The 72,089-nt window shown below is 40.0% G+C and overlaps 1 protein-coding gene across 1 annotated transcript; it reads right to left on the reverse strand.

Moving 5' to 3' along the window:
- Positions 1 to 33,961: 33,961 nt before the first annotated feature.
- On the reverse strand, positions 33,962 to 48,036 carry mtpn (myotrophin). Its single transcript, XM_031735759.2, has 4 exons — positions 47,664 to 48,036; positions 44,628 to 44,741; positions 43,671 to 43,754; positions 33,962 to 35,326 (listed from the first exon to the last, which is right to left on the reverse strand). The coding sequence occupies exons 1-4, from the start codon at positions 47,733 to 47,735 to the stop codon at positions 35,240 to 35,242; spliced, it is 357 nt and encodes a 118-aa protein (XP_031591619.1). The 5' UTR covers positions 47,736 to 48,036; the 3' UTR covers positions 33,962 to 35,239.
- Between the last annotated feature and the right edge of the window lie 24,053 nt (positions 48,037 to 72,089).

The raw sequence follows: 72,089 nt of genomic DNA on the forward strand, positions 1-72,089 counted from the left end.
AAGTGTTTCTATGCAGGTCAGTGTCCTCCTTTTAGACTGTAGGAAACCGTGGGAATCAGCTAGAAAGCTGCTTTCATAGGTGCGGGAACCTGCAGCAAACACTTGCCAGTTAGTTGGAGAATACATATTTTTTCCCTAGCGACCACGGGTTGTGTGGGGTCTCTGACTGGTTTCTAGGTCTGTGTGATGGGCTAGTAAATTTTTTTCAGCTGCTTTTGTTTTTCTCCAGGTGTGACCCATGAATAATTTTGAGAAAACACTGTCCAAAAATCGAAAGCAATTCCAAAGCAAATGACTTCTCCAATGGCCAATTTCCCATTGATTAGAGGTCTAAAAGATGTCATTAACATCTAGATGACATTTCTCTGTTTAAAAGAAACAGCAGCCCACATTTGAATCATACCCACTATTTTAATATGACCTACCCTTCAAAGCTAATCGATTGTTGCACAGAAACAGAAGGTTATGTTAGTTATGTTGGATTGCTGGGAGATGGTTACATACTGTGATCGTGCAGGGATATGTACAGTATTTGCTATGCAAATAATAATGATGGAATATAATTTACATTTATATAAATAGTCCAAATCTTCCTTTCTTTCTTTCTTTTTTCAAATTCTACATGGAACAAAGACAAAAAAATGACAGGTTTTGGCTTCAGTGGGGGGGTGCCAGTAAAAGTGACTTAATTAAGCCTTTCTCTCAACATGGGGCTGACAGGCACATAAACTATGTTAATTAGTAAGGCTTACAAAAGCTGGTAGGCATTTTTAAAACTTTGGACAATGCAAAGTAAGCTGTTCCTACTGTGATGCACTTCTGTTTAATAAAAAACAGTGCTAACGGCTTCTTATCTAAGAAATTAAACTATATTGATGTGCCTCCATTACCCCAACCAATTTTTATATACAAGCCACATCATTGAAACCAATTGGCAAGTGAAGTGAAGCGCATCGATAGTCTTGTTATATTCCAATGTTAGCTGGAAAACTTTAGGTACTGGCATTCATTTGGATACTACTTTGACATGTACCACCCACATCTGACATTCTCCCGCATACACTTGCTGCAGAATTGAACCTATTCTCACAAATTTCTGTAACAACACTGGGTCACAGCTGTTGTGGCAACATTAGGATCTACCCTTTATTAGCTGGATGGCTTTTAGGTTGTGGCTGTTTGGTGTGTGCCTACTGCCTCTAATTATAGAGTCCTCCACATTTCTGCAGTCATTATACGTGCATGTTTCTTCTATTCTGCCATATAGTGGTTAATCAGACTATATGACAACTCTGCATCTTCATTCTCCGCCTCTTGATGAAATTACTTCCTAGATTCGCTTCTTCTGAAAATGATCTATATTGGTTTTAATGATACTTGTGAAACATAAGCTGACTTTTGCCTTCAAGCACTTTATTTCTTTACTATATGGGGGCGGGTGAAGGAAATAACTCAGGACAAAGACAGGAACTTCACACCGATTTTTTTCCACTTAAAATTCCCAAACTATTGTGAGGATAATCTTTGGGATTTATTTTAATCTTTCTGTGCTTGCATACTAACCCAGAATGTGAAAAGGCACTGTCCTAAATGTGTCTCTCTGCTCCCCAGCATCTCTCCCTGCTCTCTATCTGTCCATCTTGCCTACTCATAACTTATTCCATTATGTTTCTCTGTTTCCTCCTCACCCAGCCCCCTGAGCGTTTCCCTGCCCTCTTTCCTTTCTTTGTCTTTTCTTTCATTTTCTCTTGATTTCCGTCCCTCTAATCCTTCCTCTTGGTGGTAGGATGCGGGGTTTCTCAATTGCAGCCTCAAGGTCAGTTTTCACGTCTAATCACAGACAATGCCTCACAGATATGACGATTGTGGGGATGACCCAGCCAGTTTCTGATTATTTGTCCTCTACTGTCACGCCTCTTGCTCGGCCCTCCAGGTTGTGTTCTGGAGACCCATGGCAATGACCGTTCTCTCCCCAACAAATGGGCGCAGATACTGCACCACAGTCTCACATACTCATACAGTAAACTCATCTACATGCGTGTGCTCTTGCCATAGGCAAGGGATTTGCAAGCTTGTGTGGCATTTCCTATGAATTCTCGCATGCTTTTGTGAATCAAGAGAATGAGGCCACCAATGGGGTTGTATAGATTTTATTTTCTCTGCCGATACTCCCCAGTGCTCAGGGGAACCCTGACCCTGACAGTTTGCTGGCAAGCCGAGGCTCCCATTGATCACTTCTCACACAGTAAACAAACAAAGTCTCCCATCATCCCTTGCAGTGTCTCTGAGCAGAACAGACTCCAGGGCACAGGCTGGCAACGTTGGGCCTATAATCCTGCATTACCCGGCTGAGCTTTACTTTGTGCCGATAAAACTTTACTACCGTATCGTATCTAAAATAAATCACATGAAGAAAATTTATTAGATCCAAAGGTGTTATCAGCTCAGACTACAGCACACACAGTGTCAGAATCCCAAAAGAATTATTTTGCAATAGATGAGAAAAGATATTGGATTAGAAATAGAGTAGCTTATTTATTTATATATTATTAAAAACTCTGTTATGATCAATGGTGCTGATAATTTTAAATGATGTGTCTGGAGATGTGAATTTGTTTTTCTATGGGTTTAATGCTCTTCACCACAGAAACCCATGAGGTCAATGATTACATTTCATGCCTTGAACTTCTCACACTGTTAACATACCCATTGCCTATAAAATACTTTCAGGTATGCTGAAAAGGCAAAAATAAGAAAAAACTTAAATCCCTGGGATTCAGAAGACCAAAGTAGAAATCATATGATAACGATATTCAAGCTATTTCTTTGTGATGTGATACTGGGCAGGTGACCTTTGGTGTTGCCAACACCTGGGTTGGCAACACCTGGTTAGTAAAAAATGCAATGCAGAATTGATAAAACAGCAGTTCCTTAAATGGCCACCAGACCCTATGCATTAGTTCAGGGGTGGCTAACTCCAGGCCTCGAGGATCGGTGTCCTGCAGGTTTTAGATCTCACCCTGGGTCAACACACCTGAATCAAATGATTAGTTCATTACCAGGCCTCTGGAGAACTTCAAGAAATGTTTAGGAGGTAATTTAGCTATTTAAATCAGCTGTGATGAATCAAGGACACATCTAAAACCTGCAGGACCCCAGCTCTCGAGGCCTGGAGTTGGCCACCCCTGCATTAGTTAATGGCCATCTTTACAGCAAAAATACATATTTTCAAAACCTAGTAAAACTCTGGCATTTACATTTAATATGGACATGGCTGCATACATTTAGACTGTTTGTTACTCTTTGAACATCTTAAATTTAATAACTGAAAAATAACATTGCTTGCTCTGTGATTAATTATAACAACAATTATTAACTATAACCAGCTTCTTGTGTCCATGAAGTCCACCCATAGAGTCTTTGGATGCACTTTGATAACCAAGCTTGCTAGCCTTGGCTGATGATTAAACGCTCAGCTCTTGTCTAATCATTGTCACTTTGGCTCAGAAAAAGCCAAGACGGTGACATACATAATGATGTTTTGAGGCTTCAAAATAGGAATTCGGAGAGGGTTGTCATATGGTCGCTAAGTTTCTCTTTTTTGAATTTGACTTCATTCCAGGTAACTCTGCTCACACATATTTTGAACACCAAGTTTGCCTTTTTGTGCCCCAAAAAACCTCACAAGCAATACGCAACATCATTCCACTTACAAATGTACTTGTACTTACATGTAAAGCAATAAGCCTATACATCACGGGGTGGCCAACTCCAGGCCTCGAGGGCCGGTGTCCTGCAGGTTTTAGATATCACCCTGGGTCAGCACACCTGAATCAAATGATTAGCTCGTTACCAGGCCCCTGGAGAACTTCAAGACATGTTTAGGAGGTAATTTAGCCATTTAAATCAGCTGTGATGGATCAAGGACACATCTAAAACCTGCAGGACTCCGGCTCTCGAGGCCTGGAGTTGGCCACCCCTGCTATACATCTTTTAAACAGACAATGAATATCTAATTCAAACAAAAGTCTTTATATACAAGCATTGTGCAGAAACACCAAAAACTTTACTTTAGAAATTTAAAAAATTAACTGCTACACCTAAGTGTATTTTAGCTAGTGTTTGATATACTACGAAAGCAACCCAAGAGTTTCTCAAGGCAAAGAAATTGAATAGTTAAGGTTCCTCCTCTTCTCCAGGTGCACACCTACCTTCTCTCTGTCTCTCCTCTCCTGCTCGGTCTGTCTTTCCCTATCCTGTGTCCTCCACATCTCGCCACAGATCTCCTCCTGGTCCATCAGGACTAAACTGAGAGCTGAGCTGAGCTAATCGAAGAATTGGACTTGTGGAGTTTTGGAGAAACTCAACCGATCAACGAGTTGAATCAGCCCATGAGTATAATAAAGAGACTTTGGAGAAATTCACCCTGAGAAAGGACTTTATGTAGTACTTTATCATGAACCCTTGAAACTTTGTACAACCTACCTGAGTTAATTCCTGAAAAGTTTGAGTTAGAATTCCAAGCAATATTCTTGCCTGTTGTGTTCGCAAAATTTTTAATGAAATGTGGTTTTTCCAGTGCGTCTGTCTTTTGGAAATCCTAACATAACAGGAATATTTTCAGTGGCTCAGTCAGTCACCTGATCTCAACTCAACTGACAATGCTTTTCAGGTATTAAATACAACACTAAATGCAGAAAAACCCACAAACTTATAGAAACTAATGGCTGCTGCAGTAAAGGCCTAGCAGAGCATAAAATAACCATTTGGTCCTATTTATGGGTGCTAGACTTGAGATTTCCCTCCAAGTACTCAAAACATTCCTTATATTTAAAATTATATTTGTCCAATTAATTTGGGGCCTTTGTAAATGGGGGATTGTGTATAAAAATTGATGTAATTCCTAAACAGCTGATGTAGTTATTTTTTTAAGCTCTTCATTTAAAGATGAAAATCTGCCCTTCAATCATGCATTGATTGTTTGCTTTAAAATCTACTATTGAAGTGTTTTGGAGGCAAAAGTACAAAAACTGTCTTTGTCTAACAAATTATGGGTCTAACTGTATGCTGACATTACAGCATCTCCTTTGGGTACCCATTGCTCAAGAACCTTCATACCTACAGGTAGGAAAATTACCTCCCGGAAGACACCATGTGACGCTATGCGACAGCTTGAATTGTTTTTCCTTTGAATGCCAACACATAAATATTAAGTTGTCTTGAGCACAAAAGCAAAAACTTCCACCCGTGATGATGAAGTAACATTAAGGTGAAACTGTCTGAATGATTGGAGGCAAACTAGACATAAACAAAACACCATATAATTAAACTGCAGGTAACTATATGGTAATTAAGCCGTATACTATCAGTTTTTCTTGACAACATGATGCAAACCTTTTATGTTATGAAACAAAACAACAGAGAAGATACATTCTCTTTGTGTTGCTCTATTTCTGGCATAGAGGAAACTATAGTTTCTTTATTTTCCACAGTTTCCTGATTGCAAATGAGGTGACAGTGTTCTTTGTATGCTCAATTGCTCCCCGGGTTGCTTTTTTCCTCATCTCACAGCGATGTCTCCCTGCGATCAAGACGGATCGGCCTTGCAGAGAGAGGGGGAGAGAGAGAGAAAAGAGAGAGACCAGCCGCTGTACCATTCACATTATTTGCACTCACTACTCTTGCACTTGACAACATAATTACCAAAGCTGAGGCCCCGTGCAATTAAAAGCCAGTGGCTGCTGACAAACGGGGGTTTGAGTTAAGGGAACATGGCAAAGATGAGTCAAGATCTCAGCAAAGGTGTTCGAAGATAGCAACTGTCCCAGTGTTTTGACAATGCTGACAGTAATAGAGGAAGGATCATGAAAAACAAGGAAAAGTTTTACCATCTTAGCAACAGTTGCCAGACTATTTAGATTCCATTGATTAAAAGTCCTTCCAACCATAAACTTTGTTTATGAATGTGCTGAGAGAAGAGGCTGGCTGAAGGAAGTGAGGAACAGTTTGGGGGGCTTTAAATAGCAGCTTCTAATGGTTTGGGGTTTTTTTTGCACAACTATTCAGTATAATATGACCTACAAACATTGACTTCAGATGGTCAAGGCTCACAGAATTAAACTAATGAATTATCCAGGCACTTCTCATTAATTTTAGGTCAAATGTTTTAAGATTTTTCACTTATATGCTGGCCTCGGGCACTGATGCTGTGAATTGAGCATTGCCTGGAAACTGCACTACACAGCTCCATTTGTAATTACTGCAACTTGAGGTCAGGTCATTGTCAAGAACTGTGACTGTTCAACATGAGCTGTTCGTGTTTTTTCCTCATTCAGGAAGATGAACTGGTGACCTGTCAAAAACCCAGTGTTGGCTTGGACAGACCACAACTCCACCACATGAAGATGAATGGCATTTGATTATGAATTTTGAAATGCTAATAACTCACTAGTATTGCAGTGGGCAAAATCAAACACTCATGTAAATAAACCAATGTTATGCATGCAGTTCATTAGGTACACCTTGCTTTTAGAGTTGCATTCACTTTGGCCAGAACTGTCTTAATTCTTTGTGGCACAGATTCAAAAAGCTGGTAGAAATATTTTTCAGAGATTTGGGTCTATCTTCACATGATAGCATCACACAGTTGCTACAGAGTTGTTAGCTTCACATCGATGAGGCAAATCTCTCATTTTCCACATCCCAAAGATGCTCCACTGGATTGTGTTCTAATGACTGTGGAGGCCATTTGAGTACAGTGAACTCATTATGTTCAAGAAACTAGTTTGAGATGATTTAAGTTTTTTGATGCGTTATGTACTCGAAACAGCAATCCGAAGATGGGTACACTGTGGTTATAAAGGAATCTGCATGGTCATCAACAATGCCCAGGTAGACTATGGTGTTTTCTCAATGCTCAGTTTTTCCTGAAGGTCCAGAATGTGCTAGGAAAATATCCTTCACACCATTACACAACCAGCAGCCTTAACCATTTATAAAAGGTTTCATGTTGTTTACACCAAATTGTGTCCCTACCTTTGGAATGTCACAGGACTCATGAGTCCACGCAATGATTTTTCAGTCTTCTACTGTATAATTGTGATAATTGTGTTAAAACCAATAGGTCGCTGTGAAATACTATGACCAGCTCATCTTACCAATAACCATTTCACTTTTAGTCACTTAAATAACCTTTTTTTCCCCAATTTTGATGCTCCCCACTTCAACATCTCCAAATAGCATGCTTAGGCATGTTTGCATGTCTAAATGCATTGTGTTGCTGCCATGTGATTGGCTGGTTAGAGCTCTGTATTAATGAGCAGTTGAGCAGGTATATCTAACAATGTGGGTGGTAAGCTTAAATATATGTATCCTGGGACTGTGTTGACTGTAAATTCAGTTCACTGTTTATGGTCAACTTCACTTTTTTGGTTTTCCTTTCACTTTTTTCAAGTGACTTAGAAGCTAGAGGGTGAAATGCTAGTCCACTTCATTTATTTATTCTTTTTGTAAATTGTACTTAATGTAGCAACCAGCCCAGCACGAAACTACATTAGAGGATGAAAATGAGGACAGGATACCATTAACTAAACCTTAAGCTATGAAATTGGTGTTCCCCAAACACAGTTAAAAAGTGTATAATTTTTCTGTTTGTATGCCAATTCTGCTCCATTTTGTACCAATTGTCTATTTACTAACCTCTGTCTTTGTAATGGGACATACCTCGATGATCAAATGCAGACACTAAGAGCATCTAAGCACTGAGGCTACTGAGAAAGTCTATCTATCTATATACTATCTTATGCGAGTCCTTAATAAAACAAGAGCAGGGCAGTGAAATTCATTCTGCAGGTCAGATGACTTTGTTACCAGCAGATAGAAATGTCCCTTGGGTAGGGGGCTATTTAGATAAAGAAACACAAACACTCACATAGGTTTGTCTGTGAGCCTGAGTGCACGAATGCAAGGCCAGGGGAAAATAACTGTCACCTGTGATGTGTGTTAAGTCTGACTAATTATGTCCCTGTATCTATTTTTATGGTAATATATGCAACCCTTCTGTGCACTGAACATAAATCAAAAATATAATTTTTGTTTTTTAATGAAGAAAAATTACCAACTTGTGGCTGCACAGCTTGTTAGACAAACAAAATGACTCGAAGTTCCCGGTGGGCAACGTGGCTCCAACCTTTCCAAATGAGCTCTCCATCACATGTAATCAATAATTGTCAGCCCTTGCTCTACTCTGAGTACTGCTGCTTTCAACTATTCCAAACTTTGCATTTTTTTCCCTGCCTTGCCCACTGAGTCTGCAGTTAAAGATTAATCAGGTGATTTGGGCCAGCAGGGGAAGTCTTTACAAATTATTTAACTGTAAAGCCTTAAACAATATTTTAGAACTGAAGAGAAAATATAAGAGAGATGAAATAATGGCAGCTTTTATTAACTAAACTTTTGTGAGCAGTGAGCTCTATAATGAAGCCGACCCAATGTAAGTTTATATATCTGATACTCTGTCAGGACTTTTGTGCTATTTTGTACTATTTGTTTACTTTAGTACAGAATCACTTCTGCAGTGTCAAAATATTCCAAACAATCAGCCCTGAAAAATTATAAATTACAGTATTTCACCCCTTGAGGACTGGCTCATGATGCAGAAAGAAGAAATGTAGAATTTTCATTAGTGAGTTTATTTGTTTATTGGCATCTTCTGGACAGATATGATATTTGTTTAATTATAAAAAAGGCGAGAATTACAGCTCGGGTTGTAAAACAGCTCATGTAATGAAAAGGTAGCCAGGCATTAAAAATGAGATGTTTTGCAATATCTGGCATGCCGGTGCTTTATTGTATTTGTATCAACAGAGGAAGTTTCTTAGAGGAATCTTGGTGTCACGTCAGGAATGGCCGATGTTTTTGAGGAGCGTGGACCCAAATGCAGACACACGAGGGACAGGACTGAAGTTGAACAAAAAGCGAGCTGTTTATTTTGGCCAATAACTACCACAAAAACAAAAGCAAAGGCACACAAAGGTGAAAAACTACACAATAACCTAAACTGGGAAGAAACTAACGCATAACATGGAAAAGTTCTAATGATCACCATAAACCTAAACATGAGAAAACCAAGACTAGAGAAACACGACAGCCATAAAACATGAGGTGAGAATAACAGACAACCTGACACTGGACAGAGGGAGACAGAGGACTAAAATACACAGAAGGGTAATGAGGGAAGTGGAAACACCTGGGGAAACACAGCTGACACAAATGAACATGACACCACAGGGGAAGCAAAACTAAACTCACTGAACATGGAAACAAGACTTTCAAAATAAAACAGGAAACATGAAGGGACATGAACTGGGGCACGCAAGCTCGACACAAGAGACAGAAAGAGGGAGCGAGAGAGGGAGAGGGACACAGAGGAGAGAGGTGAAAGGGGGACCTACATAGACGAGGAGAAAACACATGACAAACAGAAAAGACTCATAAACAAGAGACAGGTGAAACATAAACTATACTAAAACTCAACTAAATCCTAACTAATAATAATAACACAAGAACTTAACATATTACTTTAAAAATACAAAATAAAGTCAAAATGCTGGCTCACAGACCCAGCCCCTGACATTTGGCCTTCTGTTCTTGAACTACACCTTTCTTCTGAAGCTGTCACGACTTTTCAAACTTCCAAGAATAAAGAGAAAGAAGACATATTTGTTTTCTCCATACCTATTTCAGAATCTTGTAAACAAGAGCACAGATGATGTGCTCAGCTTAAAAGCTCACTCCCTAAGCAAAACTCTCAGCTGATATTTTCACACATTGCCTGCATGTTAGATGCAGTTTTTAATCAGTGGGTGACTTTGGATAGATTTTTTTGAAAGCATTAACAACAAAGCAACACTGACGATCTCACCACTTCAGTCTGAGGTTATTATAATTTAAATGGAAAGTTTAGCAGTGTTTACTCCAGAGGCAGTGATAAACAACAACCAATGACCTGCTCTCTGGAGTTAATAGAAACTGTCTTAGAGGTGAATGTGGTCAGCTCAGTAGTATGCAAAGTATTAACTGAAAATGATGAAATGTCAAATAGAAACAACATTTACATCCTGAGATAAAACGGCACGTTGCCAGTGTTATAACTGCCCCCTACTTGTTTACATCTTACTCACTTCACAGCTATTTCTGTTATATTGTTTTTGCCAAAAGCATAAACCAATTCCATATTTTAACTAGTTTTTTTCTTTACAGTAAAGTTTTGCTAACCAAATTTCCCGATCATACTCATACTTTAACAGGTGTTGATACCTGGAAGCTACCTAGTAGTAGCAGCCCGACTTGCAGGTTACTCCTGTGGAGGGCTTATAGGAACATGGAGCATGGATCTTGCTCAAGGAGCCACAACCCTCTCATTCAGATGATCCTTTTGCATTTTGCCAATCAAGAAATATTAGAGTACACTCAGCATCAGTGCAAGCAATCATATGCTGTCAGGCTCACTCTCCACTTTTTGCTGGAGCATTAAGTGGCAGTATTAGTTGGTCCACTTAGTCAATTGATGATTTATTATTTCCCTGCTCACCTTAGCTGTGTGCTTACTTTTGCCCTTCTTTGTCGCAGAATCCGCCATAGGTGTGCCAACCTGGCTCACTTCTGGAGGATCTTGCCTGTCTCACTCTCAGCCACTGAAGAATACCTACCCAAGTTCATACATAGACATTCTGAGACTCAACGGCTGAGATATTATTCTTGTTATACATTATATATCCTCCCATACAGGATCCATCTTATCTAAAATAATCAGGTCCCATCTTATCTTAATGACCTCATAGTACCATGTCTGTTGAGGGAGTCATGTGATTGTTGGGGTTTTCTCTTTGTTATTGTAGAGTCTTTACCTTGCAACATAAAGTGCCTTGAGGGGGCAGTTGCTGAGATTTGGTGCTATATAAGTCAAATCAAATTAAATTGTTATCACTTTTAAAAATCAGCTTCTTGTGGTCCTGGATTGTAATGTAAATCATCTGTGGTCCTGTTTTAAAAACATACTTGAAGTCCCTTCCTTGAATAATAATCTCTGTATGTTTTCAAACTGGTGCAGTTGTTAAACTGAAAGCGTTCCTTAAAAACGACTAAACTCTTTCCAGTATGTTGTGCAGTTGTCTCGTGCACAAACCAAGACAATACATATTTAGGAATTTGAGTTGAGTGCACTATTTGTAGTCAGACTGATTCTAGTTAATAAAAAATAGCATTTTGTGATTGTTATTAACCAGAGAAAGATGGGAGTATAATAGAAATCTAATTAAGACTTTTCAGACTTCTCATCTGTGGAAATGTTGTGCTCTAAGCCTGTGCTGCAGAACTGTTAAAAATAGGTATTCAAAAGACTACCAGAACAACATTTGCGTCATTAGTTGAGCTGTCCCAGCTTGTAAATATATTCGTGATATGTTCTGGTAGTAGCTTGCTAATGAAATATTTGAATAGGTCAACAAACTTTAAGGCATAACATAATCCATAAGCAAAATAACTCTGACAGGTCCAGGTGCAGATATAATGAGAGCAAGGACAGGCAGTACAAGTAAACTATTTCAACCTGTGCGTCATCCTCACCCCCACTCCTACTCCTACCTCCTCCCCACCATTAAAACTTTCTAGAAAAAACACATATTTTGAATAAACGGAGTGTAAATAGTTGAGATTTACAGCAAAAAATTTGGGTCAGAACATATAGTGATACTTTTATAATCTGTTCAGCTTTAAATAAACGGTGCAGATGCTATTTTTATTTGTGTTTTTGCAGAAATATATGGCAACTATATCATATAGTTTTTCACAAATAGCAATACTGAGATGTCCGCAGCTTAATTTGGTGCATGTTTAGCCATGCCAATAACAGGGCTATAGAACTGACACCAAAGCAGTTCAGACTTTTTACTTTATTTTTTCATTTAATCAGGTCTTTAATTCCTCTTCAGGAATGAAACCAACTTAAAACAAACGACCAAGGTACACTCGAGAGCTACACCGAGGACATGCGCTACTGCTGTTATTATTGTCATGTTTTGGTAATGTTGGGGCAGTAAACTGTGGCAGTTTCTCAGCACAAGAAACCTCATAGCTAATCACTTTCTACAACTGGTGCAATTTACCATAATTTTCAGTCCTCTCAGCGGATGCTATCTCTCCATTTAGTCATCTTAAATTCTATTTTTAGCAGACACATCCTCCTCCTCTTCTTCCTGCTGCTCTCTTCTCCTTACTTCCTTATGTTATCTCATCTGAAAGCACAGAGCAGTGATCAACACCAGGAGATTGAAGCCAGTCCCCATTTCCGTCAAAAAAAAAAGCACTGCCTTCTGAAGCGAGGATAGAGGAGTGAAATTTATCTTTGTGCCACCCACTCCTCAAATAAAAACTTAAACATTGGAACTTTCTGCCTTTATAGCACCATTGCCATTTGTCCCGAGTTATGCCGAGGTTTTAGCGTAATTTGTTTTTACATGAAATAGCAGCTGCTGAGAAGTAATGGTGGAGCTTAATGGACCAGTCGTAGTGATAAATGTGACACATGTAAGGCAAATGTCTGGGCAGAGAGACCTACACCGTGACTATAAGCCCTCATTAGCGCACCATTAGTTTTACAGCTAGGATAGAAGGCTGATCATGTGTTAAATTCAACAGCCTGCTTACCATAATTACACCTGATGATGTGTCATGGCCTCAGAGGTCAGAAATCTGGGCAATACTGACATCTTTCCATCAGTGCACACATTTTGCACTAAAATGGAGCGCAAAGCTTCCTAATAATTCATTTTAATACAACATTAATGTAAGATTTATGTATAAAATGAGTCAATACTTTTTTTCAAATTAGAAAAATGCCAAATGGGCCACAAGTACATGATAGTATTAGGCATGTAAGTCTTACATAAACCTTAAGCATTTACTATAAGGTTTTCTACTTCTTTTCCATATGGGAGGACAATTCTGGGCATCCAAAAGCGATAACAAATGTGAGACCAAAAAAAATCCTGCCAGAAACCTATGCCTGCTGTTCAGTTCTGTCTACTACTTGTAAAGATAATAGCCAGATGGCAGGACCACGAGGAATTAATGTGAAGTTATTTCAGAAACTAATAATCTCAAAAGAGAAGGGTGGTTGGGAAAACAGTGTCTCATCCCTTCTGTCTGTGCCACTCAGAGTAAAGTCGTTGTACTAAAGTGAATAAAAGTTAACAGAACACCAAGAGGAAACCATGTTGAGGATGGAGAGAGAAGCACAGTGAGAAAGTCCCTTTGAAGTGTCCTTTTAAGAAAAATAAATGTCATACCCAATTACTTTCTGTGGAGCATCTTCAAATAGCAATACAGGAAATGTAAATGAAGATGTTTCTGTCACCAGCGCTCAGAAGTTCGCTCTGTTTAAAAGTTCCTCAAATCTCTCATCAGCCTGAGAGAAAGGCTTTTGATCATCAAACCCGAAGACTTTGATTAGATGAAAATGGCAAACTGACTCGTAATTTTGACTTGTTGCGTCTTATTTTATTATCCTGGTATGATGTTTCAGAGGGCCTGTTAAACACAATTTGTTGTAATGTCAAACAAGTTACGGACTTCACTGGCATCATTTTCTACATCATCATTCTGAACTGGTGTTATCCTGTATGATAGCAGTTTTGCCCTATTCAAAATTTGGTTAATTAACTCTAAGATTTACTAAAGTGACAAATTTACAATTTATAACATCAACACACCAGTAAAGATATAGGAGGTAATCACAGCTGCACAAACAGAATGAGATTGATGGTGGTGGTGAGTCAGCTTGAGGAAGTTATGTCAGTAAAACAAATGTAAGCCACAGTGTGATTGATATTCATATAATTTGTCATCAGCACCAAATTTTATAGTGTATTGATTTTACTTTTTGACTTATCTAGCTCTGAGCTGATGAGCTTAGGCAAAAGCAAGGAGTCTTTCATCTGTTAAGTTCACTACTTCTCCTGCAGAATTTCTCAGAATTTAATCAAACTTACACGAAATGATCAAATGATTGGCAAAGGAGTTTGCAAAGAAAAGCGTCTGGACTTCTTTAAGTTGCTTGAAGACGTTTCACCTCTCATCCGAGAAGCTTCTTCAGTTCTAAGGTCAAATGGCCGAGAGTCCCAGATTTAAACCCAGTGGGAGTTTCCCCCCAAGGAGGGACAAAGGACCCCCTGGTGATCCTCTAATCACATGCGCCAAGGTGTGAAAGCGGGTGTGGGACCTAATCAGCCAGGGTTTCGGGTGAGCTCATTGTGAAACCTGGCCCCACCTTGTCATGTGAATTCCTGAGGTCAGATGGCCCAGGATGTGAGTGGGCGTTAAGGCGTCTGGGGAGGGAACTCAAAACTGGATTATAGATGGCAGACAGTTGGTGTCGTAAACCACCGCCTCTGTTCAAAGATGGTCGCTCACAGTGGACATAGATGGCCTCTTTCACTCCTCTTTCAAACCATCTGTCCTCTCTGTCCAAAATGTGAACATTGGCATCCTCGAAAGAGTGACCTTTATCCTTAAGATGCAGATGGACTGCTGAGTCTTGTCCCGTGGAGGTGGCTCTTCTATGTTGTGCCATGCGCTTGTGAAGTGGCTGTTTGGTCTCGCCAATGTAGAGGTCTGGGCATTCCTCGCTGCACTGTACAGCATACACCACGTTGTTAAGTCTGTGTTTTGGAGTTTTGTCTTTCGGGTGAACCAGTTTGTGTCTGAGTGTGTTGCTGGGTCTGAAGTACACTGGGATGTCGTGCTTGGAGAAAACTCTCCTGAGTTTCTCTGATACACCAGCTACATAGGGGATGACAACGTTGTTGCGTCTGTCTTTCTTATCCTCCCTCGCTGGTGTCTGATCTTCTTTTCTGTGCCTCTTTGCTGACTTTATGAACGCCCAGTTCGGATAACCGCATGTTTTCAGTGCTTCCTTTACGTCACTCTTTCGAGGATGCCAATGTTCACATTTTGGACAGAGAGGACAGATGGTTTGAAAGAGGAGTGAAAGAGGCCATCTATGTCCACTGTGAGCGACCATCTTTGAACAGAGGCGGTGGTTTACGACACCAACTGTCTGCCATCTATAATCCAGTTTTGAGTTCCCTCCCCAGACGCCTTAACGCCCACTCACATCCTGGGCCATCTGACCTCAGGAATTCACATGACAAGGTGGGGCCAGGTTTCACAATGAGCTCACCCGAAACCCTGGCTGATTAGGTCCCACACCCGCTTTCACACCTTGGCGCATGTGATTAGAGGATCACCAGGGGGTCCTTTGTCCCTCCTTGGGGGGAAACTCCCACTGGGTTTAAATCTGGGACTCTCGGCCATTTGACCTTAGAACTGAAGAAGCTTCTCGGATGAAAGGTGAAACGTCTTCAAGCAACTCAAAGAAGTCCAGACGCTTTTCTTTGCAAACTCCTTTGACTACGATGACCTGGATGACTGAGAACCTTCACAGACGATCAAATGATTGGTCTTCACCCAAACTGTGCTAAAGGTCAAGGTCAGATTTTTAATGTTACGTCCATTTTCAAAGAATCATTACTCCTAAGAGTACTGATGTGGATCTCAATGTTCATAAAATGAATTTAATGTAGGCCAGCTCTGCCATCTAAATGCTGTCATTGGGTTTATTCATTGCATAATAATGTCATAAGGTAGGTGAGATCTAGGGCCATGGCTTTGTTAACAAGATTCTGTTTGTTGATACATTTTGCGTGTACAAAACTGAAGAAATGATTTTTATCTTATTGGTCATAATCATGGAGGAATTGGTTTTCTTTTTTGACTCCCACGTTATGAAGATCAAACATCAGTAACAGAGTCAATGCTTTGATACATTTATATATTTTCATACTTCCTCTGACCATACTGACCATGTAGTAATACTCCTGAACCCAAACTCTTTCATTTGATGGTGAACAACATTCATTTCTCCTGGATACGACTGTTTGCGAGTCTCTTTGACTTCTCACTGGATTTTTAACTCTCATTAGTTTGTGCAATTGAGCCAAAGAATGACAACAAAACTTATCACTTTCTTTCTGTACTTCACACATTACAGTAACCTGTGAATTGTGATGGATTGTTAGCCAGATGAACTACTACGTCAATGACATTCTGGTTTGTTGTAACAGTAGTTCAGTTTCTTTCTTATTTTTTGCAACACCAACTAAAAACAGAAATTTTCCAACTAATTTGTTTCTAATTATCTCCTATACCTTGCCTGGTTGCTCTGATCTACATTAATGTCAGTCCTCAGCTAGAAAGATGGCAGAGATGCGATAGTCTTTACATTGCCTATGTAGTCACATTATTAGGAATTTGTGAGTGAAAAGGACAAAAATAGTTTCACAATGAAATGCAAATTGAACCTGGGTGGCAAGTGTGTGTCTGCCAAGTCTAAGAGGTCTACTTTAAATATGAAGAAGCACCTGCAAGCTAAGCACACTGGTGGCCCACTGAGGAGGATAATGATGCTGGCTAAAGCTGTCACCCTGAGGGAAATGAACAATCTTATTGATGGTTACGTGATGCAGGAGATGATACCAATATTAACCAGCTATGCAATTTGCTAGAAGTTTATACATTCAGTACTGTAGATGTACAGCAGGCGAAACACCCTTGGGGCAACAAAGCATGCACAGTTCTTTTTTTAATTTGCTTTTGCTAATGCAGAGGAAGTCTAAAATTTTACTTCAGTAGGTAATGAGGAAATGTAACATATTACTTTTTAATGGTCTTAATCTGGTAATGTAACCAGTAAGTTTTTAACACCTGTGCATTATTAGTCATATTTGTCACCCAATTAGAATATTAGGCATAAACCAGTTTATTCTAAATTCAGAATACATTAAAGTAAACCTTTCATTTCTATTGATCCCACAGAAGTTCATGGTGCGTATGACATCAAGTTTCAGCAACTTTAAGATAGGAAAATAAATTATTTGCTCCTGTGGAATCTTTTTCAGTCTCTTTTTTAAATGTGGTTCTTGATGATATATTGTGCCAACAAAGTAGTTTCCGTTACTGAAACAGTTTTGCTTCAGCGTGCCTCTTCGGGTTCATTTAAGCAATATTTGTAGTGAGGAGAACAAACAAATTCACAGAAATCCATGTCTAATTTGCATATCATCCATTAAAAAGTGATTAGCGGTTTGGTAACGCACCAGCCCTGCACTAATAATACTCCTAAGCCTCAGTGATGATAACAACAGCAAAATTATGTGATTAAAAGAGGAATTTCTTTTAAAAAATTTAAACACCCATCCAATGGCCCAAACCAACACTTTTATAATCACGTAAAACCTGAGGCTTTATGAGAAGCAGACATGCTATAAAACGTCTGACTTTAATTGCTAAGCACAAGATTCCTAACCTGCAGACCTCTTTTCCATTAGTCATTGATACAGAAAAGTGATTTTTTATGTCAAGTTTCTCAATTTTTCCCCTTTTTTCTTCATCTATTAGCTGCAATAAAGTTAGTACTGAGCTAAGATGCAGGACTGATATTCATAAAGTGTACGGTAAGAGACTGGGGTAAAGGAAAAGGTTAATAGAGTGCACGTAATCTATTCTGCTCTAAAGATTGCAGTTGAATTACCCCCCAAGCCGGGAGGAAAAGCTCAACTTTCAGTGCCGAACAACAGGGAAAACTGGTGCACAGGTATTTCCAATGCTGTCACTTTGTGCACAGTGACCGCTGGAGCAAGTAAATACTTTACTTCCTCCTTTTTAATTTCTGCACCCCAAGCCAATCGGGTGGGTTTGACATTGTAATTCCAGTCCACCATTTGGTTGTCTGCTACAACACCCGTGACATGTCTGCATAGCGGTTCCCTCTAATTCCACCAGCAAGTAAAAGAAAAAGAAGACAGATACAAACAAGCATAATCAATCCCCCTGAGAACCTTTTGGTGATGGGTTAAACAAGTGCCCCAGCTGCCAGCAGCCATTAGCAACTGCGGCTAGTGCCAGCTCTGACAGAGCATGGGGATGTTTAGGACTCAGAGATAATTTGAAAAAAGCCCTATAATTGGCTGCAAACTGTCTGACAGCTTTGAGTGGACGTCCCTTGGGCCTCTGTATCGATGAATCTTCCTGATATGAGCCTGAAACCTCACTATCTTCTTCTGGAATAAGTGGTATATTTTGGAAATCTAATGGCCTTTGCTAAAACTTGCTTAATCGACAAGTTCTCTAAACTTAGAGAAAGGCTGTCTGGTGGAGGTGATCTGAGAGGACTGAGAGGAAAGATGGAGTGCAGTGGTGGCGATGCGTCTTTTAAGGTCTGGTTCCACTTTCTCAACAAATACAACTGCAGGAAATGATTAATAACTAGCCCCAGTGAAAATCTCTCTCTCTGACTCCACAGTGGCTCACTGTTAGCTCAGTGATTCCCAAGATCCTGCAGCTTCCTTTCTTCAAACTAGCAGGTCACTCTGACATTAATGCAGCACTCAGCTGCTGGATAATGCCCATTATGTTATGGAATGTTAATTAGGTAATAGAAAGCTGTTCAAACACCAAATAAAATATCCTTATTTGAAATTCAAATAAAAATAACGTAAAAGGGGTAGTATAGTTCATACAAATGGGGATGGTGGTGCACACTATAAATCTCCCTTTGGACTTTAATGGCGCTGCATTGGAAAAAATGACCAATGTCAAAAAATGTGTGTTGATCTGCACACTTTTTCACCTCATGGCATCAAGCATATACCTGTCAGACTATTCGTTTAGACAAGTTAGAAAGTTAGTCTGAAGCACAACTTCTCGGAAAGATACTGCAGATTTGATTTTCCTCCAAATGTATTCCTTTCCCTGAAATGATAGTGATGTGTACAGTTTTATATGTTTGGCAAAGGAAGAAGTACAAATGAAAAAGTCTTAGAAGCATTTTCATTCCACAACAACCACAAATATGCCACACAAGGGAGTCTTCGTTGCTGTAGCACAATGAGCACCTGGAGATCTGAGCAGTTATGATCAAAATACTGGACTGTTTTTGGGTTGGGTTTTTTTTTGGGTAATTTCATCTTGCATTTCATAGGTTTTCTATTGTGGTAGAAAATGAATTGCTGCAGCTACACACGCAGTAGCTTCAGTTTTACTATAAGCAGCAGCCTCTGTTACTGGCCCCAGTGGGACCACATGACAGAGATCTTCCCAAGATTGAGCTTGACATAAACATGCCCTTCCTGCAAACTTCTAATTTAGTCAGCTATCATGCACCCTGTGCCAACTAGTGTAGTGGTTTGCACTTTCACCTCACAGAAAAAAAAGGTTCCCAGGACTCCTCTGTGTGGAGCTCGCATGTTAAGTTCACAACCAGCCAGGGTGCTCCCTGCCTCTCACCTCATATTTATAAGCCTGTCATTGCTCCAATAACAATAAAGATTCTGATTTTGTATTAATGACTAAATGCCTTTTGCTTGTTTATCAAGGTTAAGCTTGAATTATTTTCATATTTTTGTCGTCATTCATTTTTAAATTTATAATCCCCTGTGGAGAAAAAAAGCCTAAGACCCAATCTGAGTTTTCTAACACTTTTCTACCACCGCCTGTGCTTTCCTCATTCTTCCCACCACTGTCAGTGCAACTTCATTTTCCTCACTCTCTTTACTTCTTTTAGTCTCTCTCACATATTTTTAATCACTATCTGTTACACAGACACACTCTTGCTTACGGCTTAATACTATTTTCAACTTTTTGGTAATAAGGCTTATCAGAAGTCAACCCAGGTCACCAATGAAACCAAAATACCTGTAAATAATTTAATCATCTTTATATTTGTGAAAAGTTCGTGTCCAAGCATTTTTAAGGTTTATAAAACTTTTACGCTACAATTACATTACCATAGTTAAGTAGGTCTAAAAGCAGCAGAATAAATTAGATTTAATATTATTTATAAGACTCTATGTTGGCAAAAATATACTCTCTTCTGCCATCATACACATATGAACTTGAATGATGCCCCATTCTTAATCATAGTGTTAAATAAAAAGAGCTTCAGCTCTTCTGGGAAGGCTTTCCACAAGGTTTAAGAGTGCTTTCATGGTGGATTTGACCATTATGCCTGAAGTGCATTTGGATGAGAAGGCCTGGCTCACATTCTCCGCTCTAATTTATCTCAAAGCTGTTCTATCGGCTTGAGGTCCGGACTTTGTGCAGGTCAGTATAGTTCTTCCACACCAAACCCACTCATCCATGTCTTTATGGACCTTGTGTTGCGCACTAGTGCGCAGTCATGTTGGAGCAGGAAGAAGCCATCCCCAAACTGTTCCCACAAAGTTGGGAGCATGAAATCATCCAAAAACTCTTGGTATAGTGAAACGTTAAGAGTTTTTCTTTCACTGGAACTAAGATGCCAACCCCAATTCCTGAAAAACAACCCCAAACCATAATCCCTCCCCCACCAAAGTTTACACTTGGCATAGTGGAGTCAGACAAAAGTATCATTCTCCTGGCAACCACCAAACCCAGACTCAGATTGCCTGACAGAGGCGAGTGTTTTATCTCTGTAGAGAACATGTCTCCACTGCTCTAGAGTCCAGTGGTGGCGTGCTTTACATCATTCATTCAACAGTTTGCATTGCATTTGGTAACATGGCAGCTGATCAGCCATGGAAACCCATCTCATGTGCTCAAGTTAATCTGAAGGCCACATAAAATTAAGAGATTTGGAGCAACTGACTCTTCAGAAAGTTGTCAATCTCTGTGCACTATGCACCTCAGCATCCACAGCTGAGTTGCTGTCCTTCCAATTTGCTTCCACTTTCTTATAAAACAGCTAATACTTGACTGTGGAATATTTGGTATCAAGGAAATTTTACGACTGGACTTGATGCACAGGTGGCATCCTATCATGGTACAATGCTGGCATTCACTGAGGTCTTGAGAGCGACCTGTTCTTTGCATGCCTAGGTGATTGAAATTAAGACACAGTGTCATGGTGGTATTTTAAATTGCTATTCTATCAGTCTCAAACACACTGGCTTCCTCAAAAATACCTTTCTTACCAAACAGTTGATGCAACATACAGCAAAGAATAATGCTGCTTGATGTCAGCTGTGCTTTGCTCACCTTACTTTTGAAAGGAACTTCTTAAACACCGACTTCCCTCAGTTTACTTCTCCCTCCTCTCGTTTCTTTTCTGTTTTGATATCCTGAGTTTGCTTTCTTGGGAAAAGGCAAACGCAATCACCTATATAGAATAAATTAGCTGTGTTTTTACAGGCGAGCCAGAGTGCAGAGTGGACTAAACCATTTTACTTTATTTTTAAGAAGTGAAAGTGGCATCAGAGAGCCTTGACTACTGTGTGGAATCAAAGTTCAGTCGCCCAGCTGATTTATTCAGGCAATTTAATTAGGACACTAATTACTTAGAAATTACATTTAATGAAAAAAAAAACTGAAAGCAAAAACAAACTTTTCATTACAAACTTGCAAGTACCCCTCCCACCACTGGGGCCTTGGACAGTCACTTTCACTTTTCTCCCCACTGTTATGCCCCTGGTAGTATTTGCTGAAGTGAAATCACTGACCTGGACCGTAATCAGATACAGAGAATGAATGTGCCACAAGAAGATAAGAGAACCAACTGCAAAGACAAAGTTCACCATACTTTAATTGATCTGGCCAGTATAAAAGGAAGTGAAATATTGTAACACTTTATTAACATCGTAACTATAAATATATAATTAAATAAATAAAAGCCTCTGTTTACAACTGAATTACCTGATCATGAAGTGATGTCTGAGACTGCCATTAAGATCCACTGCTAAGGTTTAAAACTTGAGAAATTTGGATAATTCTCCATGGTGTTGTCTGTGTATTCATTAGAAAGAAAGAAAGAAAGAAATTAAATCCAGACCAGGCTTTTGTTATGTTTGTCAGAGTGTCCCATTACAAGAGTCTGCAATTGAGCTACTTTATTAAGAAGTGTATCGGTGTCTGAAGGACATTAATGTGCTTACTGAGCTGCTCTTAATGAGGCAGCACTCTGCCATGGAGGCCACAATGGTCCTTGATGATTAAGCTCCAGAAAGTTCTTTCTGTCATATTGTTGCATATCCTGAGTGCTCACTCTCTCTCTGTGTTGCACGAGTATTTTCTTTGTTCCTTAGCAATTTCTTTGTGTGCTTTTTGCATTGTGAGGACCACAAAGATCAGACACTCCTATTAAAATAGAAGGGATATGTGTGGATTCCTAATAATTAAACACAGTGGATAACAGGGAATGGAGAGCCTCGGGAAGTCTCTTTCTCTATTCCTTAGTTGCTCCTTAGTAAGACGGGAGAAGACGAAGACTTACTGTCATCTATTGGTGAGAAGAAACATGATCATAATAGATGAGAGCATGGCAGATGCTAACATTAGTCAAACCAGACAACACAAGTGAAGACATAAGCCCTGTCGTTATAGACTTGGTCTTAGCCTCAAGTGCTACCTGTACTATTAGTCACTCAGTTCCCTCTATCACTGTGCCAAGGACAGACAGTAGCGCCCTGAGAAAATAAATGAATCAATAGGAAAAACAAAGAAGATCTTTCAAAGATTTCTCAGTACCACAGGCTACAGTTACTCGCACTCCACTGGAGTGTCCTTATTCATTGTGACTAAGAAGAATGGCTGATAGAAGTCCTTCTTAAGTCTTTGTGACAGAGTATGGTACAGCAAGTTGCCCAGGAAAGTTCACAGCCGTTGTAAATTACTCGGAATGGCCACTTTTTCAAGTTTCATTTATTGATTTCTGGGCATTAGAAAGTAGAAAACTTTAAAACAAGCCAACAGAAGCAGAGCCAGCTCACCAAATGTCTGGTGTTTGGTGCTTGGCAGGCTTGGCGTGAGCTTTTCTGCCTAAAACCCTGCAGATGAGAACAGTGAAACAGAAGTGTGCATTTAAATCTGTCATCAAAATCAACACAAAATAAACAGCTATAGCTGAATAAAATTTGCGCAGCCGCTCAGTGACCTCCAAGAGGTTTTTGTGGTGGCAAGTTACACTTTTTGCTTCAAATGCAAAGACTTTAAATAATTAAGTGAGGTAGCTGATCAGCAGCAGAGTTTAGGTTTTTATGAGTGTGCTCTAGAGGATCTGTTTTGGGACTGGAAAAAACCCAACCTGGAGCCTCATGTATAAAAATGTTCTCCCGTTCATGCTAGAACTATGCTTTAAGATCAAGGTCAATGATGGGCTTTATATAACAGCTGGCATGAAGAGGTTTAAGTACTCAACTCCAGAGACCAGGTAAAAAGTCAAAAAGGCACACTGTACTTATGATGAAAACAGTTTGACACACAGGTGATCAGTCGAACAGAGCAAAGAAACAGAGTCAAGAGGCAGAGTCAAAACTTATGACAAGAGGAGGAAAAAAAGAGTCAGGTGCACGGGATTTACGAGAGGAAAAGAAGGTTTAAATGCTCAACACATGGTATGCTGATGATCTGACAAAGAAAGAGGGAAGATGACGACTAAATATACACGTAGGACAATATGAAACAAGTGCAACGCATTTGAGCAGGGCAAGCAATCACACTGGCAAGAAACACCTGAAGGCCTTGAAACGAAAAAGTACATTTAAAAAGTTAAACAGGAAACAACAGAAATGATTAGGTGAGAGCTAAGCATAGCTTGAGAGCTAGGTGGAAACTTATGCTTACATTTCCATTCATCCATCCATGTTCTGCAGGCCAGCCCAGAGATATAATCTCTCTAGTGTCCTAGGTTTACCCCTGGGCCTTCTCCCAGTTGGATATGCCAAGAAAACCTCACCCAAGAGGCACCCAGGAGGCATCCTAGCCAGATACCTGAACCACCTCAAATGGCCCCTTTCGATATGGTGGAGCAGCAGCTCACCACAGCATCCCTCTCAAATGACTTAAGTCTTCACCCTCTCTCTAAGGGAAAGACCAGCCACCCTTCAGACAAAGCTCATTTCTGCTCTGTATGTCTGTGACCTCGTTCTTTCGGTCACTAACCAAATCTCATGACCATTGTTGAGGGTATTGGACATATATAAACAAGTAAATCGACTGATACGCTTTTACGCTCAGCTCTCTCTTCTTCACGAAGGCCGGTACAGCGTCTACCTTACTGTGGGCCCTCTCTTTAAACTTACATTTATTTCATAAAATACTGAGCATAAAAAAAACACACGCTATAGCATATTATATCAGCTAGTTTACCCTCCAAAGGGGACATCATTTATGATATGAAAGTCTTGCTGTATTAAAGAATACCTGAATTATGATAAGATATGATAGGAAGATAAACTCATTAGTACAGTATTCACAAGGATATAAATCAAGCGAACCAAAGTGTCGGCTTCTGTATATCAGTGTCTGCTGATCATTAGAAAGAATGCAGGTTTAAGGCACATCCACATTGATCCTTTCAGACCAGAGGCTGCTTTTGTCTTCTATATACAGTTTATGCACCAGACAAAGAAAACTCATTGATTCATGCTCTTCATGACTAATTTTCACCCCAGCCATTAACCTGTCACAACAGCAACCAATATTTGGAGCAGGTGGCACTTTGCCTCACTCTTCAGCTATCCAATTGTGGCGTCAGGAGTAAAAGTAACCCACTTTGGCTTTATTTTTTTGTATTTTACCTGACAGGAATGTGACTCAGAGCAGTCTGTCATAGCCTATAGCCTCTGCACTTCAAGGTTCGATTGTCTGAGTCTTCTCTCTGCAAATTCTTTTTTATTTTTTCTCAGACTATTGCTATAAATCGTATGCCCTGCTCATTCTAAAATGCAGTTTAACAGCAATTCAGCATTGTGGTGCTGTCTCCAGGCTCCATGGAAGTGAAACACTATCTTGACAAGTAACTTTCAGATAGACAAGGTTTCATACTCCTCTGTGACAGTCACAGAGGAGTTGGACCCAAATGCAGGACACACAGAGAGGCAGAGGAAGTTTAAAAAAAATCTAAATCTTCAATCTAAAACAAGCAGGAATCATACATGATCTGATTTGACCTGATGTAGGAAGTGCATGTAACATTTCATTGCAAGCAAGTTGAAGTGAAAGTGTGTTCTGCATCCTGCATGCCCTACTACATGGTATTTCCAGCAACGATAACATGACTGAAGTGGATGATGTCCTTCTCTGCGTGCAGGATCTGTAAAAGGTCAACTGGTTGTGACCTGCTTAAAATGTCATTGTCCGGAGTTCATGTATGAAAATGGGATTAGGGCAGTTTGAGCAGAATTGAAGGTGAGCCAGTATGATTGAGTGGTAAGTGGTGAAGGGGAGAGTGGGGATAGAGGTGTGGATCAATTTGCATATTCATGATTCACACATACTAATGAAGTGTAAAGTTACATTTAAGCCATTTTAAAGCCTGAAGGGAAATGTAAAAACTTCAATGTAATCTGATGAAGAGATGAGTTTGAGATGAGTTTTAAAGCTTTTAATGAATGCTAGGCAAGGGACTTGCACACTAAACCACCGTATTTATTGAAATATGAACCCTGCAACAGATTTTCCTGTACTTATTATATTTGTTACAGGATCTGAAGGCTTCAGAGGTTTATTGCATCAATGATTACCTGGATCTGTGGAGAGAGTCAGCTGGATTTGCAAACAGAGGTAAACTAAATACAGAAGAGCATCAGTTATCATGTATTAATGTTTATTTTACAGTTTAAAGTGATCTGTTTTATATTCTTGTGTCCTAGGTTCTTGACTCCTTATCTCTACCTTGTACAAGCTGTCTGACTAAAACAATATCACTGCTTTTTACATTCACTGGCCACTTTATTGCAGATTCATTTGGCTGGCTATCCATGAAGTAAATATACTGTTCTATTACATCTCAAAAGTCTGTGTAGGTCATTTGATTACAGTGAATTCATTATGTTCAAGAAACCAGTCTGAGATAATTTGAGCTTTGTGACAAGGTGCAACATTCTGCTGGAAGCAGCCATCAGAAGATGGGTACACTGTGGTCATAAAGGGATGGACATGGTCAGCAACAATACTCAGGTAGACTACTAGGAGATACTCAGTTGGCCCAAATTGGCCAAAAAAGTAAATGTCCCACACACTTACACCAGCATCAACAGTTCAGTCGACAAAACATAATAATGACTCTCCTATTATTTCCAATTAAAACTTTCCTACAAGCATTGTGGTTACATTGATTTTACTGCAAATGGCTGTTCAGCTAAAAACATTTGCACCAAGGCATCTTGTGGGGTTTGGATCCAGCTCATTGCTCATTGGATCAGAGTACAAACAAAGAAGGGCTGATAATTAAACAGTCTGTAACAAAATTATGGTTATACAAATGTATATGAGAGCACTACTGATTGCTTTAAACGTCTACTGCGGTTTTCTGTGGAGAAGCCCACGCCACTTTTTCATTTGACAGCTGACAGGCAGTGAAAATTCAAAATGCAGAAGTTGACTTCAGATAAATTTTAATGAAGACAAATTCCTCCTCCATGCATCAGTTCCTCTACTCCTCAGTTTCACTTCATACAGATGCAAGAACAAAATGCACACAGTAAATTTGCATGACACTATCCATAGCTCCTTTAAGTTCCTCTAAATATAAAAATAGCTGGCACTTATAGTCTCGTAAGTTTACTGCCAGCTTGTGGCCACTTAAAGTTCGGAGAATATGCAGCCCTTCAGGAGGCTCTAAAGGCCTGCAGAACATTCCTGCAGAGGTTTTGCTTTGTTTGCTTTTAATGCTACACATTGTCATAATTGACAGGCTTCTTGTTGGGTGATTTATCCTAAACAACATATGGGGGATTAGTTTTCTATTACTTGGTCAGCTTAAGATGGTTTTTCCTGTTGCTGAGTGGGTTTTCCATCAGGTGCTCCAGTTTCCTCCAGCAGTCCCAAGACTGGCATGTTAGTTAATTGGTGGTTCTAAATTGGTCGTAGGTGTGGATGTGAGTGTGAAGTATTGTCTCAGTTTGTTAGGCCTGTGGTGGACTGGTGACCTGTATCCTTGCCTCTGAGCTGCACTGCCCTAGTTGGAGAAGCTGTCATTAAAAAGAAAAAGTGTAAATGAGAAGATTAAATGGTGAGAAAAACATATGAATGTGTCTGTATTGCATTAAATATTTTAAATAGAATTGCCTCTAAACTTTTCACTCACACATCTTCTAGAAACAAGTCTTTCGCCTCAGCAGTCATTTAGGCAGTGCCGTTTTGGGGGAGGTTTTAGTTTTGTAGACCCTATCTAAATGAATTAGGGGGAGAGCCTCAACTTCAATTTCAGTGGTCACTGGGACATAACAATTAAATGTCTAGAACAAATGACAGCTTTTGGGGCCTAAAAATGAAGCCAATGCATTAGTGCCCCAAAAAATAGCACTTAATCTAATGGCCACTTGAATAAGGTTCCAAACATAAATCAGTCCGCATAGACTCCAAATTGACCAACTTTAGAGCATTTTGAGTGGACGGCTTGTACAGCTTGGTGCAAAAATGGTTTTAGCATCTATATAAAAGTTCCCTCTTTAACAACAGGGTTTTTTTTCCCCTAAAAACACATCCATTTCAATACTAGTAAGGCGTGGAAATTAAGGGGTATGACTGCTTTGACTGTCAACTGTCAAGACAAGGGGAGACGTAGCCCATCCTAAGACTCATCTGCTAATTTGCGTCACTGACCTTTCTGCCTTGTTTCTACTAGAGCTTTCTGAACACATGTCTCTAACTTGTGCTTCAGTTTTGGTGAGTGAGATCATCTGAAATAATTGGAATAATCTGCTACATTTTATTTGTGTGCCATAAAGATTCAGCAGCAGTGAAATTTATGAATACAGTTTGCTAACCAACTTTGCTAGCCCTATTAGCTCTGATTAGCATTACACCTTCTCATCCAAATGTGGTCATTTCTGGCTTTGAAAACTAACACAGCAGCAGGCAGAATGCAGCATTAAGACTTTAAAACCAACTAGTGAACATGGGGCTATATTCATCAGCTTAGGATCTAGATCTTTAAAAAGTTATTTACTTTGCCCAAAATTAAGTTAAAAGAATATCCCTGCAGGTTTTCTTTCTACTGCACATACTTATTCATACAGTATTTCCAGAAAAATGTACACCTTGGAAATATTAGAAAGATACACCTGCTAACAAATGGCTGAAACTCTGTGTATGCATCACATTTGTTTATACTTTGTCACCTTTCCAACAGAACTGATTGCATTAACTATGATGAACTTGTTCTCAAGCAAAGTTTTACCTTGTCTTTATAGCTAAATACCTACAAACTAATGTTAAAATCAATCTTTGGTGTATTTCGTGTTTTGTGCTTTTTTTTTTATTAGTTTTTTTTTTACTTGAGAATCCACTGTTAATAATAAACTCAGCTAAGAAATGACTTTCAATTCAAGGCAAACAAGTAAGTGACTTCAATCAGGAGTTTGTTTCAACAAAACAACAAATTGCTGACAAGAACAAATTGGAGCTACAGGGAATAGACAGTGAACCATGAATTGAAATACTGCCTTTTTTATCTTTAGGCTGCTGGAGACGACATGCTTTACAATATAATTTAGTTTGCAACCAGGGGGTAAAGCCGCTTCTCAGTGCAAAAACCTTATGAAGCCTAAATGTCCATTAAAAGCTGCACCTAAAGCTAGACTAGTCTTCTCGAAAACAACATACACAGGATCACCCCAATTCAGTTGTTTAATCAAAATACACATTCGGTGAGTGAGCATCAGTTTATTGCATCCTTTTGATTTGATAGCTGATTTCATGGTTTGCTTGCCTTCAGGCCATGTGACTGCTGAACAAGTACAAATAACTTATAGATTTGCTGAAAATCAGTTAAAAGTTAAGATAATGCACGAGGCATGGAGTCAATAATAGATTATAAAAAAGAGAGAGAGAGAGTGAGTGAGAGGTACCCAAAAGGCAATCAAGAGTCTGTATTAATTATGCTAATGATTTGGATTTGCCACTTCATTAACCACCATTTTGAGCTGGTTGATCACAAGGGTAGCTCTGCATAAATTCTCTGTGTGTGGAAAAAACAAACAGATGACAGTCAGAGAGATTGTGTGTGTCTTTGTGTGTATTTGATCACGCATATACGTGGGCACACATGCTAATTATCGTAATTACTGTAAAGACGCTCGGATTTCAATTAGGTTCTATTCCTGAATCTACGTGACTGATACAGTATAAATTTCCCCTGACTGGCAATCCGTCATTATCACAAATGTTTTTAATTATTTCTTAAGTGTTGCTTTCTATTTAAATGCAAACACTGGTTGCATAATTATTCATGGAAAAAAAAATCCCACTATTGGTTACGTTAAAAAGAGAGAATTCAGTTGAACCCATGTATGACTTCCAAATGCCTTTTTCTTATACGTCTGAGGCAACCTAGGTCGAGACAGGAGTTCATGATTTTTCTGACTTTTGGAAAACTTGTGTGAATTTAAGTTACATTTGTGGAGTAAAGAAATACAAAAAATGATATGAAGGTGACAGATTAACACATTACAGGAACATTGTGCCACATACAGAGTGACAAGGCCAAACTAATAACACTAAACAGGATTAGTGTTGTTTTGAAAGCTCGTGGATTGTCCAGGGATCTTGTACAGCCTGTAGCGAACAATTCAAAAATCAAATGAAAACATATTGCCGTTTATTCATTTGACATTTATTGCGAGCCTGAATCGCATGCTTTCTTTTGCAGCCATCAATATTATTTGCTGGTGCGACAAAGACAAAGGGAAAAATTGGCTCTTTTAAATTACAAGAATGTCACTGTCAGCCCAGAGCCAAGAGCGGACCTCTGTTTTTCCTGGTCGTTCACTTTGAAAGTGATTTAAATGAGCAGAAATAAGATGGTACGGGTTGGAGGGTGGAAGCATGGAGATGAGGCTGTCAAAATGTGGCCAAGTCATTTTATCTTGACGTTTGCCCACACGGCAATAATTGATTTGTCTTTGTTCGCAGGCATGAGCATACGAACATGGAAAGTGGCCTACAGAGGCATGCGTCTTTCCTGTTATATAAAGCACTGCAGCTTTCAGTGACATCTCTCAGTCTCCACCTTCCCTCCAGGTGTGCTCATTTGACCGGACCCGATCTCTTGTAACTCCTCAGTTCAGGATACAACTCAGTTACATACTTATTTGCTCTGTCCCCGAGGTTTTTCCTGCAGGTCCATCATTACTAACTTTTGTCGTGTAAACAAGCAGTGTTTAACCTTGCATAACTTTTCAGTTCTGCTTGAGCTCAAGTGTTTCACGTTGATTTAGAGGGAAATGTGCAGGAAATAACTCACAAGACATCTAGAAATTTCCATTTTTTATGAGTGATGGTTTTCTTCACGATTTATTTCCATTTAAAGTTTTTTCTACAAGAAACCTTAAAAAAATCAATCAAGTGCTGTGAAAAGTAGTTACTATATATACCGTTGTTTTTTTTTTTAAATGTGAGTGTGAGATTGTCATACAGAGCCGATGATGTTTAATTTGAATATACCCCGGGGAGTTTTTGATACCAGTAGCATCATGGAGCTGTTTTTATATGAGGATCCTGCTGGCTGAATGACTGAATGTAAACAGTTTGAATTTCATTTACATGTAAACTCAGACAATACTTTAGATGGAATTTAACCCACGACAGGCACTTTGGTTGCTTTTAATAATGAGGAGATAGGGAAGCAGCTTATAGATAGGCATATGAACACCAGTGCCACGTCATGCTAAGGCTGATCTTAATTTACACGTAGGAACAACAGCTTAGTACTTTTTTGGAGTAGTTTTATGTCAAGTTGGGGTAAGGAGTGTGATCCAAAAACTATTGTTTTACAAACTGTGCTAGATGCTGAATAATGTAGCAGTACTTAATCATAATTAAGGGTAATTTCGCTGACATTTGTGTACAATGGTTTGGCCTTTGGTATGATGAAACATTAATTTGTGATACAGCTGTCACACTAAATGATGAAACTGACCATGACAATAGTTGGTGTGATTGCTATAATTTGATGGTGGATGACAGTGCGTTTTCTGTATCAGAACTGACTGTCCTGTTATTATAAAGAGTTTATTTGAATCCAGACATTCAGACAAATCTAGTGGGAGTCAAAATCAGTCCATGATTCATAATGGAATTGCTCGAGGCGATAGATTGGTATGGCAACAAAGATTAGAGTGTGCAGTTTTTTATATTTGTGACAGAGTTGCTTAAGTTCACAAATACTGATTAGATTGCCCAGGGCTACAAGAAAAACCAAAGGTAAAATTTGTCAAACAGCATGATATTCCTTGTACTAGAAAATTACCGCAGTTATTCATATAATCCCATGATACTAAATAACAGTGGAATGACAGTTTTTGTTTATGTAAAATAAATAGACTGGAAAAAGGGAAATTAAAGTATGGCAAGACTCCTTTTCTCACCTAATAACCCTGTATGAGGCTTGCCATCCATCAATCCATCTTCTGCCAGGGCCAGGCTGCAGGGGCAGCAATCTAAGCAGAAAAACCCAGACCTCCCTCTCCCCAGCCACCTCCTCCAGGGGAATAACACGGTATTCTCAGGCCAGCAAAAAGATATAATCTCTTCAGCATGGGTCTGCCCTGGGGCCTCCTCCCAATAAGACTTACTAGGAACACTACCCAGGAGGCATTCTAAACTGGAACCACCTCAGCTGGCTCCTTTCGATATGGAGGAGTATTGGCTCTACTGAGTCCCTCCCAAACTCGACCACTTGTGTAGATCAACAGGTAAATCAATTGCTTTGCTTTTATGCTCACTTTTCACCACAACAACCATGGCCTCAAACTTGGAGGTGCTAATTCTCATTCCTCCCCTTTCACACTAGTCTACAAACCACTCCAGTGCAAGCTGGAGGCCACCACCTGATGAAGCCAACAGAACCACATCAGCAACAAAAAAGTAGAAACAAGGTCCTGAGAACACCAAAGTGAAAACTGTTGACCAACCCATAAAAATTATATACAGGACTGCTGACAAAGGACAGCCCTAGTGAAGTTCAACACCCACCAGGAAGTCTGACCTATTGCTGGCAATGCATACTAACCTTTCAGTGTGGGGTACAGGGATCAAAAGGGTCATAGCAACAGGCCAGAAACCCCATACTCCTAAGACATATCCCACGGATACCTTGAGGGATGCTGTTGAATGTCTTCTCTAAGTTCAACTAATAGACAGATGCCCCTACTGTAGACCTTTCCAGGGAGGCTGAGTAGTGTGATCCCCCTATAATCGGCAGACACCCCTCCAAACCTCCTTTTTAATGATGGGAACCACCACCCCAGTCTGCCACTCCAGAAGCACTGTCCCCAGATCAGAATCAGAATACTTTATTAATCCCTGAGGAAATGATCTAATTAATGTTTAATTATGTTATGTATTTATCTCCATGCAGTGTTGCAGAGGTGTGTCAACAGATACACTCGGACAACATCATAGGCCTTAAGGAAATATGAGCCAATCTCACCCACTCCAGGGCCCACCAGCAAGTTGGCTAACTATCTCGGTAACCTCGCTGCTAGTGATGGGCGAGCCATCCCCCTTAGTCCTAGACTTTGTTTGCTCTATAAAAGGAGTGTCAGCAGATCCCTGGGAGTATTTCTTTCACCACCTGTCTATATCCTCATTCGAAGTCAACAGCACCACACATGCATTATACACCATGTGAGTAGAACACTGCCAAAAGTTTTGAGTTGGCGACCTCTGTGCACTGTACACTTCAGCATTCAGTGATCCCACTGTGATCCCACTTGGCTGACTTGCTGTCATTCCCAATCACTTCCATTTTGTCAAAATACCACTAACAGTAGACTGCAGAATATTTAGTAGTGAGAAAATTTCATGACTGGACTTGTTGCAGCTGTAGCATACTATCATGATACCACACTGGCATTCAGGCGATCCAGTCTTTCACAAAGGTGCTTGATTTTATACACCCGTGGCCATGGAAGTGATTGGAACACCTGAATTTAATGATTGGGTGGGTGAATAAATACTTTCAAAATATAGTGTAGCTGCCTAAGACAATAAGCAATCTAACATTAGCTATGAAGAAGAGGCACACTAGTTCTTTTTTCTTTCAGATTTTTAGCTCATTTTCCAATTAATAATTATTATATTAGTTTACAGATCTTCTGCATTTTTATAAATTCATTCTATTAACCAATTATCACAAGTTAGAGATATGGGTGCAACTAGAGTCCATCCTGTCTACTGTGCTTGTACTGTATTACAGCCATTACCTGTGTAGCACCGACTCCACTGCCACAAGGATTTTAACACATGCAGCAGGTAATATTTAAGGTAAGGTAGTTTTACCTGGACAATCAATGCTACTGTTTGATTACTTGGCATTATACTGTGAACGCTCTTTGTGCTGATTGAACAAATCAGTGAATTTAAGTTTCTGCAAGTCCCAAGATAATGCATTTAAAGTAATACTAACTTTTAAATCCTAAAAACACCAATATAGAACCGTATCACTTTGATGCTTGCTGAGGTGTTGATGGCTGCATCACACATATAAATGTGGTTTTCGTATCAACAAGTCTGTGAAGAGCATCCCTCTTGGTAAAACATTCTGCTGAAGTCAACACCTCAACAAGATTTTGTTACAAGCAGCACTGTGGTGTCAGCAAATCCCATCTTGAGTGAATTCAGCATAAAAAAAAAAAAAATCACAGTAATGCCCTCATCTAATCCAACTTAAAGGTCACCACAGTGCACAAGAGAAATATGACAAATTTAAGGGAATGCGTTTTTCCACAGAAAATGTGCTTGTTTTAGATAATAAAGAAAGCATTCTCACAGCTGACCCATCATTAATCTCAAACATCTTTTTTACAGTTCTTTGCCGTTTCCCTTTCCAGTATACAAGGAAAATGGATATTGATGACAGATGTGTTAGTTTTTTTTTTTTCAGTATTTTTATTTGTTTTTACAGACTTTTGTCACAACAAAGTCAGCAAGAGCATTCTTTTTTTTGTCTATTGCATTGTTGTAATTTGTTTGAAAGCAACCAAGAGGACAGTGACCATTTCATAGCATAAAAGCAGAGGCAGTTTTGACATGCAGCAAAACAGGCAGGGCTTTAAACCGAAACAAAAACAAGGCAAGGGGAATAAAAAGAACCCCTACCAACAACTTTCAAATCTGACCCCCATTAACCCATCACTTACAACCCCTAGAGCCCATTAGTTACAAAATACTCAGAGAAGCTGCAAGAAAAAAAAATGAAAAAGGAATTTTTGCTCTGAACTCTCACCCAGGGGCGACAAAATGAAGAAAGTTCTAAAATATCTAATCCTATTATGTGCTGTTAACATTGCTTCAAAAGGGATTGAGTAACATGTTTGAAAATTGCAACATTCAAGTCATTCTAGTTAGCCAGCATGGTGATTGGTCAAAGAATAGAGAATACCTTAATGATGTAAAATTTGTGGAAAAAACACCATTTGATATGTAAGTGATACATCACCAAGTAGAAAAGAAAAATCTGACCTCTGCACCTCCCTCAGCCAACATCTGTAAAATATTAAGCTTGGATTTGAGGGACAATTTGATCTATTAAAAAAAAAAAAAAAAAAAAAAAAAGTACAGGAAGAGGCCACACATAATGAAATGTTAATTAAACTAATCCTTTTAGTCTTATCAAGTATAGTACAGTGCAATTAATGTTCATGAGAAATCCTGGCCATAAAATACTTAAACTGTGAAGTTGTAAAAATATTAACACACTACTGATCCATTACCATTTAATTTCAGTATGTTTTTACAACAAAACTGCAAAGAAAGATGTGCATTTACTCGTATATGAAAGCTTTGTGTTTGTGTTATAGAGTCTGTTACTAATCTGAGCAGTGTTAAGATCCAGGTTCAAGAGCACTCCCCAAGTGTTTGGTCCTTAAGGGAGATATAATTGACAAGTCCTTCTGTTAAATGGCTAAAAACAGAGGACTAAGGAAAAAAAAAAATCCTATCCCAAAAACCTGGGGAAAAGAGAAATTACAATGTAAGGAAGACCACCAGACAGACAAAATGAACCTCCAACAAACAGACAAAAGCATTGTTGAGACAGAGGTTGATCAGGGTCAAAGGGGCAAGTCCATCTTCTCTCAGGAGATCACTGCATCCATTTGAGTGCCCGTTCATACAGCTGCCCAGCCACCTCCCATACAGTGGTGTCTTACTTGAGCAGAGCTTTTATGGGCTCAGTAGCAGCAGCTTCAAGGGCAGTCATGCCGTCTGGTGATTTTTGGTCTTTGTCAGCTCCCTGTGGAGGAGAGGGGACATAATGTTTACTTGGTGCCTCAAACTTTAGTGACATCTGCTCAAACGTGACAGTCAAATACAGCATTGACAACCCCTTCTTGAATAATGCCCAATCTTGCGTGGCTAGATTGGAGTTTGGGTCTGAACCAGTCAGACCCAAACTCCTTCATACACATTTTTTTGTTTTCGTTTTGCCCGCATCTGAAGAACTGGGAAGATTAAGGAAACCAAAACAAGGGATTAAAATCTAAGCACAGTTTTTGGACACAAATTGCACCAGCTGTGATTTAGTTTTCAGAGCTGAAATGTGTACTCCTCAAAAACAAAACTGTTGGCTGAGCACCGAGCCTTGAGTAGATGCATTTGGAAGCCAAGCTAAAGTGAAATCAGAAGAGGTTTGTTCCAGAAATGGGAAAAGAAAAAAAAATAAATGCATACACATCTCTAATTAACAAAGTCATTAAAATCAGGAATCAGTTGATAAGATTCAACTGGGAAGAAACCAAGTTAGTTAGCAAGTATCTCACAGGTTCAATGGTTCTGGTGTACAAATGCATATTTCACTTTTTGAGAAAGACCAGTGAAAAACTCAAAGACTAAAGTTAGTTGCCAAAGGAAGAGAAACAAGACTTAGTTTAGACTAGCCCCTTACTCCTTTGAGCTGTGATAATATGTGTATGCTGACTCTGACACTGTGGCTGTGTAGTTATTGTTATACTTTTCCTTAAGCTGCAGGGAGTCCACCTGGAGGAGGCATGTATATTTGGTTCAATTATAGAGCAGCACCAGCACAAACTGGCAGGCATGCTGACGTCCAAACAAAGCCTTGCATTCACGGTCCGATTATGAATTTTACATCAGCCGAACCCTTGCATACTCAGGGACACAGGAAAGGCATGCAGGTCAATCATGAACACAACAAGGACAAGATTTTCCCTTGGTTGACTGCTTTAGGGAAGCAGAAAGGCTGTGGTATAAAAGATCTTTACAGAAAAGTGAGGGTGGTCATTCAGACATAAAGCTGCCACATTCAGAGGCCATCAGATCAATGGAAAGGAGTGCATGACTAAGAGGGGCTGAAGTCACACACACTGAGACACAAATCCATTCGAGCTTTGAGGGATAACAGAATCAATGTGAAGGAGATGGGAGAAGACATAGCCATTTAGATTAGTACGGACAAAAAACACAGACACACACACAAAAAAAAAAGAGGGAGAGATAGAAACAGGCCACATGCTTTAATGCATTTGTAGTGACAACAGATTTAATGGGCAAAGTAGGAGTGGAAGGGCTTGCAGTGGAAATGCGTCCCTTTGTTTAGCTTGCCAAGTTTAGCCTCTTAGCAAAGGGCTTACAGAACCAAGGCAGAGAGAGTCTATTGTTGCGTGGAGAAGCAGGGCATCAAAAACAATGTGCCCCAGTTCGAGTACCCGGTAGCAGGAGGATGGTTATCTGGGAGCGAATTCCATGCCACAAGAGCAACAGAGCATAAAGCGAGAAGGAGGATTTACCAGGGTTGAGTTGGTAACCTGTCACATCTACAGCTCTAATTGGTAAGGAAATGGAAGACAAAATGAGAGAGAGCACCCCCCCCCATCAGAACATACTTCACATTTCTTGGCATAATGCTCCTTTCAACACTCTAGTTAAACATGTTAGAGCCCTGTTATGCAACACTTGAGGTATGAAGTCTAGTGAGACCCATTCTCTCACTTTTTCAATGTGAATTTTATACACTTTATCTGATTATTCTGATGGTATCAAACATGCCTGTTATAGATATTAAGTTAAAAAAAATACAATTTCATAAATTGAAGCATTCTTGCAAAGGATTACATAATAAAATTCATATCACCCCCATGTCTGTTAAAAATGATGATGGTTGACAGCTAACTTGTCTTAGCTGGGACATAAAACATGGATGCAAGGAGAAACAGAGGAACAGCTCTCTTCAAGGGGAACAAAATCTGACAACCAGCTTCTATAATGCTCACAAATTCACAAAATGATTACTGATTTGGTTGTCTGTGCAGAAGAGTGAAAGTGGGGCCAGTCTTCATTGTTTAATGAAGAATTGATCTCACACAAAAGCTGTACATTATCAACTACAAAATAAACAATGACAAACTTTTTTTTTTTTTTTAAGTGAAGTTGTGCAAAATTTAGTCTTTAATCAAATCCTGCAGTGTTAAAAACAAAACGAAGCGAAGCAACACAAAAAAAACCCGATGGTTTTGGAAGCCAGATCTTTCAATTTCAAGGGGAAAAAAGTCCTTCCCTCCCCTACCTTACCTGCAAATAAACAAAGGGTTTCTTCAGTGTAATTCATCTTTTCAGAGATAGGGCAGCTTGCCAGGAAAAAAACATTTTTTTTTCTGATAATGTTTTAATCTTTTTTCATTTATCACAGTTTAGAAGTCTGCTCCTTTTAACAAGCTACCCAATTTTTGTTCTTCTGTCAGTTAACTTTTCCTGAAAATGCAGATTCATGCATACCAGGTACCTGATAACCAATTACCGTAATCTCTTACTCTGATGTGCTACTGGGTAGGGCGCCCAAACTTCATATTTCGATATTGTTTAGCTGGATGGCGATATACGATGTATATCTCGATATTTTTTTTAAACAAAAAGAGTTCTTAGTCAAAGCTATGTGTTGCAGATGTCACACAGGCACTTTTATTAACATACAGTGTAGATGTAAAAAAAAAAAAAAAAAAAAAAAAAAATCACTCAGAAATAAATTATCAGCATCTTGACGCTGGCTGCAGGTGAAGCGATGGGGAGGGGGAGTTGTTTTCAGTGAAGGAGGGAGGCGGGACAGAGTAAAGTTGCATAGAGACAAAAGTGGACCAAAGAGAGGCAAACTAGCAGCTCCACAAGTGTAATTATAACGCAACGTAGACTATATCGATATAAACGATATTGCCGATATGCACTACTTGATACAGCTGCCGATTTCAGATGCAGAAGAGCTTCTGACTCTCAGAAGGATGTTCTGTGACTGGCAGCAGAAGAAATTAAGGAAAATAAATGCCGATAATGAAGTCTTTTTTTTAAAGAGACAAAATGAGCTTTTAAAACCCAAATTTTTCATTGTAATGTGAAAGTGAAATGTGGCTGTGTGATATTAACACTCTTAGGGACATTAAATGCATCATCTAGTGACAGCTCAGATCTTAACTTGAAGTACACTGCTTAGTTTGAGCAAAGAAATCACTCTATAACATGTCATCTTTCAATGCTTAAATAATAGCTCTTGGGATATAAATATGGTCTGTGGTAGGAATAAAAAGCTCTGAGTCAAATGTACACTTAAGTCGGAAACATGCAATGTCAAATGCGTGCTGACATGCCAGCAACTTTTATAGCCGCATCTTATATCTCGTATAAAAATATATCGATATTTTTTAAAAACTCCATATATCGCCCAGTCTTACTACTGGGTAAAGAAGAGAGGAATGGAGATGATTCTCTTTATCCCTCCCCTTTTCTCCAGCTCTGGAGAGGTCATTAGTTGTTGGTTCAGTCCAAACTTAATCAACCCTACCGACCTCATCTAGATTGCAAAAAAAACAGCACTACATGTTGACTTTAGCAATAATCCCTGCCTTCTTGGCGACAAAAAAGCCTTCTGTATAGGGCTGTTCGATATAACGATATATATCGGATGACGATATAAAAACATCTATCGTTTCATTTTATGCTATCGTTTGTTTCGTGGTGTCGCAAAATAAACGGTTTACGGCAATATTTTTTCATCGTTTTGATGGTCACTGTAGTGGCCTTTCTTAAAGTTCTCTCTTTCTCCTATATTTAATATAACCACACTACGGATGGACAAGCGCCTGTTTTTATGCGTTGACGTTAGCAACAACGACGGTAAAGCCATCGCGTGTCCGCTTGTTTATTTTCCACATAAACCTTTCACAAAAAAGCTCAAGATCCTGTTGAGACTTTTCAAAATAAACTGAATCACGTGAAAGATGCAGAGTGTTTACGGATGAGAAGCAAAAAAGAGCCGTCGGGTGCTAAAAAAATAAACCTTTGACTCAAAAGTTAGAACAGGCTTTTCCCCGCAGCACGCCGTATAATAAATACTAACAAAGAAAACGGCGGCCGTTACAACTTACGTCTAAAAATGTATCGTTTCATGCATCGGTTAAAACAATCGACTCCAGGTACGCGATGCCCAGCTGGAAACACTTCACGCAAGTCGAGCTGCCCGAGATTCACAGAATTTATAGAAAATGTTAAATTTTTGTTATTTATATCGTTATCGGGACGATAGAGGTCTTATATCGGGATATGAGCTTTTGGTCATATCGCACAGCCCTACTTCTGTATAATAAACACAACTGCATAATTTGTACCACTATATTTAAGGTTATACCATTCTCATAATCATTACCTTCTCGTCACCAAACATACTGCCCAAAACTGTGTACTGGAGCCATGCCAGAGATAATGCTTCATAAAAGGATTTATGGTCGAGTTCCAGTAATAGTGCTGGCACAGTCTTCCTTTTTCTGCCTTTCAGGATACACCACGCTACCCCCAACGGCCAAGCAGCTCACTGGCACACTCCTGACACCACTTAGAGTAATGAGCTTTACTCAACTTGAATAATGACCCCACATGATCACCTCACTGTCCAAACACTAGCCAGTCAAAGACGTTGATGGCCAATTGAGACACAGACTAATGAACAAGAATAGACTCCCAGCGTGTCTCCAGTCAAAATAAGATACATCATCACCCTGGATTATAGAGCTATACAAAGCAGCAGTGGGTCAGTAACATAATGCCACCAACATGCCAAAATGTCCATTAAGTTTTCATTATGACTGTAGTGAATGGAATGCATAAGTCTTCAAATACTGAGCCAAAGCCTCACTCAAAACCTATTTGAAGCACAAGATTTTCATCAGACTATTGACCTGCTGTCAGCAATCAAACATTACTGAGCAGTTAAAAGGGCAAATTTTTAACACCCAGCGATAAGGATAAGATCAATATATGCATTAGGACAGGATGTGCCAGAAAGGCTCTGGATGAGATACGGTGGGGGCTGGGAAATAAAATCCTTTTATACGTTTATGGTAACCTCAACATATGAAGCAATAAAGACTGCAGGTGTGCACTTTCACCCCCCTCAAAAAACAAAAACACTTCAGTGACGAGTGAAAGATGTTTTATACTAGTGTGTGTATATATATATTATCTATACAGTTAGGATCAATGTTCCATCCCATCTTTGTATTAAAGGGCAGAGAGAAAAAAGGAGAAAACCTTTAGGGGCAAATGTAAAAGACACAAAGACAATAGGAACTGACTTCAAACAGTACTGTATTTCTTCCTAGACAATAGCAAGTTCCCATTAAAAGAAAAATGTGTGTGTATTTGTGTGTACGCCCTTTTATTGCCGACCTAAAATTAACTGGCTGGTCTTTGCAGGCTGTAGTCAGCACTCTTGGCCAGGATCTTACAGCTGGGTCACCTTTGGGGTAATAATGGCCTTTCATAATTCATTAACAACAACAGCACAGCACACAGTTGGGGGCAGGGGTCAGCTTCCATGATGCACAAGGGAACCACGCCATTTTTAATCTGCCAACACAAGAATGTCTGACAGTCCAACAGTCACAATTCAGTATTCTCAGTGGGCTCCTTTTATCCAGTGCAATGTGGCAGCTGTGCAAAGCTACAGGTGCTGCCAGACAGAGTGGATTTACACTAGCACTATCAGTGGTGTAGCTCTGAAATATCTATTAATCTCATGTTGGGATACATGGGAAGTTTTCAAAGCTGTCATATGGATATACTGAGACCTGCCCCCTGTGGCAACTATTAGCATCTAGTGTTAATTATTGATGGTAGTTAGTTGGAATTATTATAAAATCAAAAACTGTGATGAATTATGACCACCTGTCTTGTTTGGTATGATACTAGCTTTTTGAAAGTCTACCAGTAGCTGGATAATTCATGAGACTTTAGTTTAAATTTACAATTGTGATCTACAATGACTATGAAAACAAGACAATCAACGTTAAATTATTACTATTTCCCTGTCAAAGTCCTTGTCATAACAAAACTCATTTTTCTTGTGTAATAAGTCAATCACACACCTTTTCTTAAGTTGCTGTGCTTTCATCCCTCTCTAAAACAAAACTTACCCAAAGGTCTTTGATTTACAAAGATGAGGCACTACATGATACAGCTGCCTATTTCAGATGCAGAAGAGCTTCTGACTCTCAGAAGGATGTTCTGTGACTGGCAGCAGAAGAAATTAAGGAAAATAAATGCCGATAATGAAGTCTTTTTTAAAGAGAAAATGAGCTTTTAAAACCCAAGTTTTTCATTGTAATGTGAAAGTGAAATGTGGCTGTGTGATATTAACACTCTTAGGGACATTAAATGCATCATCTAGTGACAGCTCAGATCTTAACTTGAAGTACACTGCTTAGTTTGAGCAAAGAAATCACTCTATAACACGTCATCTTTCAATGCTTAAATAATAGCTCTTGGGACATAAATATGGTCTGTGGTAGGAATAAAAAGCTCTGAGTCAAATGTACACTAAGTCAGAAACATGCAATGTTAAATGCGTGCTGACATGCTAGCAACTTTTATAGCAAATGACTTGCTGTATATTAGTTTCTTTTTCCTGTCCGTTATTTCCTTCAGTTTACCATAGCGCTGATCGCCAGCTGACAACAGTTTTTCGCTCTTGGCTGACTAGTTACAAGATTCTGGTGCCTTTGTTGATACGCAGGACAGAGTTTGCAGCTGTGCTGCCAAAAATGCAGGACTAATACAGCTGATTAACTGAAATCAGTTGGTGTAGCATACTACAACCATGTCTCTCTAACCAAACACTGTTGTTTCCCCATATATAGATTATGGTTTCCTCTTTTCAAATGCCTTCTTCAAAGTCCCATTCAACCTGTGAACCTATTAAAAAGTCTGTCTGGCTGTTAGCAATGAGATTGTAAAGACTGCAAAAAGTGACTTCCCCATTCTGTAGTGTGACCCCTCCCCACTTCCCATTACTTGATGCTACTGTGAAACAACTGTGTAGAGGAGCTTTCATTTACCCTGCCTCATTAAGCCTGGCTGGAAACAGACAGCTGCTCACTCACCCTCAGGCCCCTGATTCTCACTCTCTCTCTGAATTCTTCTCATATACACATAACAGTCTGGAGCAGCCTTTGAATGATGCTTTTTCATGACATCATGTCGTCTTCCACAATGTAAACTCCACTCAATCAGTGGTGGTGTACTTGTGTCATTTTCCAAATTTCAAGCCAAACTATAAAAATTGACCAATTTGTTTGAAGCACATTTACAAAGCTAAGCTGACTGACTGCAACATCCATGTTCTTTGCATCATTGTTCAAAGAAGCTTTTTTCCCACTTAAATTTCCCACTTAAATTGATTGATTAAATTTAATAATAAACATGTACCGAGATAGAGGACCCAGTCAACTATATACCTGCCTGCTTCTTTTAAACATCATGAGTGTTATAAGGCAGAGGAGTACACAGAAAAAGAAATGTGTGCGTGAAAATGAATGTGTGACATTCATCCTCCACTGGGCCATCAATTCAACTGCAGTCGGGCTCATTTGGACTGTAGTGAAACAGTAGCTACAGCTGCCCTGATGGGTAGAAGATGTGTCATTATGCCAGGAGCGCATACACTTTTGAGCCTAACGTTCAGGTAAGACATGCAAGAAGAAACACTGACTTGACGGTGTAAAAGAAAGCTCCCCACTTACAAATGAGGCTATCTAACTGTGAAGGAACTGCAGAAATTTGTATTCTATAGCCAGATGACACTGGATAGATTGGACATTTATTATAGTATTCTTGTTACTATGTTGTAGTGCTATAGCCAATGCCAGCTGTGCCTGACTCTGTTCTGTGCCTCTCCTCACAGCTGTGACTAGATCCGCACATGGCAGCATGTATTTTTTTGGACCTAAGTAGCATTTAAGGTAGTTCCAGAGCTAAACACCTTAGGGAGGCTAATGTGGAGGGATAGAGCAGAGACTTAGATGAAGCCAAAGGCAGTGCTCCTATGAATGAAAGAAACAAACAACAAAAAAGCAAGTGCGCAGCAGCAATAGTGTGCGATGCTCTATGAACATTCCAGCACAGCCTCCATAGAAATGTGTTAAAGGGCTTTTTGTCCAATGAGTTACCTCATCAGCACTCATGGCTCCCATGGAACCACTGATACATCAGCATGCACTAGTGGGTGAAAGACACCAGTGCACTCCTTTGTGCAGATGCTTGCATATGCATACATGAATGCAAGCTCAAATCAGGGCACCAACCTTTTCTAGCAGGAGCTTGACACATGAGAGATGACCCTCAAAACAGGCAGTCATCAGTGGAGTAAACCCATGTTTGTCTGGAGCCTGTGGAAGAAGAGGATGAGAGAGGAATGAGTGAGAAGAAGAAGACTTTTGGTCTTTGGAGGGAAAGCAAAGATTGTATATTGTTACACTTTTAAACCCTTGTTTAAAAAAAAAAAAAAAGGTCTTGTGATTTGCAGATACCAATTTTAAGCAAAGGGTGAGATGCACCGTGCTAATGTGCGTCTGCTGAGTGCGAGGAAGATTTAGAGACTTCCTACTCCTGATTATTGGAGTTAAAGCATCCATGTCTTATTGTAAATTACTAACACATGATGCATTCAAGGTAAAAAGCAATTTAAGAGACTGTTGTTGAATCAGGCCACTACCACACCATCTGACGAAACTACAAGGCTCAAGGGGCCATCAAGGTTAAATTTGAGAAGGGGTTTTCTAGCATCAAAAATTTGGGGCTTTCAAAGAGGTTTTAGCCTCACACGAAAGGAAGATTACCTGAACTACTACTGAAATTTTTTTAAGAGGGGCTTAATTTACTAAACATAACAGAGGTCTATGCATTTCCTGTTAAGTAAGGCAACACAGACTCACTGCCCTAACTGCAAGCGGATCAATTGTGGTTATGTGCGTCACTCATGAGAAGCCCACTATGACCCATAAAAAACCCCTGCTGAGGCCTGGCCAACTCACTGGTAAAAGACAGCCAATGAACAGTGGGTAGAAATGTATATGATAAACCCCTTTTTATTAAAGCCAGGTTGCTTTTGTTTAAACAAACAAATAATGTTTGTTTCTAACCAGACATTAGACAGTCAAAGGAAGGAGACACAGGCTCTGTTATTTTTGTGGTCACTGTAGTGCTGAGCAGTAGGCAAATTAATGCAAAAAGAATGAAGCTGAGATAGTTGTAACTCTTACATTGATATCTGCCCCCTTAGAAATGAGGAACTCCACCACATCTGTCTGACCGAAGTCTGCAGCATAATGCAGCGGCTTCCTCCCACCATCGAGGGTCCGGTTAACATCCTCAGCCTAGAGAAGGGAAAAAGTACACATTAACAGGGATGAGATCGCCTAACTTGGCATTGCCACAAGCCAGTATGGTGCGTCTTAGTTTAAAAAAAACAAAAACAAAAAAGAAAACACAGAAATCAAAGCCCTTCAAAAGAAGGTAACATCTATTAAATCATTTTTTGCTGCTTGGACCCATAATAAAACACAAATCAGTCCCAGCGAGGGCTGTCAGTCCTGACTTTTTCCTCAGAAGTATATGAATAATTACTTGCCTGTATAAGGATGAAGGGAAGTGAAGCAAGAAAAGCTCAGAAAAATGAGTATACTGTCGAGAATATAGAAGCATAGGAAGCCCTAGAAGATGCATTAATATCTTGTTACACAAGACCTTCATATTATAAACACCTGAGCTGGGGATGAAGGCTCAGGTGTTGGTTCTCCTGAGGCAACTAAGATCAACATTAATGAGATGGCAATAAAATGACAGACTAGGCAAACAGCACTGACAAATACTGTGCATTATTGATATTAAAACTACATGAGATTACATATGACCTCAAGTTTTTAGATTATTATTATTATTATAGTCATCTCCTGCCTCTAATTCCTAAATTAAATTTGCTACAATATTTACCATGACAGCATAAAATGAAGACTCAACCTGCTACAGATCTCTAAATATGATTTTCGAAGCAGACACATTGAATTACTATGGCAGTAATGTCACATATATATATATTTAGTTTAATCAAATAACTGTTGTGAAAGGACTCAATATCGTCTTGTACATATAATAAATCCAGTTTTATGTAGACCTAAAACCTTAAGGTTACACTTTAAAAAAAAACACTAAAAAAAAAACATTTCTTTTTACTCTCTGCCATTTCTTGGGGTCAGATGAACATGGTCAGTTGCACACAAATTCTGTTTTATTTCTACTAGATATTTCTGAAACAGAATCCACACTGCAGCACTGCCATATCAAAAACATCCTTGTAGGTCAAATTCAACATACTGAACACAATGTTTCACCTTACACCCCATCTTGCTAAGTCACGTAGCTGATTGATATCAAACCTCAACCTTCTCTGAGAATGTTTAAATGTTACCTTCAGTGGTTGATAAAATTAAACGAGCTCCATTTATACTATAGAAAAAGGTTAGTTATTTTTATCTACATGTTTCGTCAATGACACAATTACAGAGGGAACACAAGAAACCTCACTTCTCAGAAGTCACCAACTGTAATCATGAGCTCATGTCAATCATTTGTAGTGGTGGTTTATGTCAACAGTTCTTATAGTGCGGTCTTCGCCTCCTGCAGTTAACACACGCATACAAAACTTCACACAGCCCCTCCCTACACTGGCAGCTGAAGTAGTTGATCTGCACAACACTGAACAACAATTTATCAGGAATTTGAAGAAGTCACTAAAGCTGCCCTTTCAGGAACACTGAAGGTTATTCGTTATGGCTACTAATAAAATAATAATAATGGTAATGTGGGAACTAGGCAGCAAAAATGATCAGTCCTGCCTGCCTGTAACATTAATACAAATTATTAACAGGACAGTTATTTGTGTCTAAAAACTTGTGTTTTTCTTGACGTCACAGCCTCAAGGTGAAAAAAAAAAAATCTATCAGTGACTACATTAAAACAGTGGCAAGCACTTTATGGTGCCAAGTTGAACAAGTACAGTGTTACCTCAGACAACCTAAAATTTTAATTCATTTTTTGTTCTTTTGCTCTATGTAAGAGAATCTTAAAATATGTCACATACTTGGAGACAGTATGTATAGTTTTGACCCTGTGTGGAAAGTTGTATGCTGTACAATTATTCCACCCTGGAAAAAGAACCGTTAAAATAAATAATTTGAAGTACCAAATTACACTCATCATGATCGTCATGGTATGTAAACACTCATTTATACAAACACATAATTAATAGTTGATGACAAATAGAACAAGACACTAAGAAAAAAAGAAAACGCTTCCGTCTTCTCAAAAGTCACCAACATCCTGAGCATTTTATCAGTCTTTAAGAGTTTGATCAAAAACTATATTTAGTTTCACGTATTGTAAAGCTTACATTGGAAACTAGCATTTTACAATTTAAACACATTAGTGAGCTGTACTTTATGAGGAAGCAAATATAGATTCAGTTAGTCATTTGTGGGGAAACAACTGAGTGTAAATCATATGTGGCAGTAAAACTATCCAGCTACTACCCAACTACAAAATCCGAATGCAGGCGTGTTTCCTAAGATAGCTGTTTTACAGAAACATCTCTTCGTGGTAAGCATAGGCAGAAACCTTCTCATCAGCCTGCTCCAAAAAGAGCATGCTGGCATTAATGAACGCTGCTACTGCTATTAGCCAAGCCTCCATCTCCTAGACTACAGCTGAGACCACCGCCCACCAAAGCTGACTAGACACTGGGCCTGTCTGCTCGATTAGCCGCTAGCATATAGCTAGACATTTGCCTCAGCTCTCTTAACAACACGCTTATAGAAGACTGTAATATGCGTTTTCTAGTAACGTATATACTGTGCTTAAAACACCTTGCTACAGTAACATTGTTACTGGAGTCAAGAGCCGTTATCCGTATGTCACGTACCAACAGATACCATAGTTGGTTAGCTAACCAACAAGTTGCTCTCAGCGGAAAGTGATAATGAATTAACTTTAAACACGTCTCGTTACCCGTAAGACGAATTAAAATCAGTTAAAAGGTGCACATATTACCGTTAATGTTACAGACCCAGAATGTCCCAACAGCTTTTCAATTCTGGATTACCAAACTTAACATTGCCCAACTCCAGCTAACGCTAGCTCGCTACCAGCTCTACGAACTAGCGTTGATTACCTTAGCTATGCTGTCAGCAGTCAAAAATGCACAACTGCACAACAGTGGGCAAGTCAAATAACAGCCAAATTACCGTTCGCAGTGTGGCTTTGACCTCATCCAGGTCCCCGGTCTTCAGTGTCCAAATCAGATCTTTATCGCACATCTTTTTGTTGTTGGTTCGGTGTTGCACCTTCCTTGTTGTACTGCCGGGGGTTTGACAAGTTATCGGCTAGTGTGTTAAAAGTTAGCTAGCTGAGGCTAGAAAACTACTACTCTCGTCGAGGCTAATACCGTTTCGGCTAAATAATAATCCTCAGAATAATATTTTTTGTTCGATATGGCGACTCAATGACGAGTGACGGGGAAAAATGGTTCACGAAAAGTTCTAAACGGCAAAGTAGCAAACAGGTATCCGCCTTTCTGCAATCCAGAAATATTTCCGATGCCTTTACCCGGAAGAGAATCTTTATGGAGAAGTTTATGCTGTTCTGTGGCGATAAGATGGAGATACTTAATGCAACGCACATGACTCGTCAGGGTTTTTGAATATCCCTAATTTGTAACAATTATTTACAGTTCCTAAATAAACATATACAGAAAAGTATAATTAAATAAGCTTCTATGTTACAATGTAAAGTAAAACGGAAATTCATTTTCCTTATATGGTTCTGCATTTTTGTATTTTCGCACATCATGTCTTCACATCTGAGTATACACCTTTTCACTGTTTTTCAGAAATGTTTAACTGAACATTTTTAATAATAAAAATAATAAACACACAAAAAACATTCAACTCCACTACAGTTAACGATGTAAGAAAACAAACCCAGTAAATATCACCGCCATATGTCATCCAAATGCAAACTATATTAAATTCTCCTTACATAGTGCCACAGTAACCAAGGGAAGTTAAAATCATAGTTTCACATGTCTTTAAATAGCTTTGACTAAACACCATATTTGTTTTTCTTCAAAATGCTGTGACCCGACATGGCCTTCAATATAACTTTCATTTTTATTCAGAGCACAGCCTGGGTTTGAGCTACATTATTTCCACTTTAAAACATTTTTTTTATCTTCACCGTTAAGTGGTTTATTAGAACAGAAAAACACCTGAAGATGTATAAAAAAGAAAGACGTCACATATACTTACTAGCCACTTTATTAGGTATACTTGTTCGTCTGCTTGCTAACACAAATATTAAATCAGCCAATTATATGGCAGAAACTCAGCGCATTTAGGCATACAGTCTTGTTCAAGATGACCTGCTGAAGTTCAAATCAAGCATTAGAATGGGGAAGAAAGGTGACTGGAGTGACTTTGATCATGGCATGATTTTTAAGGCCAGACAGATTGCTGTGAGTATTTCAGAAATTGCTAACTATGTGCAGGGCTTAAAAAGAAAATATCCAGTGGATGGCAGTTCTCTGGGCAAAAATGGCTTGTTGGTGCCAGTGATCACAAGAGAATGGCCCTACTGATATAAAAGCAACCATAACTCACATCTGTTACTTGTTAACACCAAAGTATACAGAAGAGCAGACGACCACACTGGCCGTCAGCTAACAGGAACAGGAAACTGAGGCTGCAGTTCACACAGATTCAGCAGAACTGAAGAACAGAAGATTGTAAAATCGTTGTCAGGTCAGTTTGGCATAAATAATATGAAAGCACTGGCCCATCCTGGCTTAAATAAATAATTCAGGTACATAAGTATATAATTCACTGTAATTAAATGGCCTCACAGTCACCACATCTATCTCCAATAGAGCACCTTTGGGATGTGGTGGAATGGGATGTGCAGCAGCCAAATCTGCAGCAACCGCGTGATGCTATCATGCCAGTATGGATCAAAATCCCTGAGGAATGTTTCCTATTAAGTGAGCATGGCTGTGCATAATAACTTATTAAGGCAGTTGTAAAAACAAATACAGCATGTGTTGCAGGTTAATCCTTATTCCGACCTATGCCATTTAAGGACAGCTCCATCAGCCCCCGATGAATAGGGTCAGCTGCAGAAAGCAACACTCCAAGGGGATAGAAAGACCAATCATTACATAACCTTGATCTATAAAGGCTCAAGGTCAGAGCAATAAGTTCAAAGCCTACAACCGCCTCTTTGCTTATTAAGCCACTAGAGACACCTACATCTGCTTCCATTCTTCCAGTGAAACCAGCTAAGTGTATATTCTCCGATGCACCATCTTTGTGAAATATAGGTGATGACAAAAGTCTTGTCACACATTCATTTGATGAAATCACTTCCCTGGAACTAGTCTAGACGAAGAAGATAACAATAAAAGATACAATTCTAAGCAAATGCTATATTGAATGTAAACACTACTAGTTAAATTTAAGTGCTCTGCCTTCCTCTTCCTTTAGTTTCCTTTATCACCATACGTCGCATAGTATCCATCATCTCTCCAATATGTACATCTATATATTACAGACTGAGTAGCTGAAACACAATTATTAAAACCGTTTTAACTGACAATAAGAAACAGATTTTTCCAGTCTATGCAACAGATTTTAGACCCTAACAGTTAATAAGGACAGTGATTAGTATTGCCCAGATTTCCCCTGCTTGCCATGCTAATGTGACACACAGAACTCGACTAAAATTAATCCCAGAATGGGCTACAAATTCATGTGAAGTCTAAATTAATTATAGTCAGTCGCAAGTATTCACGGTTATAATGACGACATCTGCATACTAATGGTGCTGAAGAATGTACTGCTTAAGTATTTCATCACATATCCTCAATTCATATGACCGTCAGCTGGATAGAAAATTAATAAAAATCCTCCAGGTTTTCAGATTAATCATTATTTGTAATAAAGATCTAAATTACACTTTTACCATACTTAAAGAGAACATAAAACATACTTTAGCTGTGTCAAAAGGGAGGCCCAAGTTTGTGAGAGTGCTGCACATTTCTTTAATGTACAAGCACCAGAGTGGAATTTTCCACCTGACAGAAATGTTAAAGCAATTCTATCCATAGGCATGACAGTATGGCACCTCCATTTTTCAGTCTATTAGCAGCCCAGGCTGCAGAAATACGCTATGCAACTGTGTCCATTAAACTGTCCAGACATTCTCCCTTCTCTCTCGCTTTTCAAAACATTCCTGGGGATAATACTCAGTCAACGGTGCACATATACCTCCCCATAACTACAAGAACACTCAGCCATTGCAGTCAGTTTGAATAATAATTAATTCACATAACCTCTGCAGTAAGTCAATTAGACATTCCTTCATGGATCAAATGCTGCCACTTTATGAGGACTATTTTCTTCACCGAGAGATTATAATTGATGCTTTAAAGTTGAAATTGTACATTTTGGGTCTCTAATTGTGCACGAACACTTTGTTGAATGCTATCTAGCAAAGAATAGACAAGAGCTTCCATGAGTACATTTTTAATTTAAATAATAACACTTTAGCCTATCAAGCTTGGAAAAAAATGTGTTTTACTTAACTTCAGACTGACACTCTAGATTAGCATCTCAAATTTAACTCCCTTCACCATGTGAATGTAAATCAGCTACCTCAGTCCCATTTTCCATTTATGTTTCTCCCAAGATAAAACCATAAAAAGGTTTAACCACACTGCCAGACAGTATGTTGCATAAAACCAGTTTCTAGTTGTTCACAGGTTCACATTAAATGCCTTAAATCAATTGTAAGATGCAGGAAAAAGATTACTGCTCATGCTTATTTTAACATATGGAAAAAAATGTAAATGGAAACATGTTCTATGACTGTTACTTTTATTTCAAATAGTTTAGGAATATTGTTTCCAAATTCAAAAACAGGCAATGCTTAATTTATCTCTGAATAGTCTCTGTCTACTCCAGTCTGTCTGCGTCTGCTTTAAGTGCACTGGCCCTGAAGATGAGTCTTCCAAATCAGGTTATAAATATAGAGTTTCAATTTAAAAAAAGGGGGTAAGTAAATTTGTAAAATGGTGGACTATTTTTATCTGTGGATTAATACAAATCTGGTGGAGTCTTAATTACACCAGATGGGCCAGAGTATGTGGCATTGACTCAACTGAAGCTACCATGCTCATATATTGATGAAGGAATATTTCACTCACTTGTCTGTTCTAGATATTCATCTAAGTCCCCTGAAGTTTAATTTCAATACAAAATGATAAATATCTTAATAGAAGTTTAGTGTAGACCTTATTAATGTAGATCTCAAATTAATGCATGTCATTCCCTGCATAAATGCTTAACGAAGCCTGGACTGTGATATCATAAAGTGCAGTCCCCATAAAAGTCAAAACCTGATTTAAATTTGGTACCCACTTATAACTAGTCTTTTTGTTATCCCACTGGCACACCTGTTTCCCTTCTATAATCATATGCAGTATGTAACCATGGGTGTGTCATTCCACTCCTTGTTGCATTGTTACAAACAGTGATGTAGTTTAACTTGCAAACTTGCCTTGCCCGTCCTCTTTCAGAGTCCTTTCTAGTGCGTCTGCCTTCCAAACAAATTGGCCTGAGCCACTCTTGCCCTGTAGAGAAATTCTCATCCCAGCCTATGCCAGTAGAAATAAAATACCCCTTACCTGAACCCAAGCCTATGGGAGAACAAAGGAAATCAATGAGATCAACCTAACCTGTGAAATCAGAATCTATTTACCTGAATCTGCAAGAGTATTCTCACCAGTCCTTGGACTCAGTAGTACCAGACTTGATCTTGTGAAGAAAAGACACTTGTACTTCTTTTTTTAGCACTCTTTCAATAATGTCCCTGATTTCCAGCAAAAACTAACCAGTTATCTTTCTGAAACAGTCCGTTAAATCTACTTTTTCCAGTGTATTCAACAACTGAGCAGCTGTTTTGCACAAACCTCGATACTTCACCAGTGCTGTTGAGGCTGAACTTTTAACCTTGAATTTCATTTTGGGATAAAGAGGATAAAGTTGCAGAGAACCATATTTAGTAGAATAAAGCAGGTGGTGAGTGCCAAATTTGCCATTGTGGTCAAAAAAGTCATTTTCAAAGTGCTGTGAGCAGACATGTGATGGCAAAGGCCACAATTTAGGCTGTTTGCGCCAAATGTTCTCCCAGGATGTTACAGCAGAATATGCATTGAAAGTTTCACTTTAGGAGACAAATTCACAGTGCACAAACCCATGAATGTCAAAAACAGCCATGATCCTGCTCGCATTCCTGGTCTGATGACCTTCAGGTTTGGACATGGTTAGCTCTTCCACTGAAAATTGCTCTCTCTGGGTCATAGCCTGAGACCCAGCTCTCATCACGACTGATGTCTCTTGACATGACAGTCAGGTCAGTTTGACACAGAAGTTGATGGCTGCTCTTTTCACAAGTTTGAAGTCCATATTGAAATCACAAAAGCAAACATGATAATGGTCAGAAGGGAGAGAGGTGCTTCTAGGCAGCAATCTAGAAGTAGCAGCCATAGTGGAAGGGGTATATTTATTTCACTTATCCCCTTCAGGTCATGGATGGACTGGAGCCTAGGCTATACACTGGACAGGTCACCAATCTGTTGCTAGTTTAGAACCACCAGTTAACCTAACCACATGCATGTCTCTGGACAGTGGGAGGAAGCTGCATTACCCAGGGAGAATCCACACTGACATGGGGGAAGAATGCCAACCCCACACAGAAAGACCCACTTGGCTAGTCAATGGCTGGTAGATTGTTGCTTTGTAGAGATAGTGGTAGCTATCACACCAAACTGCCATCTAGAAATTTGTCATCATACTTCATATACCAAAGGTCTAAGAACCTTCAGAACTGACTAATTTTGGACTTTCATTCCCCACAGTGATATCCAATAAAGGCAGCACTTTGAAGATAAATATTTCAAAACATTTCAATAAAAATGGTGCAAAAATAAAAACAAAAAAACCCACCCAAATTAAATAAAAAAAAAAGTTTTTACCTGTTTTTAAAAAGAAACCACGGATCTCAGGCTAAGTGGGAGAAAGTTCTAGAATTTCGGGGCCAATGTGGAAAACCCCCCGATCTTAGGAGCTCAGGGAGCTGCTGGGGATGTATGGAAGCTGGGGTTTGCCCATAAAATGCTCTAAAATTCAAAAAACAGAATCTGAAGTTGATGGGGTGCCAGTACAGCAAGGGTGTGGCATCAGAGTACTTAGAAGACTTAGTTAGAAGCCTTGCAATCGGAACAATTTGTAGCCATTCCAAGGAGGTTTTGTTGAGACAAGTGAACAAGGAATTAAAATAATCTACACGAGATGAAATAAAGGCACTGGGGTCAGCGGGGGAGCTGGCCCCAGGGAGGGGTCACTTGCCCCTCCCTTCCTTCCCTCCCCATCTCCAGCTGCCTCCCTCTTCTCGCTCCACCACAATCACCCGCACATGCAGGGCCTTGGGGTAGGGGTGTGTCACCAGGGTACAGGGGAGGCATCCCCCCCCTCTGTCCCCTTCTGGCTGCCTCTGCCTCAATTTTATCCCACAACTTAGACATTCACATTACTCACACTCTCATTACATATACATATAGGATCTTGGGGGTGGGCACGCCACACAGAATCCAAATTACCATCAGGGTGTACACCTCACCCCTGGCGTCGTTGCCCACCTCTCAATTTTAAATACACGTAGACATTGAGGGCTAGCAGGAGGGGCTATGCGCTTACCTGCTGCTCTGGCAGGTAGCTCCATGCCCTCCTGGGTTTTAAATGCACCTTAGAACACACATACATCAACACTACATATGAGCGGGTGGAGGGAGGTTTGAGTCTTCACACACCCCGTTCTCTGCGGCCTGCTGGAGCGGGGCTAGGAGGAGGAGTTGGCCGTCCGACTGGGGTCTGGAATGTGGGGCCTCCTGCTGCTGCGGAGTCGGGCGGTCTGCTTCTCCCACCGCAGGGAAAAGGGTAACACCACCTGGGTCTGGGTGCAGTTTCCCCTCCAGGGGCAAGGGTACCTAGACCCGGGGCTGAGTACGCTTGGGGAGAGTGATTGTGTGTACAGCGTCTCTTTATGTCTGTCTCCGCGTTGGTTGAGTGTGGAATAATTGCCTATGAGAGCATGAGGGTGGGAATGGATGTTTGTATCTGTGTGTGCCTGTATGTCTGTGTCTATATGTCAGGTTGGGTATCAGACGCCACCTCTCTGGGGACATCTCAGGCCCTCCAAGGTTTGAGGCCTATCTCCCCACCACTTCCCCTGCCGGTGGTGGACGCCCTCAGACATCGGTGCGTTGGTGGTTCTCTGTGTCCGGGGTGGGCGCCCAGGTACTCACCGGCTCACTCCTTGGCGGCTGCTTATCGGGGCCTGGAGCCTGGGGCTCGCTCGGGCCACTGGGCGGGGGTGCCCTCGGCCTCGGCCCGGGGCTCGGTCACTCAGGCACAGCTGGCTGCCGGGCGGAGCTCACGGGCACGTCACTGCAACCCCCTGGCTTCTGCTCCGCGGCTGCTGAGTGACCCCTCATCTGGGACTCTCCTCAGCTCTTTCTGGGATAGTGACGCAGCTGCCCCTCTGTTGGTCTTCCTTGGTCTCTTGTGTTCTGGGGGCCTCTGGATGTCTAGAGTTTTGATCTCCTCCATACCTGCGTCATGCCCTGGAGGACGGGGCAGTGGCCCCCACACCCCCTCTAGCCGATCATTACATGAAGGAACCTTTTAAAAAAAAAACAAACAAACAAACAAAAAAAAAAAAAAAACAAGCGTCCATGCTCACAGGTGTACACACAGGTGATCACACACAAACTACACCCTTTTTGGCTCTTACCTCAAAGCACACTGTGCGCTGTCGATCTTACGTGCTGCACAATAATGTCTAACATTTAGTATTTACTGTCATATTCCCATATATCATTGTGATGTTGTTTATTACTCTCGTTTTCTTCTGCTTGCTTTCTCTTTCTTTCTCAACAGGTGATCCAGATGATCGATATATGTATTTTTTTGTCTGCTTATTCTGTTGGTTTTTGGTTTTTGCCCTTTTTCCCCGTCCCTCTTCCCTGCTGTTTTTCTTTCCCTCTTTCTTTCTCCCCTTTCTTTCCCCCAGTTAAGTCTGTCCCGTATTCAGCAAGTGAAAATAAAATAAACAATAAAAGGTGAATCAAATAGACCATTACGGCAAGGCTGGGATGGTCAATTTGGTAAAGTAAATCCGTTGGGCATCTTTCTTCGCCTATAATTCTGATGGCAAAAGAACCAAACGGGACAGGTTAAAAAAAAGAAGAAAAAAAAAAGAAATAAAGGCATGAACAACAATTAAGTTGGAGAAGAAATATGAATCTCAGCACCAGTATGTAGTACAGATCACTAGTTATGTTTATAGTACAGATAACCAAATGCTCACCTGTCAAAATTGGAGCAGAAAATCTTCATTCAGTTCTGCCAGTACAGGTACTAACATCAACAGGATATATGATATATATGATATATATGTTTAGGTACAGCAAAATTTACACAATACAAACTAATAGCTGGAGAGTTTGAGAATCCAGCTTCAAGACCATCCTTATCATGCTGATCACTGTAGTGAAGGGTAATCCATACTTGCTAAATTGGTTTAATCCATCTATCTTAGTTGTACATGGCCTTGTCTTTGCCATAGCCAAATTTAATGTGATTAGTGAGGCCTGCTGTCACTGTCACAGGCACCCAAGGTATCCACTAAAGTCTCAGCACAATCCTGGGGACACACTGAAAATCACCCAAATGTCAGGTGTGTTTGCAAAGACAGCAGTTGCTAAAGCAACCTGCTTCTCCAACATGGTCAGGACTTGGGAGTCAGATAAGGTTCATTTATTAAGGAAGATAAGGGTACTATATGTACAAGCAGCTCAAAAGACCAATAATGACAGTTTTCACTTGTCAAAGCAAGGGCCATAAAGGAACATAAAGGAAGACGGTGATTGATTCTTAGAACCTTACTTTTTCGAGCAGGAGTATTCGGTGGAAAAAATACAAGAGACACGCTGAGAGAGTTTACAGATATATAATTGCCTGCAATGCTCAAAACAAGGTTAATTAGAGAAATGAGAGCAAATAAAAATGGTAATGGGCCAGTTGATGGCCAGAAAACAAAGCAACAAGCTGCAAGAGCTTCTCCGCAGAACTCCTGAATCCGGACAATTTATGACAATGTGCAAAACCCATAGACTGTATGTAAAAAATGGATTTAGTCACTCTGATGTCACACACTAATTTATGACCCTCAGTTTTAAAGACTAAACTAAACTTTTCAGCTAGCACCATTTTGGGTAGTTTGAAGCCAAAAGTGACAGTAGAGGATGGAGAGTTAACTAGCCAGGGCTAGCAAGCTTAGTTAGCACCATACATCCATAGATGCAGTTACCTCATTGTTAATCACTTCAAGTGGCGTATGGACGACTGTAAAAGTTACCGTGCTTCACTCATAACTTTAATTCTTTGTTTTAACGCTGGGTATTTTCACATGGAAGTCTGTGGGGATAGACTTTCTTTAGGAGACAGCCTCAAGTGACCACTCTTTTGGCCATATTAGCCTAATTTTTCAGCCCTAGAAAATTTTGCTTGGTGACACTGACCACAATACACCATTCAGTCTGGTATTCATATAAATATACTTACATTGCAGCCGTAAAACATGACAAAAAAAAGAGTACTAAGATGTACACTTAGCTCAGAGAGCTTGGAGATACCGGCAAATAAAAGTTCTCTGACATTTTGATGAAGCATCTCATACAAAACTGCTTATGCTGTAGATGCTGCAGTGAAAAGAATATTCTATAGCCTGCCAAATGGAAGATAGTATATTTTCATCTGTTGTATACATGCATACCATCTTAAATTCTCAGCATACCTAAGCCCCAGAAACCCCAGAACTGAAGACTTTTTTTCCGCAGAGTGAAAGTGAACAGTTACACTGAGTAGCTCTTTTTAAAGGACTTTTCTGATTTATCATGAAGACGTTGTATCAAGCTATATATACACAGATACTGCTTGACAGTGGATTCAATTAATTGTTAGGTTTTTATCTTTTAAAAGCATTGAAAATATAGAAATTTTCCAAACTTATTCTTAAATACTTTGTCTTTAATGATTAGCCATGAATTTAAATTAAATGAATACTCGACACTCTACACTGTAGTTTTTGCCACTTAAAATATTCTTTGCTTTTTAATTTTGTTCTTCTTTTCAATCAAAAAGAGATAACTACTTGCAGACATATTTAGAATTTGAAAAGAAACACAGTCATACAAGTTTATGTACCTTTAGAATACAGTAGTACTATCAGTACTATCAGTAGCCTCATATTTATCAGAATAGATGGAGGGTTTTGTGTTGTGTTTTATGTTGGTGTGTATGTTTATCTATCAATGAAAAATTACATCCACATAAACATATCTACTTTAAGCTTGCAGTTATTTACCTTTTGGACACTGGGGGGCAGTGCAACAAGCTGTGAGTTGAGAGACCTAGAAACCATGAAATAACTTTTTCACTCTGTGCAAAAGTCTTGAGCTGCCCATCGTTTCTTTATATTTTGCTTCCAAGAAGCCAGAGTTTCCTTGTGACTTTCTCTGGTAATGTTCGTAAGATATAGCAACGTCTTCACTGCAACGTCTGACAGAGGACCTGTGAGATGCATGTGACCCTTCAGTTCATCCATCTATGGTTTGCTCGTCGGTTCATTACAAATCGTCTCATTGAAATATTAGCTTCAAAAAGCCTTTCTTAAGGTAGGGTAACAGGGAAAAAGGTGGAGGGCTGCCAAATTACATAAGATCTGTAAAAAATCAGTGGTAACCAGTGTTGGTCAAGTTACTTGAAAAAAGTAATCAGTAACTAATTATTGATTACTTCCCCCAAAAAGTAATCCCATTACTTTACTGATTACTTATTTTCAAAAGTAATTAATTACCTAGTTACTTAGTTACTTTTTAAAAACACGATTTACAACCTGAATAGGTAAAGCAATAGATCTTTCAGCCCAATTCTACTTTTTCTGCATAATCCATCATACAAAATGTAATCAAATGGAAAAGTCTCTTTTTAAAACTTGTTTTATTAGTTTTAATCTTTTAACTTCACGCATCAAGCAAAAATTAAATTATATGCAACATTCTCTGACTGGAAGAAATTTGTTTAACATTTAAACCTATTTTCTGCACATTCCAGCATATAAAATAAAATATTTTTTTGTGTTTACACTCAGTCTTCCAAATAAATGCAAGTGAAACACAGCAGAAAATAAATAAAATCAAAGACTCAGCGGTCCTGTTGCTCTATTTTCACCTGTATAGCAGGCGGATGTTTGCCCTGGTGCAGGTGTGCCGCAGCGGTCAGTGGAAGAATCCGCGAGTTTCTCTGTGAATTTCTCATTCCGTGGTAGTGTACTCGGTGCTTGCTCGGAAGTTAAGGGGTTTTTTCTGTAAAAAGAACATTAGCAGACGCTAATGTTTTTGTCACTTTTTACGGAATCAGACTCAAAGTAAGGTCAGTACTTCCACGCTTTAAACGCTGCACGCTCATACTCTCTCCGCACTCGATATATTATCCATTTTTGATCTGCACACAGCTGTTGCCATGAACGTCGCACTCGCTTACATCATTGTCATGAGACACTCTCGCAAAAAAATCACGGTTTTAGTAACGCAGTAACGCAGCGTGCTTATGGGAAAGTAACAGTAATCTAATTACCGTTTTTGCAATAGTAATCCCTTACTTTACTCGTTACTTGAAAAAAGTAATCGGATTACAGTAACGCGTTACTGCCCATCTCTGGTGGTAACAGGTCTTAAGAAGTGATGAATCCATATTTGACATTTTGATTTAAATTGTCATCAGTATGTGCAGATGAAATCAGAAGAGAGGTACAGTGAATATCTGCAGCCATCTATAAACACAGTGGAGGCTCTGCCATGTTTGAAGTCTGGGTTTCAGCCAGTGATTTGGGGGATCTTGTAAAAACTAATGGACCTATGAATGTTGAAAGGTACCCTCAGATTTTGTCATGGAATTACCTTCCCAGCGTGTTTATCTCTACATAACCAAAGCAGCGTGTGATCATCTGGAATAAAGGCAACCAAAACACAAAGAGGAGCTTTGGAATGGTCTTCAAACATGGAAAGCATCCCAGAAGACCTCTGGACGAAATTACAACAAAGCTTGTCTAAGACATTTCTGGCTGTGTTGGAGAATAAAGGTGGTCATACAAACTACTGAATTTCAAGTGTGTTAGAATGGGTTGCTCAAAACTTTTGCATGGCACTTTAAGTTCTTGCTGATTTTTGTTTCTCGCTCTTTTTCTCTCCTTTTTTAAACACTGTACTTAATGTCCTCCAGGTCCAAGCTATTCTCAGAATTGTTCCTCCAATCTAATTACTTCTTACAATAGACACAGACCAACAAATCCAACAACACATTTCAATAACAACTTCAAAATCAGAATCATAAATTTTAATTATTCAGTCCAACAGAATGGCCACCACAATCCCCAAGACAACAACCCCCTAGAGACTGTGTTTGCTCCCTAACCACCAAAAAACTAACAAAATACCAGCAAAAATAATTTGAATTACCAAAAAATGACAAAGGAAGAAAAATGTAAATGTTGTAACTGTAACAAAGAGCAAAATAATGAAATGTAGATGATTAAACATTAGGTCACACTCATCCTCAATAGTCCTTGTAGTATATAATTGATGAGTTTTTTTCTGTCTCAGGGCTCAAGCCCCATCATGTCTTAAAGACCATACCATACCATACCGTAGTATTTTATGCTAATAGGGCACTTCACTCTTAGAATGCAGGCTTACTTGTGGTTCATAGAGGAAGTGGGCTGCACGAAAGAGAACCTGAAAATGGAGAATGACGGAGAGCACAGATTTAAACCATGCAAAGCGGAGGCTGATTGGCTCGAGAAAGGCAGGCAAGAAGATGACTGGACTAGAGTAATGATGTCAGTGTTGAGATTGACAACGTGGGAAAGCGATAAACAGCTGAACTCAGGAAAGCAGGCAGATGAGTGATGACAGATCTTCCTTCTTGAACTTAGGCATCAGCTTCATATCATCATCCTCATCCACTTGCAAAAGATGGCTCCTTCTTGTTCTTCTGGAGGATTCTTCTTGTTCAAAGGGAGTTTTTCCTTCCCACTATCACAAAGTACTTGCTCCTGGTGGGCCATTTGATTGTTAGGGTTTTCTCCAGAATACTTATACCTTACAGTATAAAGTGCATTGAGGTGATTTTTGTTGTCATTTGGCACTATATAAACAAACCTGAATTGAATAAACTTGTAAGATCTGAGAAATTCCCTTGCTAGTTGAAAGCTCCTTAAAAATATAGTATATATTATAGTAATATAATAATAATGATGGCTGTAGGTATACATAACTAAAAACTAAAACATGTTTAAATATATTATAAAATATAATATTCATCTGAAAACTCAGTGTTCAATGTGATAGGTCGGTTAGGACCACAGTTTTGTATTTGTGTGTTAGTTTGATTGAACATGCTTGGGATGGTGTCAAATTTCACACTCTGATTTCAATCTCCAGCTAATGATAATGTTTACAGTTCGTTGGTGCTGCAAATGTATTTAGGTTCATTTGAGCTTTTTTGTTTTTGTTGAAAAAGTCAACCTGCTGCTGTTAGAAACAATGTTAATGAGAGTGCTAAAAGGCAGCCAAAGCAGTTAAATTGTGAGCCAGAGAAAATTCTCCTTGGTTAATCTACAGATTACTCATTGCGCCAAACAGATACTAAAACAACTGATAGCTGAAATAAATAGCACTGGAAGCTGCTGCAGTACAGTCATCTGTGTAACCTTGGGTACTGACTGTAAACCTGTAGCTTACCAAACAAACCCACATGGCAATCTCATTGGACCAACCCCTATGTTGGTCCCTTAACCATGACTTTGAACCCAATCAAATTACAAAAACTGTTCAGGAAAGGCTTGAGAAACAAAGACCAAAGTCATCCTGCTTTCCAAGCTAACCATATCCTAATCAAATCAAGCCATATCAAGCCAAATGGGCTTTTGGACAACACCTAAACGATCTGTTGCTGACTACCTGATGTCAGAAATCCCCCCAGAGGTCTTTCCCCTGCCTATACAGATTAGAGATGTTGAGGCAGCACTAGTGGACCTGCACATTATTAGGCAGAAACTTCATATTTCATCTGGTGGGTATACTATTTTTATATGTTTTATTACAGCTTTCGGGCATTTTTTTTATTATTAGGTATATTACATATGAATATATAAAAAATAATGATTCAGTAGCTTATACAACTCTCCCAACTTCAGCATACTTTTTGTTTCATTTTGTGAATTTGAACTTATAATATGTGTGTTTCATCACAGATTTAATGTAAAAACACCATCACCAAGTTAGAGATGAAAGCAATTTCCCTACCTCCCTGTAACGTGCCACCCTAGACTGATTTAGACCTCGAACAACCCTCTCAATCACAGCTGCCCTGTTGTTCTCAGATATTGCACACGGAGCAAATCGGGTTTGTAAACTGGGAATGTATTGTGACAGAAACGGTGAGCATCGTCTGGTTTTTCAGCTTCACAATTTGAAAACTTTTGATAAGGGGAGTTCAGGCAAAACTCTTTTGGATGAATTTGTGAAGCAGAAATAAAAAAAAAGCAGTTTGGAAAGACTAATAAAAACTGGTAACTGCGGGAGAGCGTGTTGTGTTTTAGGGGCAGAGGAAACATTAGTAGTAAATAATTTTCCATCCAATAGACCCATGAGCTATCGAGCGTAATCTCAAGAGAAATTAAATCTCTGTCGAAGTCTGCAATGCAGAGATAAAGTAATATTACTGTGTGAGCAATGGGTAGTCATGCTAGATAGTTAATAGCATAACAGCTCTAGGTTGTAGTTTTCAGCAACCTGTGGAAACACTTGTTAAAGTTAATATTAAAAAGCAACATTTTCACTTCAGCTGTCAGTGATTTTCTAAAAAGTCTACCTTAGAACTGCGATTGAATGATCTTAAAGAGGACCTGAGGTTTTTAAGATCCTGATGCCCTCGCGGTCAAATGGTGACCACTAGTAGCTAATTCTCTAAATATCCTGTTTGGTCTGATTTATCTGAGGCTGACTCGTCATTGTTACAGGGAGCAGTCAGTGTGTCCTCTGTGGGCAGACATGTGCTGCTTCTTCTGACACCATGCACTGCCTCCCCCTAGGGGTCAGGCCATAGATACAGCCTTCCTTAATGGGAGTGTGGGCATGAGGAAATAGGGAAGGCATAGAACAGGACCTGTCTGCAAGCAGAGGCACACTGATGTGTACCACATTCATGCCAACCTAACAGCCACTGTGAGCGTGGGCATTCAGGCACTGAGGTGTGAAGAAAATATATTCCAAGACTTGTTCAATTCACAGAGTCTGTGATGAATTTGCTACCAGGAGACCAGGATCATCACTATAATTCTTGGATGCTTACAGCTCCTAATAAATTGAGCAGAAACACCCGTGGCTGTCAATTGTTCACCCATTTCACCCTCTATCATCTGGCCCTCACTTCCATAAGGCACCGCTATCACATCATCTATCACTATGAGGTTTTGTCCACTACCGGCTACCCCTGATCACCCCTGACTAGCTCTGACTGGGGGCCAGTGCTTTATATGGTAGATGTGAGTCTTGATAGGATTTGACAACTTTATTAGGCACAAATCAGGCGGCCGCACTTTCATTCTCTGGTGGACATGTGAGCGATGTGCGCCCCAAGCTGTGGTTCTCGTCATGGGTGGAATTCTCTTTTTCACTTTTTGCTCTATCTCTTTTTATTCAAAGCCCCTGGGTCCTTCTCAGACTTTATCATTCCCTCCCCTCAGCGCTCTACTACAGGAGCTTTAGGGGACATATTGTTGCTTGGATTGTTGGTCCTGTCATTAAGGAATAGTATCAAGCTCACGACAAAAACAACCACAGTTGTCACTTCGGACCATTGTTAATGCCAAGTCACATTAAGTCACATGACATAGCTGATCAGCCTGTCCACACCATGCGGTACACAGGACGCTAACTGTAGCGGTTCACCGTAAAATACTTTTGGCCATCAAGAAACAGGAATATACAAGAAGGCAATGAAATACAATTGGCTTTAGAGATAATAAATTAATCCAAGGATAAATAATAACTCCACTCTGGTTTTCTCGGGTGCAATGATTTATTTCAGCGCAACAGAGGAAGAAGAAAAATCCATTTGTCAGTATGTCTCAGTGAGGGGTTAAACAGAGGGAATCCTGAAGAGATTAACACAGGCATGTTCCCCAAGCTCCTCACTCAAGAGCAAAATGAAAATCACCCAATTTCTTTGAGAAAAGTTTGGGCAAATTGAGAAGCATTATGGAGAGAGGGGAGCCGAAAAAGGATTTCATGCATTAACATTTCCTTCTCACTTCAGCAGCATTCATTCTGGCTTTGTTAACAGTCCCCCACCCCAAAGGGAGATCAGAAAAGAAAGACAGAAGGCACGGACAATTTCCATAAGTCGCTTCTTTTCTTTGCATATATTCAAATGAATGTATAAGGTCTAAAAAGAGGCAAAGTCGCTTCTATAGCTACAGAAGTGGGATCTTCTATTTTTAGGATTTGATTGTTAATCTCTAAAAAACAGAAAAAAATCAAAACAACAACAACAAAAACAAGAAAACAAACAAACAAAACAAAAAGGCATAAATTGTATCCAAGGCTCAAGTGATTCTTGTAAGAGAGATTTATCACACGCCTTTAGGATATGCACTCCACTGGAGGACAAAGCGCATCTCCTCCACACTGTTCTGCACAGCGGATGAACTTTGTATTGCACGAAACAACAAGTAGAGTTTCATGTCAGTTAAGACATCAATCCCTTTGTGGCTGCAAACACAACAATATATGACGCCTAAAAGAAATATCAACTCAGTTTTTTCAGTGCGCGACTGATGTAGCAGCAAAATGAAATAGTAGCAATTTCAGGATATGAAGCTGCCCTGTTTGGAAACAGTAAAGCCTTGCCAGAAAAAATCTGTGATATATCTGTGATAAGTTATGATTGTTTTTGGAAATATATGGAAATGATGCAGAAAATGGGATTTTCGAAAAGTGCAGTTACATTTTGCCTTTTCATTCTTGTGCTTTTTTTTTTTCAAAGCGACAGCTCTGCCTTGAAAATAAGAGGGAGAAAAGGATGGATGTGTGATTTCTGGTTCAGGCAGACAAGTTATGATTGATAATACTACCTAAATTTCACATTTTTGGTCATTTACTCTAATATGAGAAGGAAAATGAGAATGCGTGCTGACCTTCTTTTTGTATTCCAGCTCAGCTGTTATTTTTCAAGGTGATGCACATTGAGTCCACTTTGGCTGATTATTCAACAATCCGCAGGCATGCTGAAGACACAATGACAATGAAAATGATCAGTAGATAAGGATCATTACTTTCACAATAAGAGTCAGTGTCATTAAAAATTGAAATGCCTTTCACAACATCCTATTGCATCTCTACCTAGCAAATTATACACACCGAGTGGTACGCAGTGCTTCCTTTAACAGTTTTGGTGTGGATCGCCTGATCATCCTTGCTATCTATTGTTGTATTTGTTGGGGAAGGTAGCCGAGCATTTAATTGTGTAAATTATAATGCATTGGGTTACAAGAAAACACAAGGATGTACGACAGGAAAGACAGGATGTAACAAAGGTGGGACACCAAACAGCAGACCAGAGATTAATTGTGCAGGGATTAAAGGCCCTGCAGCAGAAACAGTGGTGGCTACATGGAAGAGCCCACGCTCTAAATTAAATTAACAGGAGATGGGCTCATTAGCAGTCAGCTGAATACTCAGCAAGAATCTATGTACCATAGGCAACAAAGGAAAGGCAGTCAGATGGTAATATCTGTTTTTCCAACTGTGACATTTAAAAAAAAAAAAGTATATTGTGAGAAGTTGCTCTACTTTTTTAAGAGGTAGGTAACGAGGTGGGCATGGCACTGTAATGCTTTAATTAAATTTAAAACTCTTACAATTAAGAGGGAAAAAAAAAATAAATGTTCAATTTGTAACCATCAGCTTGAATTTGAAAAGCCCTATGTATGAGCGCAGCAAGCTGTGCCTTGAGCTCATGCAGGGATTTTTCCGAAAATGCTGTGTCTGATTTCTGTTACCCAGTAAATCAGTAGTGTTAGTCTTAGCAGGAAGTTGCTCTAAAGAAGTAACCATGATACAAAATCATCGGACAAAAAGTGTAAGAAATCATTTTGGTTTGGGATCTGAAATCCTGACAGCTTCAATAGGCATCAGTTAGAGAAATGCAATGTGATCCTGCGGTACAAGAGTTTGCTGTCTCATAGTAACAAGTGAAAGTACAGATTTAATACATCTCAGTGCACCTCATTTCCGATGAATGAGAAAAGTTATACCTACTGTATAGACACAGTGTAACACTTTAGTGCTTACATGGAAGCTGTTTTTAGTCATATTTACATTTTGAATGCTGTGATACTGTAAAGCTGGGCTGATAATATATCACAATGATCACAATAATTTAATGATTTTTCCCTCTTCAGATGCTCCAGGAATATTGTACCTCAGCTGCTGGGATGTAATTGGCCTACATTATGTTCTCTATTACCGTGGGAATACGCTGGATGCATGCCTCCAATGTTGCATCTCTGATGTAGTTTTGTTCCCTTCTGCTTCGAATCACTCTGAATTTCAGAAGCACAGCATACAGTCTTTTATTTTGAAAATCAGCAACCACCAGCAGTGTTTCTGTGACTTCCTGTCCTCTTTATGTTCTTTATGCAGCTTAATGTCAAAAATAGAGTTAACAGGCATTGATTGTGACAAACAGTTGCCGAATCTGAAGGAATCGTGTTATGTGTCTGTAGGATCCATCACTTCTGTGCGTCTCAGTCTATTTCTGTGTAACCAACCATTAAGCATTTTTATGGCTACTTGATGGTTCACTCAGACTGGAGTAAAAACAGGAAGGCAACGTCATTTTTTTGCTGTCAGAGAATGAATGCAAGTTGTAGTTACCAGCTGGTTGACCAGAGGTGGAGAATCTCTATTAGTTCTAAAGCAAAATATATGTTGGCCCATAGGACTCTTTCATCCAATCAGGTGCACTCATACAAAAACAATAGGAAAGGGAGAGCAACCTTCATGCATCTTCACTGTGTAGTGTTTATAATTCATGTGAACACACCTCACATCATAAGCACTGGCCTCAGCGGGAGTGAATGCAACAAAGGGATTTAGGCCTAATGGCTGTGCTTCACAAACAGACTTCAAATGTAGCACTGAAAAGTGGTAGTGTGACCGAATGTTGTATTCAGCATGTTCACGCTTCGTGCTCAATGGTGCCATCAGAGCACACCTCATTGCATCTTGCTTTAGCCCACTAATGAATTAGAGAGAACACCATCCTTTCATCACCTGAGCCTCATCAGGTTCCTGTCCAAAACTCATCACCCCTTGCCAGGTTTCTCTTTTTCCTCTTAATCACCACTCTCACACTTCAGTTTCCCGCTGAAGCAATCTTGCAGTCTGATACTGAAACAAGAAAAAGAAGATTGCAAGCCATTCACAGAGTGATTTTTGATCCCAGAGAAAGGCTTGTGATTTTGCAGAGGCTGTTCTAATTGTTTATTCCGACAAAATGATAATTAATCTGCCTCGCTGGATGTACCTGCTTCTGCATGTACAGGTGAGCCGGCGTCAGGCTCTCAGTTTGCATATGTGGCATTGCTTTTGTTCCAGGGCTCGACTGTGTGCTTCATTTACATAATTGTAATTACCTGTGTGGGCAGCAGACCGGCTGCTGCCCCAGGTATGAAGGCTGTTTTCTTCCCATCTTCCTTGTTCAACTGTGAATCACTTAAATTGCCCAGTCTAAACACCGTGCAAAATCTGGGTGAGTTACAGCTTTAGAAATCCTGCTTTCCTTAATGACAGGTTTTGCTGAATGCTGCCTGAACTGGGTTTTGAGGAGGAGAGGAAAATGAGCGTCTGAAAGAAGAAAATCAGAGGCGTTTTTATTCCTGCTGACCAAACACTTTTTCCTCTGACTTGATGCATTTCTCCAGGGTTTTTTTCTCGCCTGCTCTGTGGGTTTCCACTGAGCATCCTTATTATATGTAAGTATCCAGCTTATCTCATGCCAGGGCAAACCCAGATTCAGCTGTATTGCCTAACAATTGCTCACAAAAATGTATTTGGATGGCACCATTCATACTGTAAAAAGAATTTAAAATATTGCAAACACTTCATCTGAGGATGACAAAAAATACAGAAGAATTAAGACCTCAAAGAAGGTCTTTATAAACACCTTTCTAAAGTATTGTTTTAGTGTCACCTAAGACAACAACACAAAAATATATTGTGTGTTGAGATCAGTGCTGACAGATGAGCCAACCGGGCTTAGCAAGCTTTTCACATGTCTTTTCAATTCATGATTGGCAGGGAGGCTGCAACCTATGGCGACTTCACTGACTTGGAGGAGTACACGTCATCAGTGTCCAGCTACATCAACAAATGCACCGATGACGTCACTGTCTCCAAGACCATCATCTCACGACCCAATCAGAAACCGTGGATTACTGCGGAAGTGCGTGCACTTCTGAGGACCAGAGACTCTGCCTTCAAAGCGGGAGATAAGGTGGCGCTTAGCAGAGCTAGGGCCGAACTTTCTCGGCCATCAGAGAGGCGGCGTGCACACGCCCAGAGAATCCACAACCACTTCAAGGACAGCGGCGACACACGGCGCATGTGGCAGGAGCTTACAAGCCATCACCAACTACAGGACGACAACACCTGCCTGTGATGGTGACGGCTCCCTTCCAGATGCGCTGAACAACTTCTACGCCGGTTCGACAGGCAGAACGACGTGGCGGCGAGGAAGTCCACCCTCCTCCGAACGACCAGGTGCTGTGTCTCACTACAGCTGAGGTGAGGAAAACTCTACGCAGAGTCAACCCACGTAAAGCTGCTGGTCCAGACAACATCCCAGGCAGAGTGCTCAGGGAATGTGCTGAACAGCTGGCAGATGTTCTCACCGACATCTTCAACATCTCTCTGAGCAGTGCCGTCGCTCCCACGTGCTTCAAGGCCACCACCATCGTCCCGTGCCCAAGAAGTCTTCTGTGTCCTGTCTCAATGACTACCGTCCCTGTTGCACTTACACCCACCATCATGAAGTGCTTCGAGCGGCTCGTCATGAGACACATCAAGACCCTGCTGCCCCCTCACTGGACCCACTGCAATTTGCATACCGCCATAACCGCTCAACGGATGACGCCATCTCCACTGCACTCCATCTTGCCCTCACACACTTGGACAAGAAGGACACACATGTTCGAATGCTGTACATAGATTTCAGCTCAGCATTCAACACGATCATCCCCAACAACTGATCGGAAAGCTGAGCCTGTTAGGCCTGAACACCTCCCTCTGCAACTGGATCCTGGACTTTCTGACCGGAAGGCCTCAGTCAGTACGGATCGGAAACTGCACCTCCAGCACCACCACACTGAGCACTGGGGCCCCACTAGGCTGTGTGCTCAGTCCTCTGCTGTTCACACTGCTGACTCATGACTGTGTAGCAACACACAGTTCAAATCACATCATTAAGTTCGCTGATGACACGACCGTGGTGGGTCTCATTAGCAAGAACGACGAGTCAGCGTACAGAGAGGAAGTGCAGAGGCTAACGGACTGGTGTAAAGACAACAACCTGTCTCTGAATGTTGACAAGACAAAAGAGATGGTTGTTGACTTTAGGAGGACACGAGGCGACCACTCACCGCTGAGCATCAACGGCTCCTCTGTGGAGATCGCTTGACAGCACCAAATTCCTGGGCGTTCACCTGGAGAAAGACCTCGGATGGTCCCTCAACACCAGCTTCCTGCACAAGAAAGCCCAACAGCGTCTCTTCTTCCTGAGAAGACTGAGAAAGGCCCAGCTTCCACCACCGATCCTGACCACCTTCTATAGAGGCACTATTGAGAGCATTCTGAGCAGCTGTATCACTGCCTGGTTTGGGAACTGTGCCATATCGGACCGCAAGACCCTACAGCGGATAGTGGGAACAGCAGAGAAGATCATCGGAGTCTCTCTCCCTCTATTAAGGACATCTACACCACACGCTGCATCCGCAAAGCCACCAGCATTGTGGCTGATCGGACACACCCTCTCACACACTCTTCACACTCCTGCCATCTGGAAAAAGGTACCAAAGCATTAGGGCACACACTTCCAGACTGTGCAACAGCTTCTTCCCACAAGCCATCCGTCTCCTCAACAAAAAGGAACTGGACTGATACACACACACACACACACACACACACACACACACACACACACACACACACACACACACACACACTCTATCACTCAGCTCAACTCAACTACCTCAAAGCATTGAGACTGGACTTACACATCAATCTGAAAATGCTCTTTTTTGCACAATAATTTTTATGTTTACTGTTCCTGCACTACCTACATACCAAGTATGTTTACGGTTTCTAAAAACATCTTTGCACTACTTACCTAGTTAGAATAGTTAGTTTTTAGTTAGATAGTTAGTTTTTGTTAATTTATGTTGTAATTTATGCTAGGTCAGTCTGCCCTGTCTCGAGCTAGCTAGTTTAGTAATTTTCTGTTAATTTATGTTGTAAATTTATGTTGCATGTAGCACCTTGGCCCTGGAGGAACGCTGTTTCGCCTCACTGTGTACAACTGTATATAGCTGAAGTGACAATAAAAGCCAACTTGAACTTGAACTTGATTAAGTGCATATGAAAGAGATTGGTTTAATTATTTTCATGTGAGATGTGCTGATTAGAAAAATCACTTGCTGAGCGCGGCAGTAACCATGCAGCATACTTTGACAGCCAAAAACTACCAGCCCTTCAAAACTGACAGCTCTTTCATTTAATCCAACATTAACTGCACGAAAAAAGAAAAAAAAATATTACTATTCAGCCGCAGATTCATCAAAGCTCAAAGGGAAAATCGGATGAGACGAGAGTTAACCTCTGGAATGCAAATCGGGAACTTTTGCCTTGAATTAATCTGTTAGATTATAGAGTGTGCCCATCATGCAGCGGAGCTCTGAAAATGGAGATAAACACTGTCATTTTTTCTCCAGAATATGCCCACCTACTCTGAAAATGAGACTTGGTTCATTGGCAGGGGGGGGATCTCAAATATTTACCATGCTCTGTGGTGTAACTGATACCTGGAGATGGGAAATGATGAGATGAGAGACAGAGACTAATGGACAGATAAATATGCAGGTACGATTTTCTCTTGAGGCTCGGGGAAGTCTTATCTGAGGAAGTGAGCTGCTATCAGACGTCTGAAATCAACCGACAGGCTGTTTACATAACAGCCTTGGAACCCTCAAACATTTCCTAGGAGGTGCATCTTCATGCTTTAATTTATTCACCTCACCAACCCTGTCACCATGCGCGCTGAAGTAGTTGCAGAGGGCATTACCTTTACAGCAACTGAAAACCAATTAAACTTAAAATATGTACTGGGTGTGATGAAAGCGAAGCTCAAGTCTTTGTTTGTTTTTTTACTTTGTGTTCAAAGGCCTATGATGGAGTTGTGTTTGTTTGCATCTCCATAGCTATAAAGTGTACTCTATGGCACCTCTGCTTGGAGGTTGTCATGTTGGGTATTGCTTTGCCTTCTAAATTTAGCCAAGTGAGAACACCAAGTATCTCCACTCTGCGCGTACAGTACATATGCAGCTTTTCTGTGGGGATAGCACTCTACTCTCAAGCAATCAATATTGAATGCACCTACAGGGACTAACCAAGCAAATGTCTGCAGGCTAGACGCAGTCCCTTCCTACCCATTTTCTATATATAAAACTGGCCTGGCATATAATGAAAAACATTACCTGCCACTAGTGCACATAACTCTACCAGCAGCCTGACGGAGGAGTTATGGAACAGGGGCCAAAGAATGATCCAATTACACAAATAGTATTTTTACACCAAAACATCATTTATCACGGCAGTCTAAAGAGATAAATCATTGCTGTGCTTTCGTTTACAATGAAATTCCCAGAAATCACTCGGTAATAGGAGATAAAGAGACCATCTCAGAATAACTGAGCTGCCCTCGCTTTCCATCCATGAGTCAGCCCTATGTGCAGGTATAGAGTCTGTATAGCAGCAGACCTGTGTCTCATTCTTTAGAAAGAGAGTGGGCTTTGTGCTCAGTCACTCTCTGGAGAGTATCTGTCTCTCCTGTGGCAAAGCCTTGTTCCACAAACAAATGCATATGACAGATGTCAACAAGTTACCAGCCAGTCCTGCCATGAGCCTGCTTTCACCTCGACATCCTGCTTATATGCAGTCACCGCAGAGCAGAGATCCTCCATGGCCATTATCTGCTGAAATAAGTGGTGGAAATTTGAAGAAAGAACTTTTTCTCCCAGTTTTTGCCAGTATTACTTGAACAACAATGTGTTCTTTGAAATAATGTGTTCAGACTTGCCGGAGCTGTCTGACCCAACAC

The sequence above is a fragment of the Oreochromis aureus genome, linkage group 17 (assembly GCF_013358895.1).
Source record: "Oreochromis aureus strain Israel breed Guangdong linkage group 17, ZZ_aureus, whole genome shotgun sequence".
Classification (NCBI taxonomy): Eukaryota; Metazoa; Chordata; class Actinopteri; order Cichliformes; family Cichlidae; genus Oreochromis; species Oreochromis aureus.

Bases quoted from the DNA above. Each gene is read 5' to 3' on its own strand.
- mtpn (XM_031735759.2), bottom strand. From the start codon at position 47,735: ATGTGCGATAAAGATCTGATTTGGACACTGAAGACCGGGGACCTGGAT. The intron at 44,742-47,663 runs GTAATTTGGCTG...TCCCTTCTCTAG, and splicing joins TCAAAGCCACACTGCGAACG to GCTGAGGATGTTAACCGGAC. The intron at 35,327-43,670 runs GTTGGTGCCCTG...TCTCCTCCACAG, and splicing joins TCAAGCTCCTGCTAGAAAAG to GGAGCTGACAAAGACCAAAA.